The sequence below is a fragment of the Megalops cyprinoides genome, chromosome 22 (assembly GCF_013368585.1).
Source record: "Megalops cyprinoides isolate fMegCyp1 chromosome 22, fMegCyp1.pri, whole genome shotgun sequence".
Classification (NCBI taxonomy): domain Eukaryota; kingdom Metazoa; phylum Chordata; class Actinopteri; order Elopiformes; family Megalopidae; genus Megalops; species Megalops cyprinoides.
The window spans coordinates 17,267,955-17,340,043 of record NC_050604.1 but is presented as its reverse complement, the minus strand read 5'-3'; the positions used below and the strand labels follow the sequence as shown (position 1 = coordinate 17,340,043).

General features: G+C 39.8%; 4 protein-coding genes across 6 annotated transcripts in view; 2 read left to right on the top strand and 2 right to left on the bottom strand.

The window, feature by feature from the left end:
- Nucleotides 1-4,996, bottom strand: part of tma16 (translation machinery associated 16 homolog) — a 5,091-nt gene extending 95 nt beyond the window's left edge. Inside the window, exons 1-7 of the mRNA XM_036517101.1 lie at nucleotides 4,913-4,996; nucleotides 4,677-4,786; nucleotides 4,339-4,376; nucleotides 4,166-4,250; nucleotides 3,822-3,970; nucleotides 3,140-3,182; nucleotides 1-1,300 (exon numbers count right to left, since the gene is read on the bottom strand). The exon at nucleotides 1-1,300 is cut by the window's left edge and continues 95 nt beyond it. Coding sequence (XP_036372994.1) covers nucleotides 1,129-1,300; nucleotides 3,140-3,182; nucleotides 3,822-3,970; nucleotides 4,166-4,250; nucleotides 4,339-4,376; nucleotides 4,677-4,786; nucleotides 4,913-4,915 — 600 coding nt within the window. The 5' untranslated portion in view covers nucleotides 4,916-4,996 and the 3' untranslated portion in view covers nucleotides 1-1,128. The remainder of the gene's footprint in view (nucleotides 1,301-3,139; nucleotides 3,183-3,821; nucleotides 3,971-4,165; nucleotides 4,251-4,338; nucleotides 4,377-4,676; nucleotides 4,787-4,912) is intronic.
- A 7,051-nt stretch (nucleotides 4,997-12,047) lies between these two features.
- On the bottom strand, nucleotides 12,048-13,382 carry LOC118769485 (neuropeptide Y receptor type 5-like). The gene has a single exon (XM_036516610.1). It carries the CDS (start codon nucleotides 13,380-13,382, stop codon nucleotides 12,048-12,050), a length of 1,335 nt encoding a protein of 444 aa, XP_036372503.1.
- A 9,145-nt stretch (nucleotides 13,383-22,527) lies between these two features.
- npy1r (neuropeptide Y receptor Y1) lies at nucleotides 22,528-28,065 on the top strand. The gene is made up of 2 exons (XM_036517271.1): nucleotides 22,528-23,295; nucleotides 27,649-28,065. The coding sequence occupies exons 1-2, from the start codon at nucleotides 22,597-22,599 to the stop codon at nucleotides 28,063-28,065; spliced, it is 1,116 nt and encodes a 371-aa protein (XP_036373164.1). The 5' UTR covers nucleotides 22,528-22,596.
- An 11,722-nt stretch (nucleotides 28,066-39,787) lies between these two features.
- naf1 (nuclear assembly factor 1 homolog (S. cerevisiae)) lies at nucleotides 39,788-61,184 on the top strand. 3 transcript variants are annotated; one of them, XM_036517137.1, is made up of 9 exons: nucleotides 39,788-39,840; nucleotides 40,436-41,037; nucleotides 41,590-41,749; nucleotides 48,304-48,397; nucleotides 51,594-51,676; nucleotides 52,087-52,247; nucleotides 55,390-55,441; nucleotides 57,237-57,342; nucleotides 60,309-61,184. In XM_036517137.1, the coding sequence occupies exons 2-9, from the start codon at nucleotides 40,478-40,480 to the stop codon at nucleotides 60,746-60,748; spliced, it is 1,656 nt and encodes a 551-aa protein (XP_036373030.1). In that variant the 5' UTR covers nucleotides 39,788-39,840; nucleotides 40,436-40,477; the 3' UTR covers nucleotides 60,749-61,184. The 3 variants fall into 3 exon arrangements, with proteins under 3 accessions (XP_036373030.1, XP_036373031.1, XP_036373032.1); XM_036517138.1 differs by having other exon boundaries at nucleotides 39,789-39,840; nucleotides 40,433-41,037; XM_036517139.1 differs by lacking the exon at nucleotides 39,788-39,840 and adding an exon at nucleotides 40,163-40,237.
- Nucleotides 61,185-72,089: the final 10,905 nt, after the last annotated feature.

Sequence of the window (72,089 nt, the reverse complement as noted above, 5' to 3'; positions counted from 1 at the left end):
TCTCACCAGTCAGAGAGTAATTTCACAGGCAATTTTAACAAGTTTTTGATTGCTATCCTTTCCTTTCCTCCTCCTCAAATAAATAAAAACATAAAAGCTGGACAGCCAACATATAAAAGTAGTAAATCAAAGGTTTGCATTGATCCAGAGGCCTTTACTGCAGTGGATAAATATCAGTCTAAGAGGCAGTGGTAGCTTGAAGGAAGGTCAGTGTCTTCACATACAGGACAAAGGAAAAGCCAAGCACTTTCAGTCAAGCAGTGACATTTCTGGTGGAGAAAGACCAATGTCTCCTACTTACAGAAAGAGGTTATTGAACAGCATTTTCCTGTCTGCTTTACAGGTAGGAACAGATCACTGAAATTGCAGCCAATGTATATTTAGCCATGAAAGATAAGGAAGTGAGGTATATTCACTGTAATAAATTTTAACTCTTTAACTCTAACATTTTTGTTGATAATAAAGCCAAATCCAGTTTAAAAATTCAGATAAGGAATGAAATGACACACTATTTCTATACATGTACATAAGCATAAGTACTGCTGACACTTTTCACATAAGATTCACAGATGGTCACTAACAGAAACTGAAGAACAGATACATTTTACTGGTTTGGGATGCAGATATGATTTTCTGAAGCACTGCTAAAAAGGAAACAGGAGGCCATGGTCTGTGGCAAACAGTCTCTGCTGTGAAAGTCTGGATGTTTGAGCAGCATCCTGACGACAAATGTTCTCTCTTGCTGTGAAAATGAGTTCCGTATTTTATCAGTCAATTCTAATTTCATTTGCTCTCCTTTTGGTTCCTTTTCCTTCAAGAAATACAAATGGCTCCATATGAAATGATTAAAAAGTCAAGCATGTAGAACACCCCAGAGCATTTATTCTGAGCAGCTATCACATTTATTTTAAATACCCAGAAATAAAATATATTGTATTAATATGTTCATACATCTTTGGGCGGTACTATTTCTCTAGTTTAGATAGACAATGCTAGTCTATCAAATTAGATTTCATTAACAACTGCCTTTTGCTGGTGTCTGATACAGTCTCACTGAGAGTCAATCTGATAGGGTCAGTGATTTCTGACGGTTGGCTGGTACGCCGGGTCAACGGTCTGAAACGGCCATTATAAATCTTCGTCTGGCGACTCTGCCTCCAAGTCTTCAGACAAGGTGTCCTCTTGCAGCTCCTCTGAGGGACTCTCCTGCTGCACGTCTTTCTGTACACTTCCAGCTGCTTTCGGTGACACTCGGCGCATTTTTATATTTGGAAGCTTCTTCAAATCACCGTTCCATTCTCTGTTAGGTGAGAATAAAGCAATGATGCACAGGGTGGCTGCCTACATTTTCATGGAAATGGGAATAAAAATATTCTGCAGTAGTCTCCAACATAGCGATCTGTTCTCTTAGCATTCTGGTTAGAAGCCCGCTCCCCGCTTGACAGCACTCCTGCCCTCCCTCTAAGCCAACGAGATTTCTTCCATCAATAAGCAGTCTGAAAAAGGCCCTGATTGCCTTGAATTGATCTGACGATTCCAAGGTCAGAATGGCGCCAATATTATTCTCAAAAGCATGTCAATTCACACTTCTTTCATAAAGGTAGGAACCAGTGAATGTATCTTCCAAGTTTACCATCTAAACATTCAGTGTAAAATGTAATTACACTTCTAAAATCCTTTAAAAATAGTTCTGGTGGTGCTAATTTCAGGTTTGCAGGTGCTGGAAGTGTAATCTCTCAGTTAACACTCTACTAGGCTCACTGCTCAAGCATTAATAATGGATTGCCTGCAATGTATTCAGACCAAGAAATAAAGTTTGTTTTAAATAAATACTCCCTTTCAAACCTGCTGTGTTACAAGGATAGACAAAGTATAGTCCAAAGAGTTTTTATTAGCATTCTACATTTATCAAAAGAGTGCAGGTTTGACTGAGACTGGGGCCTATGTCCAGAAGCATATTAAATTACTAAATTATTTGAGTGGGACATCAGCTGGGTCACTAGACACATTAAGTAACAGAGCTGACAGTGAATGGCTCCAAGAATCAATATGAACAATATTAAGATACTCAGACTTCATACGCAAACATTGCCAATTATTTCTGTGATAACCATAACTGAATATAATGCAATGAAATGAAGCCTGCAGCTCAGAATAAATGATGCACTTATTGGTTTGGCATCTTTGGGATTTCACTGATGAAAGAATTAATATGCTCAGAGACAGTACTACTGCAGCTCAGAAGCTGTTATGGCCAGTTCACCACTACTACACTCACTCTCTGGTGACTGTTACGCCTGCTTACCAGCTGTGCGTCAGGCCTGTCTGGTGTAATTAGTCCTATGTACATCTGGTGACAATAGTGTGCTTAACTGAAATAAGTAAGCACAAACCACAGTGAAGCATCTGCTGCCAACTTGTAGCTCGCGTAATGAGGACTAGCTGCTGCACGCTAACTGATCAGGTGAGCCGGCCCCTGATTCGGATCACTCTGCACTTCCACATACAGTACCGGTCAAAAGTTTGGACACATCTTCTCATAGAAGGGTCTGTCTTTATTTTTACTATTTTTCCACAGTTTAGAATAATAGCAAAGACGAAATAACACAAATGGAATTATGCAGTGACATTTGTTAAACAAATCAAAACTTATATTTTAGATTCTTCAAATTAACCAAAAAATATTTTTTAAAATTAAAATTTTTGTTGTGGAAAGAAATTCATACAGAGACAAACATAAATAGCGAGGCTGGTGCTTAAGAAACAAATTTCAATCATTTTAAGCATAAGTCTGCATTCAAATGCATTCAATCACATGTGTCCAAACTTTTTGAGTGGCACTGTACATTATCTCATTTTGGAGCATGGCTGTCACCAGACATGCTGACAAGCTGAACACACAGCTGGTAACTGAGCTTCCTGCCTCTTGGGACCATCATCCTCTCATTTCAACCCCACGACGAGTTTACAAGAGATACCTCCCTTAACATCTGTTTCAATGGCTCTGCCAGCCACATTCAGAAGCAGAAACATGCATTTCAATTTAGCTCCACTTCCCATTGTATGTTGTTTTAATCTTTGCATACAATCTTTGCAAATAACCATCCATCAGACGTAGAGTACATCAGAAATAACTCACCTGAATGTTTTCAGATGTTTACAATTGATAATGTCAGGAATTTCTAAAAAAAAGCAGAGGGGAGAGGAAATGGGGACAGACTTAATTTGGGTGAACAATACACGCAAAAGTCATACGTAATCCTTGTGGAGAGAAGCCACAAACCAACCTACTTGCCCTGAAAACAATATGCTACACCTCAGCAGTGATATCAAGGCCTAGGAAAGGCAATGTTCCACTAGATGGTTTAGGGTTACCTAAAACAGGCCAGACTAAATCTTTGTTTATGTCCATCAAAGGTCTATATTCTGAGACCTATATTCTATGTTTTCTGAGGGTTAAAAGACACCTCATATGACTAAGAATAAGTTTTAGTAAAAATGTTGGAATCGTTCCAAACAGTTATCAGACTATATTCTGATCACCACCAGTTTGCTGTGTGTTTCGACATTCAATTAACCAATGTCCCCTAGGTGCAATGCTTTAGCACCTTTTCACACAAAGTACCTTTTCACTCAAGAGTGTTAAGTTCTACTTGCAATTACGTGGTGAATAATGTTCAGATGATACAATGGTAATTCTTCAGGGAAGACCCCTACGCAGTTTTTAATTAAACTACACCCCCTCAGCTTCATTTTCACTTATCATCACAGCAACAAAAGTTCAAAAATGAAAAGACGACAGATATAAAATAATGACTCACCAAATCCGTTTCCCTCGTAGAGAGCTCTCTCGCGTTCCACAGTCTGTTTGATGACGTTCTCTCTGGATCCGTGCAGGCGTCCCTGCCTACCTTTAATTCCATTCACCAGTTCTATCTGCTCCAGCTCAGTGTCAAAGCGATGCAGATACCTACAGCAATGACAGGTAAAACATAGTGTTCTTGTTTATGGTCACCAGTTCAGAGCAGACACCGTGAAGATCAACTAGTCTTTACATCATGTGGATGGGCTGACTGTGGGAACTAGTCAGGTTCTATTTAACAGGTCCATCTTGTTGCCTCAAGAAAACAAACTTCTTTCACTTAATATGAAGTTACATCTTCACCGTTCAATGATTTCGCAAGCATCCTCCTTAGTGTATTCTTCTTTCGCAGGATCGAGCTGGTTCTGGAACCAAAGGAGCTTTTCACCTACAAAAAATAAATTCACCTAATAAGTAACTTAGAAAAAAAAACACTAGCTGGCTAGAAAGCTAGAAACAGTAAAGCAACAACTCACCGATTGCATTTAGTCGCAAGGCTTTTTCATTCTTCAGTCTGCAGACAGAGGTATGTTAGCCAGCTAGCCATTCACTGTCATTTCATGGAATAGCTAGCTAGCTAGTAGTAATAGTAATAACTAGCCAGCTAGCTAGTAATAGTTAGTAATAACTACCCAGCTAATTAGCGGGCCGATCTGAAGATCTGGCTATCTAGGTATCTACAGTCAGACAAACATTTGAGATATAACAAGAGAAACTACCAAACTATATTTGCTAATTATTCTTAGTTATCAATTCAAATCAATGTAGCTAGATTAATTTTGTCCGTTAAAATAAAGCATATTAATACACGTACTTCTCTTTTCTCTCTTGTTTGATAACCCCTCTTGCAATGTAAGCTGCTTTCCTACTGTATGGATGAACCACCTTCTTCTCTTGCGTTCCTTTATTTTTCAAGGCCTTAGGCTGACAACGAGAGAGAGGATACCAAAGATAACAAACAGCTCTGTTACACTACTTTGACAATATTGAAAGCATAACATCTGGTAAAGCACAATTCACCTCTAAACAGACAGATAGCTGAGTGCTTACCATTTCTTGATATCTAGGTAGTACCAACACAGTAACAACACGTGTAAATCCTCTAACTGTAGACAGGAACGTTGTACGCCACTGTTTACGTTCCCCCGGTTATGAAAGCTCAGTAACATATAGTACCGGAACAAGGGGCAGTGGCAGATAAAATACAAGAAATACGCGTTTACTGACAAAGCACGGTAAAATTCCCCCTTAAACTGAATTTATGTTCAAAAAATGAACAGTTTATCGTCAAATCAATGTGAGACTCCTTCCTTCCAGAGAACGTTTGCAGTAACCGGTATTTTTGACTGGTCACACTTGTGATAGACAAGAGACTATCCGTTGTGCATTTGGTAATTGTTTCCTTCCAAAGGTGTCCTAAACCTCAAGTTGTCCCTTTAAATGAGGCAATCTGACGATTAAATAAAAGCACACATCGGTGCATCGAACCATAATGCATTGCTGAGAAAAAGGATAGTAGGCTCGATTAATCTCTTCGACAGAAGAGACAGTCCCCAAACACCTTTAATGGACTGAAGGAAGATTATTTCAAGGATTAAACAATATTTTGCAGCCTGTTCGTATTGCCCAGATGACTAATTTCCGATCTTGGTACACAAAAATAACAATCACAGTTTTGTTCAATAAAACAAAGTATGTCAGATCAATGCAGAAATATTGGCATTTAGCCTGCCCTTTTACAATGACATTTATGCGTATTTTTTCAAAAAGGAAGAAATTTTATTTTCACTGATTTGCCATGATTAATATGTTACATTAAAATGAAACTCAGAAAAAGAAATTCAAGAATGTAATACATATATTGGATTTATTGTGAAGACCTTCTTCCATCATTGTAACTCTTCATCTTACTTGTTCTACATACTTGTTCTACATGACAACAAGATACTCTCAAATAGAACAACATCAGAATAAGGACTGAGCTTCAGAGAAGTTATGTTAACATGTTAAATGTTAACATACAAAACTTGAACACTTCCTGTCATATTTGCACCAGTTTCTAGGGGCTGCTTAGCCAGACAGTGAGATCTATCTTGGGAATGGAATTGAACAACCTGCTTACCCATTAATGTAATTTTCAAATGCTGGTGTTAGCAGGACAAAGACTGTGCAGTAGATATGTAACACAAAGAGGGCTAAACTCGTTGGACGTATCTGAATGAAGCTTTAGCTCATTATTAGAGGACTCTTTGACATGTGTACACTTTCTGTGTCTGAATTTAATCCATGTATTTTTTCACTTCAATGAAATATAGGATAGTAAAATATAATTGGTTGTAATTTTTAGTCCCTAGTTTTCATTATTCTGATAAAGGTTTTTTGTGATTGCCGGGATGTTAAGGTGTTAATGTTGTGGTGTAACACTGTAGCAATTTAGTGATGCAGAGTTATCACAAGGTGATGATGCAGCGTTTACAGGACACTGTGACAAATTCACTAGCACCTTCACATTGATACATTGTCACAATAAAAATATAGCATTGTCACATGGACATATTGTGATTTTTCATGTAATATTCAGATTTTGGATGAACTGTCTTTTGCTTGTATTACAGCCTCATACTTGAACTTTGCAAGCCATATTATCATCCTCAGAGTCACAGGGTAAGATATCAAATGCATGTTACATTAATCGGATGTTAGCTTTATATGGAGTGGAGTTTGAATATTGGTTAGCAAACATAGGGGTCCTTTTGAAAAAATCTGCTTAAAAATTTCCCTCTGTGTCGCTCTGGATGTGGTATGGATATGGATGATATTTCATTGTAAATTTTTTTTTTTTTTTGGAAATTGACATGAATTGCTAAAATTATGATTGACTTGATTGGTATAGGAAACAGAAAAACTGGAATAACTGACTCATTTTTCTAGATCAGTGCAGTCCATATTCATCATCAGTATATAATCTATAATGCTTAGAAAAGATGATGATAATTAGTGCAGCTTCAGCTAGTGCAGAAGTTTTTTCTTTTAGTAAATGGTAAAGTCTTACAATGGCTATAGGAGGTTACACCATTCAGTTTTTTTTTCCAAATATGCAACAATTATTATGTGAGACAGCAGTAGTTTATAAGATATAAAGATTTCAAGGTATAGATCATTCGTCATTGGATAAATTCAGTGTAATTCCACAATCTGTCAATAGGACTAATGAGGAGACAGGAGGGGCTCCCTTTGGCTGCATGTCTTTCACACATCCATTTCAAATAGAAAAAAAAGTTGAGCACTGGAACAAAACTTAATGAGATCAAATAGACTTTGTTAGCATATTCATTCTTTGCGATACATAGTTGTAATGACTATAGCCACATTAAATAAATAAATTCGCTTTACACTTAGGTTTACACAAGGTAAGCATACTTGCAATAAGTATGTCATAAATGCAGGTTATACTGCCATTAAATACTGAGACATTTTATACTTACTGTTGCTGTGCTGTGAAATGTATCATTAGCATGTATAGACTGTAAGCAGCTTGAAGCTGCTAGTGTTCTCCCAAGCAACACTTCAGATTTAAAAAGCTGAGAACACATGGATGTGCTCTTTACCAGGAGACACTGATTGATTAAAAGGTGGCTCTGTCATGCAGAAATGTCACTTCAATTTCAACAGATTGTGCCATGATTTCCAGTGACATTTTGAAGAAAGATGTTTATTTTTAAGGCCTGTAATGTATAAAAAGCCAATGCCAAAAGTGAAGGGTTGTTTTGGGATTTAGGTCAATTAACATGTTTCAACCATTATAGGCAACATTTTATTGATGTTTAGATGCACAGCAAGCTCTGTGAAAATGCTGTGTGTGTGTGTGTGTGTGAGTGACTGCAGTTCTCAGCCAAGCACTTCAAACACCACTACCACAAGAGCAGATTATTTTTCATCTTTTCAGTTAATTGAAGAGATGAAAATCAGCAATTATGTATTTAATGACTGGGAGATGTTATTAATTTGTGTATTATCAGTGTAATGTTTTTCTACCCAAAACACAAGCATGTTATACTTTGAATTGTACATCGAATTGTATTTTCTACCACTCTTAGCATTAAGCATATTATATTTATCCAGATGATCATTGCATCAATATACATTACTGGATACTGAAATCACCGTGATCTTCTGTAAGTGCTGTATTTTATGCATGTGTGTGGAGCTTGTGGAGATTATCCATGCATCATAAACATTATACAAGGACCGCAATGCTTTAGGACCATCATCATCAACACACATCACCACATCAATTGAATGTATTAAAATTTGTGTGCTATGCATTCAAACACGTATACATCTCTTCCCATCTCTCACAGAGGCAACACGGCTGTCGTTTAGAGTGATTTATTATTCCTTATGATATCACATAAAAGCAAACCCTCTGGGGGAACAAAAGACTGGCATTTTCATTGCATTGCTTTGATGTACTGAAGGTGTTCACGATGTTCTGTTTCATTTATGGTTCAAAACTTTTTAAACACATATGTATTATTTTAAATCTTCCAAGCAACCAAATAGAGCCCCATGAAACATCTGATCTGTGTTGCCTGCAACCATAAATACAGAAAGAAAGAAAAGTTATTTTTAATATAGTGTTCTCATCGATGCTGGTATGTTAATGTTCATGTTAGCACCTCTTCTTGGAAAATGTCTAAACAGAATCATCAGTCATATTTAAGCAATATTCAGGTTTTGAGTGTTTTTTTTTGTTCACACCAGTGGAATAGTGTTATCAAATGTGCTAATGATCTTGTGACAGTTTGCTTTGTTAAATTTACAACCAGATGATTGAAAGATATGCATATACTCTGTAACATTTAGATAAAACACCTAGAAAACTTCCAGCATTGCAGCATTAATACTGTATTGTGCACTACAGGCTGAAGCGGATGATGACAGCAAATATATTTAGATAATACAGACCACTGACATGATGAGACTTATGTCATCATCTGCTTTAGTAATCATGTTCAGAAGCAAAAGTGTTTTAACATTCATATCAAACTGTGAGTCATCTCACATCAGTTTTGTTTGAAATTGTTGTTCTGAATATTTTATGCCGTAACTGTATGATACAATATGAAGATTGCTGGAGGTGGCTTTCTAGAATGATATCTAGACCAATAAAAGCCTACTGTATGTGGAACAGTGTCATACTGAGGAATACTTCTCTGTTATCTGTGCAAAATAATCACGTCACATCTGACAACCAGTCATTGTGACAGTCAGGCATGGCTTCCCGCTGCTCCACATCCTGTTCCTTTCCAGCAAAGTGCACTGGGAATAAAATATCAAGGGAATAAAATCAGTATACGGAACTGCTTTGGAAGGAGAGTGCAGTAAATGGAGGGATCATCTATATGTGAATGTGTGGAAAGAGTGAGGCCAGTGTTATATATGGAGTACGTATGGGGTTATCGCCTGTTTCCATCGCTCAGGGCTGGGAAGCTGACTGTAGGGACAAGGACACGGCTGTAGGTCCCTCCGGGGACATGTTGTTCCTGTTGGGCACACACAGCAGGAGGGAAATGGGCAGGGGATTGCTGTCTGTACATGTCAGGAAGCACAGCATTTTTGCTTAGGAACTCATCTTTTAACCAGAAGATTATATGTTTTAATCCCAGTTTGGACACTGCTATTGCACATCTGAGCAGGTTATATCTGGCATTGCTACAGAAGAATATTGATGCACACTATTTAAAATGTATACTCTATTTCAAACTGAGAGCCACCGGCATATTCATAAATAATGTAATTTAATGAAAAAAACTGACAGTAAGCAAACAGCTTAGTCCAGAATGTTAAGAGCTATGAAAGCTTGTAGTGTATAACCCTGATTTCAGCTTCCATGTTGATAAGAGATAAGAGAAAAACTCGAATTTCAATCAGATATAATGCACCCTAAATGGTCACCAACTGCAATGCAGTTATTGAAGATTTGCACAGGTAATGGAAACACTGTCATAAGCTTTATCACTGTTGATATGTATAGTAATCCCTATCAATCACTGTTTTTTTTTTACAGATAAATATACTTGTCCCAAAATATCAAATGGATTTACGAGCACAGCTAAAAATGTTTGAATGATGAGGAACACTGTGTTGTTGTTTAATTAATCAAATGAAAATTCTTTATTAGTTTTATAATATGCATTATTTGCATAATCCATAAAAATCACAAAGATGAAATATGCTGTGTATCACAAATTGATTCAAACAGGAGAAGTCCTCTAATCTACTGTGCATAATGTGTATTACAACATGGAGCATAATGAGTTTGGGAAAAATCCTTTTTCACAAATATTTTGAATGGAATTGTATATTTTGAATCAAGTGAATGTATAGATTACAGCACACTAATTTGTATTATTTATTATATATTTTTTATTTATTACACATACCCACATTCAAGAATGTAAAAAATGCTGTATTTTTTAAAAAAAAAAAATGTGTAACAAACATAAAAACATCTAATCATATTGAAATTGAAATGTACGAATTGTGCTTTAGATGAACAACAAAAAAGTATGTGCTTTAAAATGTGACTGTTAAATAGCTTGAAAATCACACTTAGAGAAATCAATGCTTCTTTTAGGGCACAGATTTTTGATACATTTGAATTATAGTATATTTGCTCATTATATTTTATGTAGGATACTTACATTACCATGTGCCCTGCATGTTTCTAGGTGGCAGCACAGTATAAAGGTTATGGGGCTGAACCTGTAACCCAAAGCTTGCATGTCTGATTCCTAGGTGGGGTGTGGCTGTGGGCCAATTGAGTAAGGTAGTTGACCTTAATTGCAATATATCCATCTGTATAAATGGATAAAATGGAAAGTAGGCCATTTAAATGCAGATCGTGTGACTAATGTTTGGTAGTATACTTGGCTTCCCTTGTCTAAACAGGTTGCACAAGTTAACTTGTGGTAGGGCTTGAATAGTGTTATGATCACACTCACTGGTCTGGGAGTATTGTTAGCCTTGTCTGACACTGTTGCTCATTCTATTGAATGGATACACTTCTGGTCTTATGTGCTGGAAGTCGTTCTGAATAAAAGCCTCTGCTAAATGAATGTAATGTAATGTAATTTAATGTTATATACCTTGCAATGGATAAGAATGTCTGCTAAGAAATTACATACATAATTATAATACTTACTGCCACACTATTATTCATCCTGTTTGTATTTATACATCATACAATGTACATTTATACAATTTACAGATAATTTTTTGTATTTACATAAACATAATTATCTTAAATAAAGGCTGAAAATATTAAATGAACAAATGAATGCACATTTAATTGTTTCAATAGCATTAAAACATCCTCAGTGATAATAATTTTGTGGTTGGTTGCCATGCTTGAAAGACATTTAGAGCAGCACTCCGGAAAATTATAAGCAATCATCATGTAATATGTTTTTATAGCTTGGAAATATTTTTGAAATTCACTCGAAAAAAGTGGATAACTGCATTTCCACTGTTGAGGTGGACCACAGCATTTCCACGCTTTATAAAAGCAGGGCCAACAGTATCATGCCAAAGGGCAGAAAGAAAAGTTATCTTGGTTTTCCGCTGTCAGTCCAAAGCTGTCAGGCCTCTTTGGCTCTCAAATCACACATGGTCCTATCAGTGTCGGTTATCCGTCATTATAAAACATGAAAACCCGTTCTTGAAAAGATGAAAGTTTTTTTGCTTGCAAATGAGGCAAAACCCCTCTCTAGACACTGTGGAAAAAAATAGTGACTCTGCTTCGGTTTAAATTTCCATGACCAGCTGGCTACAATAATATCATCCCAAAACAGTTAAAATGCAAAAGGGACAATCTAGACTTGGTATGCTTTGGTCTGGCCTGACATTGGAAATGCAGCCAATAAGTGTTAGAAATTAGAGTGAGAATAAGAAATAGAAATATTAAATATAAATAAGAAATAAGAATTAAGAAAAGAATTAGAAAATGATCCTCTTTGGGAGGATTTTCTCAGACACTATGTCAGTTTAACTTACATCACTCCATGCCATACAACGCTGATACATGAATCCATCATACTGTATATCTGACCAAATCTTTTTAATGAACAGCCCATGGAGACTGTTAACAGCCATCATTAAATCATCATTAAAAACACCATCATTACATTATATAAAAACACTTGATCAAGGACAGTAAGTCAGATTTGATCCCATTATTTAAGAATCCATAGAGAATAGGGTTTAAGCAGCAGGACATCATCCCCAGCAGATGACAGATGCAGTAGATCAGTTTGAAGTGGCGGCTGGATATCAGGTTGGCACTGAAGTCTGTCAGCAGGTGGAAAACGTGCAGCGGCATCCAGCTTACGGCGAACGCCAGGACCACCACGGTCAGCTTGATGAACACGCTCCTGGACCTCTTCCTCATCCTGGAGACGGACTTGGAGGTGGCGAGCATTTTGCGCAGCTCCGCGGCAGTGGTCTCGTCGTCCTTCAGCTCGAAGCACACCGGGACGCTACGCAGGAGCAGGGCCGAGGGCCTCTGGTGGTCTCCACCCTGCAGCCGTTTGGCGGAGCCCTGGGAGTCCTGGCTGGACGTGGCCGGGCCCACCGTGCACGCCTTTTTGCTGTAGCGTCTCCTCTGCTTCCTGGCCAGCGCCAGCCTCCACCTCTCGGAGTTGGAGAAGCGGCGCGGTAAGAAGACCCGTCGGTCAGGCTGCTGGAGGGTCAACCTGATCATTTCATTCTCTTCCACCTGAGGCGGTGGCTGGATGGGGACTCCGGAACTGACCCTCCTGCAAACGGTGGCGTGGCTGACCGTGAGGCAGGCCACCGGCAGTATGTACTGGATGAACAGCAGGCAGATCGTGAAGGCTATCCTGTACCCGGCAGAGGGCCACGACTCGATGCACAGCGACTTGTTCTGCAGAGACTCCAGGTGGAAGGTCTCGCTCAGGTCCACGGTGGTGTGGAATATCGGCAAAGGGGAGCAGATGGAGAGGCCGAGCATCCAGATTGCGATAAGGAGAAGGTATCCGGAGTTCACAGACAAGTGATTGGACAAAGGGCGGCTGATCATGTGATACCTCACCATAGCGATAGACATCAGCACCAGTGTTGAGACCACCACAGACACACATTGCAAGAACGGGACAATGTGACACATGGCCTCCCCAAATATCCAGTGATCCAGCAATACGCAGGTCAGAGTAAATGGAGAGCAAAACAGGACCACCAAAATGTCTGAGAATGCCAGGTTACCCACAAGAAAGTTGATGATGGTCTTTTCCTTCCACTTCCTGGCCAGTGCGGTCAATATGAGAATGTTTCCCAGCAGACCCAAGACGCTGACTGTTGTGTACAGTCCTATCAGGAAGTAACGCAGGTCATTTACACTGCTATTGAAATCTTCCCATAATGGCATGTATGAGTTGTACAGCAATGCAGTGGCATTGTCAGTGGGCAGTTCACTTCCGTTGGCATATGCCAAATCCATTTGGAACGGTCTATGAAAGAACGAAAGGAGGTAAACAAAATAGAACACGAAATATTTGAAAGAAACAAACAGGCATGTAAGAGAAGGCATGTTGAGAAGAATGTGTATTGCATTTAGCTTTTTCTGTTTTAAATATGTCTCCATTCTACTGTACTCTCCCTCTTTTTGCCACATTTGTATCCCCGTCTCACTTTAAATTGATAGACCTCTGTATTCTGCTGCTGCCTACTCATTTCAATAAATCATTCTGTTGGAGGGTAAAGCATGAAGACTGAATTAAGATAGTGTGTGTACCTTATGAAAGTAGCTATGTTGTGAATTCTTATCATCTGGCTGCATGTTACATCCAGCAGGGAGACCAGGATATAAACCTTTGGGATATTAGGTAAAGAGCTATCCGCTTCAGTTGTGACGGTGAGATGTGACATGACAGTTTTACCTGAATTGTGTTTTATGTATTTGGCATATTACGGAGCAAGCAGTGTCAAGAGTTCATTGGCACGTGACTTTATCACAAATGCCTCCTGAATTATAAACAAAACATTGAACCTACAATATTGACACCCCAACAGCGATTTGCAGAAAATGGCGGGGCCAATATTATAAAACACAACATTGCTAGTTTAGCTATGAGAGGGGCATACCGGGACACTGCTGTGCACACAAACAAGCAAACTTTGACTGATTGTAGAGAAATCTTGTTACTGCATTTACCCCAAAGGTTAGGTTACCCTGACTCACCCTGCCCAGCTGTTCTCTGAGAAGCTTTAGGACTTACTGCGCTGACTTTATCTACCTGTATATCTCTATCTCACTATTGTATACAGAGTGAGAGAGAGAGAGAGAGAGAGAGAGAGGTGAAGAGACAGACAGATTGACTACTACATGTAGGTCTGTTGTTGTTCTAGGTCAGTTGAGATTTCAGCATGAATTCTTCTTTTATTGAGTTGACCTGGTTTGAAATGTACATGGCATACAATTCTGACATAACGATCAAACACATGTGGCAGGAAAACATGCCAAAGAATCTATTAACTGCACGCTTCAAAAAAAAGCTCAGTCTTACACTTAGTTGTATCTGCAAACTGCAATGGCAGTGCTCGAATCATGCACAGAAATGTCCATCGTTCAGCAACACTCCGTTTTCTCCCTGACAGCCCTAGGGAGCTTTCAAGTGTATTTCTAGCAGGACAACATGCAACTGTTAAAAGACACACTATCTTACAATGGCAAACAATGAGCTGACAATCAGTGTGGTAAATATGTTAACGGCGATAAATTCACCCCGCTCTTGTCTATTTACTTTCTCGTGCATAAAACGCAGGGAACCGCAATCCAAAACTGTTAAATATCTGTACATTGACATGCTGTTCACATGACAATGAAATAAACCAAACTAGTGCTAAAAGGCTCATTATAATACAACGAAGTCGTGAAGCCGTGATAAATAAAACAGGAATACCTTGAAGCAGTTCTTGATTAATCTCATAACACAAAGCAGCGTCTTGCCTCCTCGACGGTTGCTCGTCAAGAGTGGAGAAGTACAGAAATGGTCTGCTTTCCTTCACACGTCACTAAATTTCCCTCTGCTGTTCTGTTTGTCGTTTCATTACCTATATTAAAAATCCGTTGTCCCGCATGCCCCCTTTGCGTGACGTGCGATTACGCTGGCCTGAAGTTCAACACAAAATGATTGATCTTTTCCTCTGCTGGTTAACGATGACGTTGTTAACATGAGTATGCTTACACATACTGATAAATTAAGCTAAATATAAAACTTGGAAGTGTTTGATCATGGTGAAAGAGCGATGATATTTCTGTGTTTGTCATAATTATTATGTCACAAACACACTGATATTTTCCTTAGCGCATTCGCTTAGATCTCGTTTCCCGTTGAACTGAAAAAAAAACGACATATTGGAGGAAAAGTCAGCACAGGACCGAGTTGGCAATTTGGAAGACCTCTGGAATGGTCGTCTGAAACGGACAGGAGTGCTATCCAAGGTGCTGAATGTGTTTCACGCTGGCCAGGGATGCAAAACTTCGTCCTTATGCGGTTATCAGTAGCCCCGCAGACCAGAATCTTTTAACGGCAACTTAACCGACAATAAGATGGGTGGGGTGGGTGTAGTAATGGTTGGTTATATTTGAGCTCACGTATCACCTTCTTTGGTCTGAAAACCCTCAAGATTTATTTTTTGTTATTGTGAAATAATTATAAAACTTACAAAGACATAACATGTAGGCTACGGTTTTCTATCCACGTAGTCCAATGTTAACATATGCTGTAGAAGCATGAGTAGCCACCCTGAAGACGACTTTTCGTTTCGGATACTTTTCATTGCGCTCCATTGTCCGTGTTAGTTATTCTTTCGCAGTGGCTGAATATGCTTCTGGGATATATAACGCGTGCCCTGTGCGTTTAAGGTAGGTTTAATAAATTGGAGTGAAATTCGGGTTCTCGTAATGCCACACTGTGGTTATGCCAGTCCATTAACGTTTCAACGCGTAGATGGCGCTGTCCTGCAAGCGTTCGCAGCTACGCTTACCGCAGAGTGGGAACTCAGTTTGGTCGCTCTCCCAATTCAGGAGCATGTCAGACTGGTATGAAAAACGCTGGCTTCTGTGGCGTTTGTGTCTCAATTGTTGAGCAGTTGCCCGAACGGAAAATGTCTATTTGAAGATGTGTTATCAAACTGTGTGAAGAAAACCATGTGATGGTCTGTAAGGTGGAGTTGGAACAGTAGAGCACCGCCCTCAGTCTGCTCTTAACTGTATAGAGGATATACCATCAACTCTGTCGAATTGTTGTTGCTATGAATATCTGTTGCTGTTCTCCAAGTGTAAATCAACATACGCGAAGCTGTGAAGGTAGGTTGTCTTACATGTTTAAAATAATGCCTTATTGCTTTTGCGGTATGTTTTTGTGGTGACAGGGAAAGATGGTCCAGTTTCAAAAAATGACAGCAAATCCATGTAGAGCTGAAACAGGGAATGTATTTATAACGTGTATCAGGGAGTAGTGTATAAGTTACAATATCTGAACACTCCGAGTAGTCAATGTTTAGCTATCTATTGTGTCTGTTGCTGTATTCTTAAGCAGTACTATGTAAAATAAATAAGTATTTTGTGCAAAATAATGCAAAGCTTCCAAGCAATTATAACGCGGGACTTCGTACTCGTTTCTTGTCACATCACAAAAATAGAATATTTAATCGTCTCACGAAAAGTAATTTCATAAATAGTGAAAAGAAAGAAAATCTTGCTGTACCTTGACCTGTCCACGCATAATCATCGTGAAACCACTTTACTTAGACGCTTTACGACCCAATTTCGGTACAATCACTGTATTTCGTGAAGCGATTTAGTTAATGTTTACAGGAAAACGTTGGTGAGATTGTTACTTTTGAAAGACTTTGGAGAATAATCGGGTAACTTAAGACTTAAGTACAATGTGTGTTTAATTATCGTTTCTAATTTACCGTCATTGAGTTTGCCCTTCATTATGGACTTCATCCCAAAGTTCATCGCATCGGATTTGCGAAGTACTCTGTCATTTTTTGCAGAGGTATGCGGGAAGAAATTAATTAATGGTGCATCTGAAATAAACATTACTTTTGTTGAAAACATTGACGCAAACCTGGTGAGGTGGTTATTTTGCATAATTCATTATTATACAGAAACTTTTGATTTCTGTACTTGAATTGCCTTTTTATGATGTCATTTTAGCAATACCTTAGCACTTCCTCAAAATGTCAAGGTTCATCATATGCTAGTCAGAGAGCAGTGACCTATTGTGTTCGTAAGGAAGACTACGGAGAGATGCCGCAGGCTCGCACGTATCGGCTGTCCTCTCTGCACGCAGCATTAGAAAGGTGTATTGGTGGTCTCGTCCTGTGACGGTCTGGCGTCCTGGGATTGTCTTCTGCAAATAGTGCAACGTGCGTGTGTGCGCGCAAAACATGCCGCAAGAGAACATCCGCATTAGCATAAGCAAATATCTAAAAATCTTTGAAAGCATTTCTCTGGTCAAATATGTATTCCAGTAAGGAAAATGTTAATTTAGCAATCGCACCAAACAGTTTATGGAATACTATTTTCTGTTTTATTTATGGACCAGCAGGCGTAACATCGCCAGATAATACAATAACCGACGTTATTTGCAGAATAGGACTGCTTTAGTCTGATGTTATACACCTAAATAAGAAAAGGCCGACATACCCAATGAATTTATGTCTGGGAAACCTTTTTTTCTCCCGTGAATAAAACTGCTGAATGGTTTTGCATAAGGCATAATACATCTTACGTAATACCAGTCATAACACATCCATCAGTGCAATAACTGAACAAAGCTACAATGACAACTGAAGAACTATGGGTAAAAGACTATAAAGTACAGTTTATAAAAGGAAAAAATGTTTATTTTCATGCTGTGCATAGAGGCCCACCCACACTCTGTCCATAACAGTTTGAATTGTCAAGTCGACGTCATCTGCCTGTCATACAAAAACAAAGGATTCTGCCTCTGTCAGTACCAATTGGGTGTAATTACTCTCTTGAAGGCTGATGAAGGCAGAGTGGCAGAGGGTCATGACTGAGTCCTCTCAGTCTCTCTCAGAACATGGTTCAATTATATGGGGTTTAGTTAACCAAACATAAGAAGGACTGACAAGAAATTCCTCTATGAATAGAGATCACACCATAATTACCAGGCACTGACTGAGCTTAGAGGGTCACTGGAGGAGGTGAGGAAGTGCAGGAGGTTTCAGTTGTATAACAAATGCTCAGATGACAAGAGGACAAAACGGTTGACCGGGGTCAAAGGTCATGGAGAGGTCGTCTTCGGTGGTGGGCACATGTGCGGGGGGCATTGCAACAGGCAATATTCCTACTGTACGTATTGATATTACTGAAAACAGTCTCTGATTGCTGAGAAAGCAGAAGATTCAATAACATTGACAAACATCATTTATATGAAGATGAGCTTCTCCACCCAAGATGGCTGTTGTACCACTGAAGGTTTTCTTTCCCTTTTATATTCCTATCCTGCTTTCACAAACTCAGCCCAAGTGAATTTGCATTCACATTTCGTTATTTTGCAGATGCTCTTATCTAGATTTACAAAGAGTGAGTACAAAAAAAGAGAGTAGAAAGTAGAAAGAATGAATAGTATTTCTGGTGTGCTAGTGCTTTGGAGAGAAATTAATCATCAAGAGTGGTTAAGATTCTGATCCATTGAGGGGTCTCAAAGAAGAGGCTCTCTAAGATTACCATCTTAATAATTAACCTGCCAACTCCATATCTAGCAATATTCAATATCCCAGAATATTTTACTGCAGTGTTTCAAAATGCAGAAATGGTCTGACAGGAAATTTTGTCATTGTAATTGTATTGTCAAGAAAATCTCACTGAGGTACTGTGGTCACATTTAATTAATGTTATTTTTACAGTAGGCCATGAAAATTCATGCAATAAATGTCCGTGAGTGTATGCTGTGCAGTTGGTTATCTGCTCATTTATTGTAAACTTCCTGACATCATTATTAAATAGTAAATGGATACAGTGCCTCTAACTATGTCAGTTGTCCTTCTTAGGCAGGTGCTGCTCATATCCAATGTGTTGTCTAAGAATCCTGCCAATCTTAGCAATTCAGTAACTGTAATTGTATATTCTTCCACCTGACTTGCGAGGGTACTATAAAATATTACTGCCTTCTGATAACTGCCCCACCCTTACTCAGTAACCCAATTAACTTTTTATTTACTTTATTCAGGACCAATAATTTCATGGTTTATAAGTGAAGAAGTGCACTGCGATATGAGTAGGATGTAATCGTAGTCGTCATGCACTGTACAGTACCACATGGCTTCCCGCAGGAGCACCCAGTCCAAGGAGAAGCAACGGGAAACAGAAAGATTATGTTGTTCCTCAAACCCCCACTGTGTGCTGTGACTCAGGAGTGCTCACTGTCTTACATAAATGAGAGGGTGTTTGCACTTCAGATTTGTGTAATGGGATTTGTGTAAAATACAGTCTAACGTTTAAATAATAAACAATTATTTGGAAGCTGCAAGAGTGTGTACAAATAAACTACTTCAGATCACAAATAAGCCCCATCTGAGAACCTGAGTTCTTCTGACCTCAAGAAAATATTAATATCTCTGTGCATAACATCTGAGAGCTCAGATTTCTGCAACATGGCTACAGTGTGGGTTAGTGGTTATAGAACTAGACCCTCATCCAGGAGGCTACAGGTTTATATAATAGTGCTTAAGATGAGTTACTTGAGCAGATTTCCAGTTTCCGGTAACATTAGCTGTGCGAGCTGCCCCAGATAAGCGCACCTGTAAATAAATGTTGCAATGCAATGTAATGTCGCAAGAGTACAGGTGAACATAAAATGGCAAGCACGTTATTGTATCAAGTTAAGACTACTCTTGGAACTACCTCAAAAAGTGCTCAGAGAAACTACTGTACCTTTACATCCGAAGATGGCTTCGGACACGTTCAAGCTTTCATCTGCCAAGGTTATTTGAGCTATGACACAGTAACTGAACAGCAGGTCAGTGTCCAGTGGACAAAGCTGTAAATTAGAAGCGCACCGCAATAAACCTGTTGTTTTTCTCCAATATTGCTAATAAAACATTCTTATCTCCAGTTGCCGGGGACGGTTCAGCCTGCTGTGTGTAGCGTATTAATAAGAGACCAGGCGTTAATAAGCAGGCTTGAAGATTGTTTTATTGAGTATGGTACTTCAATGCCCTTGGGAGTGTAAGCCTAAGTGATTTCATTCTTGTCAGTCAGAGCTGCTGAAAAGACCAATTAATTTAATCAATCTTGTAAGAAAAATATTATTATAACATTAATCCATGTGTTCAAAAATACTTAAATTCATACATTTTAAGGGAAAAAAAACTGTTTATTCAGTAACTGTGCAAAAAACTAAATAAATAAACTAAAGCTAAAAACAATTCCTGGGAAAATACACCACATTGAATGAAGCTTGATTCCTCCTACATATGAACAGGCCAGAGCAGGGGAGTGCATTTTAGTCTATGAAGGAAACCATTTTCAGAAGCAGGCAAGCAGTTTTGGTCACTGCAGAGTGGCTGAAGTACTAAAATAATGTGTCTTGTGAATTTTCATATGATTTTTTTTTTGGGGATTAAGCATTGATACCGGGGTCTGCTGTTCTGCAGTTAGCCTTCAGCCAAGTTTTGCTTTCATCTGTCATTTGACAATAATGTTTTTGTTTTAACATGCATCTTTGAACCAGTGCTTTACATAGAGTGTCTGTCTGTTTTCATTGGTCCACCTCCCCTTCTAAATATATTGGCTGTAAAGATAACTTAATTGCCAGAGAAACTTCTTTGAATCATCTCTATGCTATTGTGCAAGTCAATTGTGTATATATATATATATATATATATATATATATATATATATATATATATATATATATATATATATATATATTTGTATAGTGTATACACATATACACCAGGGTTTCCGTTATCCGGTTATCCGGTTGCCTGGTAAAGTAAAAACAAAAAAGTAAAAAAAAACGATAAATTAAAAGCTTGCTGGTCAAAATGTCCGGTAATAATGAGATGTAGTGGCAGTGATCACGGCGCTCCACGGTTACGGGGGTTTAACTTTTGCAACAGCTTGCAAAGTGCTTATTTATGAGTTCAGCGAGCTGTACCCCAACTGAGCTACACTGGCTAAAATTGCCTGTGTTCTGCCCAGGTCAAGCGTGCCAGCAGAGAGGGGCTTCTCTCTGCAGAATCGAATTAAGATGGCGCTGCGAAGTCGTCTGGAGGAGGAGAGAGTGATGCGGCTTATGCACATTGCAAGCTGCAAAGACACATTGGACATGTTTAATTTCAAGTCAGCCGCAGAGGACTTTGCCACAATGAAAAAAAGGAGAAAATAAAATGTTACCTGGTAGCCTATAGGCTACATTTGATGCCATGTAGGCCTAGCCTTTTTTTTAAACAGGCTACAGATGTTACAGGCTACAGATGTTTCCTAACAGCCTACAGTTGATCTTTTGCTCGATCGTTACTGTTCGTTTTGCTTAATCGTTATTGTTCATCAAATAATTGAACATTAAAAAACTAAAAAAAAATTGCATTTGTAATATAGATTGCTATTGAAACATGACCGGTAAGTTTCAGATTTGTCCGGTAAAATAAATTCTTTCCGGACACCGGACTGGCAAGAAAAAATCCTAGCGGAAACCCTGATACACACAAATGTAAAAACCTATACTAGCAGACTGGAAAACAGACTATTAATAGGAAATTTAGATCATGTCAAAAAAAAATGAAGCCGAAGTTTTGAAAGGGCAGAACAAGCTGTGTTCTGATGTGAGTGCAAGGCTGGGGTGAGGGGATGCACTTGATGTGTTCAAAAGAAATAGAGCTGAAAAACCTGATTACTGTTGGAGCTTAAAGCGTGACTGCCTGGGATCGGCATTGAATGTCCCAAGGAGTCGCTACAATTGGGTTTGTAAAAGTGGTAGTGAGCATTTTTTTGGTATCTCATCTCTGGCAGTAACAGCTCTGCAGTGTAGTACGTTGAACACTGGCATCTTTGGCTGAATGGGAATCTTTTTTCCAGGCCCTGGAAATGTGTCAAACAGTTGTCCCCTGGAAAGAAAATGTTTTGGCGTTCTTTGTGGCAACTTCTGTTAGTATAACTGTCACGGGGTCAGTGGAGAGTGCACATCAGGTCTCTCTCTAGTGTCATTATTTTAGAAAAAAGTAAGGCTGTCTTTCATGGACCGTGCAAATCCTGTTCAATTAAAAGAGATAAAAAAAATACGACCACATGTTTTGCTACTTTGTATGTACTGTCAAGGATATGTCATTGTAGTAAATAATGAATTCATGTAACTTTGTAACTTCTACTACTGCTGTAGTTACAATGTAGCAGTATTAGAGAGGAGATGGAGATGGTGAAAAAAACGATAATCGTGTTGGATTTCAGTTTATTTTATGTGGAGACAAGGAATTGTAAAGGCTTTTATGAATGAGGGTATTTTATATTTAACTTTAATGTTTCTGATTGATTTCAGTCTCCTTGGTAAATAGCTTCAGAAGAAAGATGGCCTTTCGTGTAACTTTCCATAGTGTGACAGAGACACTGGTGCTGACCTGACACCACATCCTGTGAAGAGCATCAAAAAGCGGCTGCGTTTTTTTCCACTATGAGCGACATCCTTCCCCCTGATCCACTGAACTGCTCCCAGTCTGTGAACTGCTCCCGCAGGAACCTGTCATTGTCCTTCGGGGAGGAATGTCAGAGTCACGTGCCCATGTTCTTCGTGATGGCCGTCGCCTACAGCGCCGTAACCCTCCTGGGTGTGATCGGGAACCTGGCTCTGATCATCATCATTGTCCGCCAGAAGGAGATGCACAACGTCACCAACATCCTGATCGCCAACCTCTCTGTGTCAGACCTGCTGGTGTCTGTGATGTGCCTGCCCTTCACCCTCGTCTACACCTTCATGGACCACTGGGTCTTCGGCGAGGCCATGTGCAAGCTGAACAGCATGGTCCAGTGCTTCTCCGTGTCCGTCTCCATCTTCTCGCTTGTGCTCATCGCCGTGGAGCGCCACCAGCTCATCGTCAACCCGCGCGGCTGGAGGCCCAGCAACCTGCACGCCTACGTGGGCATCGCTGTCATCTGGGCCCTGGCTATCTGCACGGCGCTGCCCTTCATGCTCTTCTCCCTGGTGACAGACGCCCCGCTGAAGCTGCTGCCGCACTTCCACGAGCAGTACAGCGGGAAGGTGGTGTGCATGGAGAACTGGCCCTCCAGGACGTTCAAGCTGACGTACACCACCTGCATGCTGTTCATCCAGTACATCGGCCCACTCTGCTTCATCTTCATCTGCTACTTAAAGGTAAGGGAGAGGAGTCCTTTTCATGCTTTTGCTGATGAGTTGAACTGGGGACCATAGGGGATATGCTCTGAAAGAAACGATGCTCACTGTTTACCCACCCCAGGAGCCAGGGGATCATTTGGTGAACCTTCATCTTCTGCCTCTGTTTCTCATCTGTTACTTTTTGTCCTTCTTCACACATGATGAAAATGAAGGCCCTTTTTCATCTTACTGACTAATTTGAATTCTATTTTAAGCTAAGATGTGTTGGAATCATCATCTCTTTGATTTTCTTTGACTGGATTTTTGGTGGTATGTCATGGGGGTTTTATCAGAAGGCCAGCAGTATGTATGACTTCACACTTTGTATTGTACAAAAAACAACTTTTGAGAGCAGATATTCAAAATAAACTGGAAATACATTACCCCCATTTAAGGCAAAAATGCTAAATACAAGGAAGGTACTCAAAGGAAAGATTTTGTGCATAGTTATGTGCAAAGAGGTTCCTTTTAGGGCATTTAGCAGTTGTTCTGTGTTTAGTGCAGCACCTTCTTTTAACCAGTACAGGTTAAGGCATATTAACAAATTTTTGCTGTATCTAATCATACATAGATCCCTTTATTTTTTCTAATGACAATAGAGGGTTGTATCCAAAGATTTTGATCAAAACTAGTTCATGCAGTTGTTTGGCAAAAGCACAGGAGGCAATAGAAAATCTGTGGAAACACTGCCAATATTGCCTCTCGGCTCTTGTAAATCCATATTTAAGATGGAAAGCTCCTAGCCTGGTCTCATCCTGACTCCCCCAACAGCATGGATGTCATGTTATATGAAGTCTGAATTAGACGTGAATAAAATGGCTTCAGGATTTGAGAGGCAGCAATAGTGTGGATTTCTATATAGAGACGTGTCACAGAACAAGCCCGAACAATTTTTAAAGAGTGTTTAAAGTCCTGAGCAAGCAACTCAAGTTCAAGAAGTATTTAATGCAGATATAAGTAGACTAGGGGAATATGTCAATGAAAGCTCAAAGTATTTTTGCCTTAACTTGTTTTAAAGCAGCTATTGTTAAGCAGGGTAGAAACAGACATAAATATGTGATAAATGGTGAACATAATACTGCATTAAATCTGTTTTTGAAAGGTAAGGCCAGGCTGTTCTTTGCATGGGTACAATTGCTCCCTTGATCACGGAATGAAATAAGCACAAAATAAAATAAGGTCATTGGACATTTCTGGGTAAATAACTATCTGTTTCCCAGGTGCAGACTCCAGTCTGCGCCTGGCATTGAGTCAATCAGGAAAATTAATTCTTAGTTAGCCATATCACATATTGTTTTTTTGCAAGGCAGACATCTATTTTGCAATATCTGCTCCTTAAATCTGTGGAAGTCTGATTGCAAAATCTCTGGTAGCCATGCCAACCAAATGTACCATTATCATGTCTTGTCAACCACTATCTTTGAAGAAATGTCTTCAGGAGGGCACTTCAAAGCCTTAGCCACATTGCGTGATATTTTATTATTCTGAGAAATGGCTGTTTCGTCTTCCTCAAGTTCTAAGATATTTACAGCAATGATGGTATTTATTGCCGGGCATCTTCCAATGGTCTGTGCTTAGAGGCTGAACTGAGGGGTTAGCACCCAGTTATGGTAGTGTGCTTTGCGGGATTATCAAACTGACAGCAGCTATGGGTGGACACTCAAGGTCACTGCTGGCTGCAAGTGTAATCCAAGTATTTCCTCTACACGTGACTAAAGGGAAGAATTCAGTCTACATGCAATGCAGTTTTGGCTTATCTGAGGACCACAGAGGAGATGCTGTCAGTTTCGTTATTTGCACAACATTCTTTTCATAATTTGCAGCCTATAAAATGATAACTGGAAAAATTGCGAAATGGGAGAACTGAATTTCCCATGCATTCTAAAATGGTATGAAAGCACATTCAGAGCCTGTTAAATGTTGTGCAGCTTGATGATAGTGAACTGATTGGTGAGTGATTTCTGAATAACAAGCTCTGTTGGAACAAATAGTACTCTCTCGTTCATGTTGCTAACCATAGATAAGAGAGTCAAGATGGAAGTGTACAGTTTGAATGTAGCGCTGTCTGGCTAATAATTGAAGATTGTTAAAAGTAACTTATTAAACACATAAACACAGTATATTTAACAAACACAAAAGTCCTCACATTTATGGAATAACCCTGAGGCTCAGAATCGATAATTCTAGATTCTAAGAAGGTGAGGTGAAGAGAAAAAATGAATTGCTGTTTATTTTACATGTAGTATTGCAATGGATTCTGCATTCTGTGATCTAGTGACTGTAATTTATGGTAGTATACTTGGCTTCCCTTGTCTAGACAGGTTACACATGATAACTTAGGGTGGGGCCTGACCAGGGTTATGCTCACACTGACTGGTCTGGGAGTGTTGTTAGCCTGGTCTGAAACTGTTGCTCATTCAGCTTGAATGGATACACTTATGTTCTATTGTTGCTCTGGTTAAGAGCGTTGGCTAAATGAAAGTAATGTAAAGTAATATTTAATGAATGGATGTATTGGGACAGAAATGGAAAAAAAATGGAAAAAAAACAGACACAATCTGTGCTCAATTATTTTTTCCATATGTAAGAAATAATGGCTACTCCTGAATGATTCCAGCTGGATGTGCCAGTGGGCTTTGTCCTGTGCCATCCAAGGTCAGCTTTGACGTCACCGTGTGACCAGAGAAAAACAATGCTGGGGGGGGGGGGGGGGGGGGGGAATATTGCAGTGATTTTTTTTAGCAACGTATGTACCGTATGGTTGTGCATGTCAGGATTAAGGAATGAGTGTAATGGAAAGCTGTGGCAGAGTGCTGAATACCGAAGACGATCTGTCATCGTCACCACGTATAGACACGCACAAACACAATAAAGAAATAGCGGTCCTGACAGTCAGGGAAAATAGCTTAATAATGAGCCTATGCATGTCCTAGGGCGGTGGTAATGCCATCAATATAGAAGTAAAATAAGTACCTTCAAGGGACAGAGAGAAAGAATATTTTAAAATTGACTTTATTTTCTACTCACATTTTTCTAACGTTACATCCCTCCAAGCTTTTCATCAATTTATGATTTCTTCCCAGCTCTCATTTCTCATGCATTGGCTTTTGCCATTCAGTTCCCATCTATCATTATTTCTTCTTACCACTCTTGCTTCAGTTCCATCACTCTGCAGTGTTTTTATTTGAAAAGAGATTTGAGTGCTCACTCTCCAGATGTTTTATTCTTGAATCATTAAATCGATTCACATTAAATTTAAGTTATTTTCCCCATAGCCTACAGTTCTCTCACTTCTTTTTAAAGTACTTTGAGTGTTTTGAAAAGATTTTTAGTTTCTTCTTCTAGTTTCTACCTGTCGCCTTTAGCTGTGCAGCTGTATGGGGTTAGAAGGAAAGGTAGAAGGATGAGTAGATGGTGCAATAGACAGATGTATTTTGAAAGAAGGAAATGTGCATGTTTCATGTACATACATACACTAACACACACATGCACACACACACAGACTCACATGTGCGTGCAAACTGACATTTAATGACGCAGCCCCTAATGTCTTCCTTGAATGAGTATATGTAAAAGATCTAATATTGTGTTCCCTGCTTGGGTGTTGACTTTGGGTTGCTGACATTTACTGAGAACTGATGGAGTCGCTTAATGTCAGGGGATCAGTGTACATCCCGGAATAATTCTGCAGCCATCCAAATGGAAAGAACCCCTAAGTTGTTGGGGGGAAAAGAATGCAGGGCTTTATTATGATGAATTTGAACTGAAAAAAACTGAAAACTGAAAAAAAAAACAAAAGAAAAATGACATTTTGCAGTGGTATAGACAGTGGTGTGTTTTGATTGTTTTGTGTGTGTGGGTTTGTGTGTGGGGGGAATGTTCTTACAGCTTTGTTTGAGTAGTCTGTTGTCTCACTCATCTATATTAATGTCCTTTTTGAAGTTGTTGCTGAACTGTACTGAACTCAATAACTAAAAATGACATTAAAGAAGAGGCTCGCTGTGGTTTCCTTGACTGTGATTTTATGTAGGCAGAATATTGCACCTGTGTACTCTAATAACCTGTTTTCTGTGAATGTTGATGACAGTAATTTCATCATGATGGCATACTGTATGATTTAATGTTAAATTAGTCAGGAAAATTGGACTGGTTATTTACTGAATCTATAGAAGTTAAGAACATAGTTCAGGGGTACGATAGCAGAGCCTCACCCAGGATGTGAAACTGAAACCTGCTAGTGATTGTTTCCTGGTAACTGTCCCTAAAGATGGCCTGATGCTGTACCGGTCCTATATTACATGAATCATTGCCCTGTTTTTTTCTCTCTCTCAGATATATGCTCGCCTTAAAAGGAGGAATAACATGATGGACAAAATCAGAGAGAGCAAGTACAGATCCAGCGAGACCAAGAGGATCAACGTCATGTTGTTCTCCATCGTGGTGGCGTTCGCCGTCTGCTGGCTGCCCCTCAACATCTTCAACGCGGTCATCGACTGGAACCACGAGGCCGTGATGAACTGCAACCACAACCCCCTCTTCTCCCTCTGCCACCTCACCGCCATGGCCTCGGTCTGCGTCAACCCCATCTTCTACGGCTTCCTGAACCGGAACTTCCAGCGAGACCTGCACGTGGTGTTCCGCTTCTGCAAGCTCTCCCCCAGGCAGGAGGACTACGACACCATAGCGATGTCTACCATGCACACCGACGTGTCCAAAACGTCCCTTAAGATGGGGAGCCCGGAGATTTAGTGATAAGGAGATTTAAAGACGCGGTTTCAAAGACTGGACACCGTATATGTTTTTGAATGTACTGCTTAAACTGTTATACGTGAAGATGATCTCGTAAGTGCTGAATTTGTGTGTACAGTGAAAATGTTTATAGGTGCACAATGTTCACTGGACATAATAGGTGGTGATTGCAGTTTGGCTATAATTTTCAATAGCTGATTTAAGTCAGTGTTACTCACCATTTTCCTAGCAGCCATACTGCCTGGACTCTTCCTGGGCCAAATTCCTGCAGCCAGCAGGGCTAGGTCTGGTTAATACATGGATAGGAAGCCTTTTGTGAATACAAGTTTACTGCTGGAAATGGGCCAGTAGGGGGAGTCTTTTAGATGAGACATTAAGCCCAGGTCCAAACTCACTGTGGTCATGAAAGTTCACATGGCAATTATTGCAAAGACTGTGGGTGTTGAACCTTGTGCCCTGGTTAAATTCCAAATGTGACTGTCTCAGTCTGGTCATTGAGACAGCCACAGTCATTTCTCCCATGACTGATTGTCTGCACAGTCCAATGGATTTCTTGCCCTGCTTATTTTCTCAGGTCATTACCATAAAAGCAAAAGGACTTCTCACTTCGCCCTTCCTGTATAAATAAAATCAACACTTATGGTACTCAATAATCTGTTCATAATGTAATTAAAATACAAAAAAAAAATCTTGTAGCATGGTGAAATGAATTTTTTGTTTTGTTTTAATGCTGTTGTACTTTGTTTAAGTTTGACAATACTGTCATACATTGTGATCTTGGTGGACTTGTCGAACACAGGGTGGTATTACATCGGAAGTTTAATGTTACCCTCTCACTCTTTCAAATGATAAGTTAGACCTTTCACATTTTATATATTTTTTGTAGCACCCTGTACAGCATTATGTTGCATCGCATTACATATGTAAATATGCAATATAGAATCTTGAAGAAGGGTCAATCAAACTTTATCCCTCACATATTTCTCTTATAATCTAGGATAACACGTCTGTTTGAACTTGCTCACTCCATCACATCACAATGCAGAATCAAAACTAAAACTGCATCCAAGAATGTTTTTCTAATACGTTTTGTACAGTAGATGAACACAATTCATGAATGTAAACTGTTATTCTAAAAAATTCTGAAAGACTCAAAGATTATCACTGGACTGATTGATCTGTAGATGATCCTGTTATGAAGCTTGGTCTAATGAACTGTAGAATGAAGTAATTAATCCAAAGACTATGACATCTTGTGCTCTTAATATATAGGGAATGTGTGGCTTTGTTCAGGGCTACTTAATATATTTCTATGTTGGTCCATTTTGACTGTGACAAATATATTACTTTTTTGTAGCATAACTTCAATGTCAGTGTCATCCAAATGATTGTTTAATTTCTTTATTATCTGAAATAGTAACCAATGCATATTTCCAAAAATTAGAAATGACAAAAAAATCAATTAATTCTGAAGTAAAAATATGTATAGAGATATAATGTTTATTATGTGCACACACTACTGCTGAGCATAAATATATTGTTTATTACTTTACATCACATAGCTTTGTCATAACAGGGACATGATAGCTATATAGCAATATAGTGATACACCGTGACACATTATATGGACCTAACCCCCAAAAAGTGTTCCCAATCATTCAAGAGCTATTGTAGTAATAGGGTATAACTCAAGGTATGCTGTACCTCACAAATACAGTTCAGTATTATAATGTTTACTTTTTTCTTACTTCACTGTAAAAATAATTATTACATGATAATGTCAGTAACCCTCCAGCAGGCTGTGGCACTGAGAGTTAATTAGCCTATTCATAACAGTTGTGATCATAGCGGACATCTTATTTGGGAATCCACATTCTATGTTTGTCAGCAGTGCTGTGGTGGTGAATTTTGTCCAGAACGCCATTGTGCAGTCTGCAGTTATGGGTCGTAAGTAATCACATTACATAGACATTTTAATGAATTATTTTATTCTTCTAATTCTATTCTGAAGGGTACGTTATTCTGACATGTTATACTGTTAAAAGAAAACGTCTCAACATCCCACACCAGTATTTTGAAATCACATTAACAGCTCGAGTTGTTTGTCACTATTTACAAATTGGATTTTGGTGCCTGAGAACTGAAATGGGCTGAAAGAACCTCCAATTTGGATGCATGTGGGGGCTTTAATAGCTGCTGCTGGTGCCCCACAGAAATCTAAAGCATTTCGCACCTGGCAAGGCTGGAGAGAACTGAAACAACTGAAATGGCTAATAGCTCTAGCTGTGTCTGGGTCAATGAATATGCTTATCAACTGTGGACTGTTATGCCACATGTAATTGTAAAAATTAAATAATAAAGTAAACTGGTGTCTCATAAGATGGTTTTAGGTCATACAACCTAATTTGCATATGACATATAGTTGTTTCTTTTTTTAGCTGTATGCAAGGTGTGAGCACTTAGTATATTCCTCGCCACACACTAATTGTATCAGTTATGGTTGGTGTGCTTCACATTTTGTACACTGTGAGTGCTGTGGGTACACCCATATGCGCTTTTTTTGACCCTCTCTCTGGTTTATGATGAACGACCTACTTCCTTCTCTCCAGTCATCTCCGTGGCTATCCCCCTGCCTGTTCCACAGAATCATAACAGTGAGTGTGACATGACTGTTATTGCCGTTTGACCCCAACAGAAACATGTGGTCAAAATCGTTGACGCAAAGCAGAAACGTGGATGATAACGACCATTTTGCTAGGAATTTCTCTGAATAGGCCATAACGACACATAAAGTGAGACAAAAACAAGCTTCGTGTTTGCAATGAGTGCATATACATTGTTGATCCTTAAAGGTTGTGTGTGCTTTGTAAAATGGCACTCAGTGATGGAACAGAACACAACAGCTTTACCTCATACATTTGCGCCCATTGCAGATAGAAGGTTGATCTTGTGTTTTTCTTTGTTTTTTTCAAAATTATTGACAAAATTTTAGAATAAAAATAGCTTTCTTCTATCAAGTTTTATTACTATCAAAGTACTATCAAAAATGCAAAAATGCTTGTGCTAATTTCTTTGTCCTTGCACATGTGTAAGTGTCTGCTAGATGCTTTGACATTTGAAATGTATAGATATCTACATGCGTTTCAGTTTACAATCATGTAAAGAGTTGTGTAGATTAGTGTTTATTTCAATACACGGTGAATCATGGATAAAACCACTTTTATTTACCGAAGTGTTTGCAGCCCAGAAGACATTTTCAAAACAGTTTAAAGAGTCTTCACATCAAAGGGTTAGAGACGTTCAACTCTGAGGCTTTACTGTGCAATAACAGTAAACTCAATATAACAATAACTTGTTGGACTCTAAGGTCACATTATTATACATGTTTACTAGCCTTATTATACTGCCTGGTTTGCCTTTCTGTTGAGGGCTGTGAAGTCTGATTCAGTTTAATGAATCTCTTCATTTGAGTATGCACGTCTTGAAGAGCTGATTCACAGCCCGTCCTTCACATTCTTTTCTTTCAGAGCCGTTGTTCAAGTACACTGGCTCATTTAGTGAGATAGACAAGGTGATATGAGTAAGACCACATTATTTGACTAAAAAGTGGAGCATTAATTTTAACACAGTTGGTCTAAAAATTGTGTTGCATGTAGTGAATAACCTACAGTTAACAGGCAAAAACAAAGCAGCTAGCCTATACATAACAGTCTACAATACTTACAACAGTAGAGAGATTAGTATGCAGTTATATTATTGCATTTTTGCAATTACATATTATTACAAATTCTATCAATTATTACAATATATAAGTGTTGCATTCATATTAAATTTCATATACTTCTCCAAAATTGAATCAGATCGTTGAAGAACTACATCTACCTTTTGACACTTGAAATGAAAGTACATTTCGGCGCACACACATGGCTTCAGAGAGCACCATGTAATAAACCATACACATTACCATCATAGAGACAACATGAAGACAGGTGAATTCATATAAAAGACATGAAGACAGCTAGACAGGTGACAAAAAATAATGTCTAAACAGGAGCTATGAGGGCAAGTGGTATTTTTTTATTTATTTTTTTTTTCAGCGGTCCCTCTATCTGAATGGGGCATGCACTGTTTGTTTCTTTGGAAATGACTCCGTATGTGAAGAATACCCTGTCCAGCTTCTTACAGGATGGTGACTCAACGCACTTGGATCTGTAAAATAATTTGTTCAGTGAACAAGCATTGCTCATGAATGCTGCAGCTCTACTGTTTGGTCCAGGCTAAGTGATGTGAGTGTGGGTATATCGTATGATAAGTTGTTCTTTTGTGTTCCTTTGTTTCCTTTGCAGCACAACTGACTGGTCTGCACCATATGTGCAATTTTCTTCGGAAGTTCAGTTGTCCAATTTATGACGTGTTTTGCGAGGCTACAATTCATTTTCATACTGAATTAATTTTCCTCTGACGCATAATGTGCTGTTGTGTTTTTGCTGTTTGTACCATTTGCATTTATTATACTGATGTTGCTCAGTTACTGTACAATAAAAATGTCTCTGTTTACAGTATCACACTGTTAATGCTTATTCAAAAGGCTGAGTAAGCAAGCCCATGAAGAAAATTATTTAGCTATAAAATTCCAGGCTATTGTGACATATTAGCCACAATTCCACATGCAGACCTAGTTTTATAGAATGATATAACATTCCTCCCACTCTAACATCTTCATAGCCACCTGTGCTGTATCATTAGAGATGTGATTTGAATGGTCATTTACACTGTGTCAGGGATGTAAGCATGGTTTCATATGGCCAGCTGATTTGTGCAAGAGAACATCTGTGTCATTTTTATGAATCTATGGTGTCTTAGAAAGATGACACAAAGCTGTTAAGTTCATTGTAGACTCTTGGAATTAGTTTAGATTTAGATTAGATGTATGTTATCAAAGGTATACTGTGGTGTACAGAGGGTTGCGGATATATTGGACAAGGCTAACAGTGCTGTACTGGGGTGCTTAACAAGAGGATCATATTAGCAATGTCCCAAATGGTTTGAATAATTCAGTCGCATAATGTGGTAAGAATTCTTAATTCATACACTGCAGGCAAATTATACTGGTCTTCTTCTTCACTTCACTCTTTCTTCCCCACTGAGAATTCTGCCTCACAATGTCCAGCCTCACATTTCCCACATTGAGTGAAAATAGGACAGATGTGCCACAAAATTAAAGCATTTAATTTCTGATTATTTGTGGTAAGAATTCATTTCAGTTTCAAACATGAATAATCTCTCTTTATATTCCAGTGAAACCTTTTATTGCTTTCTTCTGGTAAACTATTTGTGCCGTTTGATTGCTCTCAGGTCATAAAGAGTATCACATTTGATTATGTTGCTCTGACCTCTGATCTGTGGAATCCTTTAATGTCAGACAAGAGTATCAATTCCTGAGAGAAAGAATGTAGGTTATATATCTTGAGATGGCATCATAAAGGACATTTATTGTGGTCTGTGTTATAGTGCTGCATCAGGTCCTATGACGTTTGCTGTTGCATTCATTTTAAGGGAAATTGTTTTTACATGCCAGAATCCAAATCAAAATATTTGCAGGTACATATGGACAGCAATGATATTATTTGACATGATCTGTCCCTGTCATAGATTGGTAGATATGTACTGTGTCTCTGTTTTACACAGAATCTGAGAAAAAGAGTGACCTACTGGGAAAATCTATTTCTAAGGAAAATCTAGGAAATCTACTTGACTCTACTTGTAGACAGGTGTAGGATGCAGGGCTGAATAAAGAATGTCAAGATAATACAATTATATAGAGAGATATACAATTATAAATAGTGCTGTCAAATACAAGCAGCACGATACAACCAAAGATTAAGTGAGAGGGAGAGGATTGAAGATGTCAATGGGGGGATACTGAGCCTGAGCTTTCAGAAATGCTCAACATAACTTTAAAAATCCCATGAATTATGATGGCCACTGTCAGGGATCAAGGGCTGCCTCATCTTCTGAAGGAATATGGAGAATTCTGCCTTGCTAGCAGAAATGCTGCTCACAACAGAAACTTGCTTAACACTGGGCGAACAGTTATTTCGGTGGAAAAGAGCACAACAGTTTTGTCAGCAGTTTAGCCCCCACACTTCCACCTACGCAAATAAATTGTGCTGAAAAGAAAATGCCTTGTGACAAGCTGGCCACGGTTTTACAATGAAAAAAGGAGCACAGAATTGAAGATGGGAGAATCCTGCAGTGTGGAAGCACAGAACGACTCAGAAATTCCTTCTGTAATTACTTCCAAAGTGCACTGCCTGGTATCTTTGTCAGTGTTTGGAGTCTTGTTTATTTTTTGTGTTCTGTGGATAATATTACATTGCATTACGGACACTGGCTATATTGACTTTATTCACTACATGACATTAAGACCCAACATGTCTCATGAGCTGCATTAAGCTCAGACCGGAATACGATAACTGTGCTCCAATACAACATTTACAATAATGAGTTTTTCTCATAACATATACCACAGACAGCCACTTTGCATGGTGAGGATGACCACAAAGTTCTCCTTAACACTACTGACAGCCTGCCTGATTCCACAAGCATTTATAAATGTTGGAATGTTGATGTTTAAATTCATTACCTTCAATATGTTAATATTTATGTTCAAACAAATTCAGTAAGTATAATTTTCATGTTTGGTTGATTGTGCTTTCCTGTATGCGTGGATAAACCTCTTGAAGTATTATTTTAACTCAAACATTAAAATTATGTTGATACATGTGCTTTTGTCTCACTATCATATTCATTCTGCTTGTTCAGTCCCAAAAGCTAAGACAAGTCCCGTTTTCAATTACACGCATAAACATTTATGTTTCAGTCTGACAGCATGAAGATGGTTGTGCAATTTCTGGGAGGTCAGCTCTGGTAAAACTGAGTAACTGGACCATGCAAACACTTCACATAGTTTCTGCTCTATGGACTTTAGTCCATATCAAATATTTTGATGAGGTCCACAAATGTTATAGTGACATTTATATTTATGTAAGACAATTTTACATCAATGGAAGAACACACAGATTATTTGATTATGTACAATACAAATAGTACAAAGACTATTTTCCTGTTTTGTTTCAATTAGTTACCTATAAGCTACCAGGTTGATAAGCTTACTGTTAAAGTACAGTCTCTAGTCTCAAACTAAAACCTATGAAACTGTGTTGTCTAGGGAACAAAGCTATCTGACCCACCTCTAACCTAAGACTAGATGAATGAATACCCCCCCAACATCAAGGACCAGCCCACTGTGTCCACTGTGGTCCATTAGCTCAAGCTGCCATTGACACATATTCAGGTTTGCATTGTTTCATTACATTAAAGTATCAAAATGAAGTTATCTGAAAATAGGGCTGGGCGATATGGCTAAAATCTTAAATATCATCTTGATATGCTTAAGAGAAATGGCGACATACGATAAGATACGATGAAAACCTTAACAAAGTATAATGTTAAAGTATCAGTATTTATTTGTAACACCAAAAACACAGCATACTGTATATCTAAATAATAATTATCTAACTGTATATTTAAGTAGTATTTTAAAAAAGAATAATCATAAGACAATTGCACACATAGCATACATCTTGTTGTAAAGTATGAAAGTAAGGTGAGTTGCTTCCAACATAAAAACACAATTCTGTACTTAAATAAAAGCTTGTAGGGGAGAGCCGGGACAAAAGTAACACTTTTCAGATAAACGTCATTTTAAAAGATAACGTTGCAGACAGAAACTAATTTTTGTTGTGATCAACAACTCACATGTGTGTTCTGTCAATACCAGGTGCTATTTTGTACAAATGTGGAACAACTTTGGTAGAAGGAAGTGTTTGATTAGCAGCTTGATCAAACCAAATTAATTTTGAACTGGCGGCTGAAAAAATCAACAAACATCTTAAGTGGTGTTTGGAACACACAAGCCAACTACACACACTACCTTACATCAGTCACTAGATCACAGAATCCAAAACACATTGCAATACTACACTTAAAATAAGATTTTCTTGTGGAACAGATTGGAGGGTATGAGCCAGGAACTAAGATAAGAGAATATAAGAGAGTGGATCATTGATTAATGATACTGGTTCCATTAATGTAAATCCCATACAGGCCTATAGCTTATAAGGGGAACGGAGAATGGGATTGCCGCGGATGCATCAGAAAAATGGAATGAGATGGAAAATTGCTCTGCGCTGTACATCTAGAGTGGGCGGAAATCCTTTTAATCAGGACAATTGTTACTGAGCAGTTAGTGTCAGTGTGGAAGTTTATTCTTGGCCACACTGAGTGTCAGCAGATGATTAGACATCCACAATGAAACATCAAGTAGGCAATTTGAGATGTGTGATAAAACCTGGGTATCATATTGGGAAAAAGAGAGGAACACTTGGGTGTTATCAGCATAACGGTTATATGGGAAGCAAATGGAAAAAAAACAGCCAGGGAACAAGGACCCTGGGAGTCTCCTGTAGTGAGGCAGTGAGGGGATGATACAGCACCTCTACAGGATACATGACAGGTGCAACCTGACAGGTAAGATGAAATCTGGCCGAGAACGGTGCCCAAGATATTCCCCTCTGCCAAGGAAGACAGGAGAACATTGTGATTTACTGTGTCAAAGGCTATAGCAAAGTTTAGAAGTACCAGAACAGCAGATTGGGATGATGTTCTTATAAAGCAAAGGGCATTTGTAACAAAAAGATGATCTGTTTTAATGGGATGGCTAGCCTTGAAGCCAGATTGATATGGGTCGAGCAGTTTTTTTCTGCATAAGAACATTTGAAAGTTGATTAATGGCAGCATGTTTAAGTGTTAAAAGGCAGCACACTCAAGGGTTGGATGTGATTAAAGTGCTTAATCAGGTTACTTTGGAATATGCAGCATATCACAGCTCTTCTACATAGCTGGTTAGCTTGCTATAAAAGCTCAAAAAATGGCCCATGTGCTTTCTGATTCTGTTCAAACCCCCAGACAGCATAGCAGTACATAGTGGACATTCTCTCTCTAAGCCTTGCTTTCTTTTCTTGGCCCTGGGGCATGAGCAAGGCCAAGCCCTTAAGCCTCACTTGTGGACATACTAAGACCTGAAAAAAAAAGTTGGTGGACCATAAGCCCTATTTCCTGCACGTTCTATTTCCAATAGCAGAAAAGGGGCAAAGGAGCAGAAGGTTGCATGTGTTGGACCTGCAACAGCAGAGGAGTTGCGTGTGAATCCTAGTGGACAGGTTTTGGTGTAGCACGAGACAGATTGGGGTCATGGTATTCAGAGAGACAAATGGGAATGGGAATAAAACCACAAATGAAAGCGGAGCAGAAACGGGCAGGGAGTTAACACTGCTAGTAAAAGGCCAGGTGAGGGCGAAATGAAAGGTTGAGGACAATGTGGCTGATGGATAGATGCTTTAAGAACAGCGGGAACTGATGCATGTAACACATGATGAGTTGACACGAGAGGCTGAGACATTAAACACAGACATCTTAAAGGGAGCAAGAGGAGGAGCTGTTGGAAATGGAACGTGGAACATGAGGGCACAGAGATGCTTAAAAATACATTTTAGGTGTCACAATGACATGGACAAATTGGTGAGCAAAAAGTGTGCCTGAATGCCTTGAAGATATCACTGAATATCTCAAAACAGTGTCTATATTCAGTGTATCTACAATAAATTCTGTTAAACTCAAACAAATGTTTCTTTTTTAAACGGAATCTCTCACAACATTATAAGTTTTGTGGACACTAAAGTGAACAAAATTATTCCTGCCAAAATGAAAAAAAAGTCTATTTTTTGTTAGTCTGTTAAATCAGATCGCAACTGTACTGAGCAGAGGCTTTATTTTTGCTTTAGATTTGCAATGACTTTTTTAGTTTTCAGACTTAGGACTATTATTGGATATTGTGTTTTTATCTCAGTTTCCAGGGATGTTTTAACACCCTGAATATGGCACATGAGTTGATATAGGGGGTATTTCTTGTTGTTGGAGTCATGCTGAAGTTAATATTACTGAATTATTAATATGGTTATAATTGCATTTCAAACACTTTCTCTCCTTGTTTATTCTCTATATTATAAATGATCTTTGATGAAAGTCCTTTCAGAGGAGGAAGCACATTTAACTGCGTTGTTGTATTGGCAAGTTACCTCAATTCTACCCCTATCATCTGTGCCCTGTGTTGTAAAGTCTTGATCATATCAATATAATTTCAGTGCATGTTGAATGATGTCATCTTTAGTTTCTACAAAGATACTGAAATCATTTATTTGTAAATTGTAGTGAACATTAAATACTCAAGAACTTGATAAAAGTTTTTTTTTCCACAGATGCTGTTGCCATAGGAACATTACTATGGCAGGTGTATGTCCAGCTTTGGTCATCAATATTGTTAGGATAGTAATGCTAGTCAGATTTATTCATTTATAAAATATGCTTTTTATGATACACGTGTGATAATGCTTGGAAGCTGACTTTAAAATGCTAAAAAGGAAGTGATGTGTGAAGACTGGGTGTGGAATTTTTATCAAGGGCTTGGGCGGTATATCGACAATATCGATATATTCGATACTATGTTGTAAAAGATATAAGAAATGCCCATATTCGTAATATCGAATATTGGCTACGCAGGTTACCATCTACGTGCCGACCGCATTTTAACAGGAAAGAACGGTGCAGCTCCCGCTCTCTCTCGCTAATTGGTGCACGCGCGCACACACACCGCCGTCACCTCGCCTGCCTATCACTGTCGGTGTAGCAATTTTCACCACTTTCCCACACTCAGGTCTACCTCAGTGATAACTGAGAAGTCAGTCAACAATGGAGGAAAACGAAGCCAACGGCGAAGATTTAATTCCTAAAAAGAACGCGCATGGGTCGGTTATGTGGAAATGGTTCGGTTTCCGGAGGGATGACACTCAACAAAGTGCAGTCTTGGGTAAATTATGCCGTAGAAACATCGCAACTAAAGGTAAAAGCACGACGAATTTATTTCACCACCTCAGACAACATCACGAACGTGAACTAGGTGCTAGTTCTGGGCTGGTGCTAGTGCCGGTTCCGAGTTGGTTCAACTTGCGAACCTTCTAAGAACAGGTGTGCCTTTCCAGGGGCTAGAGAGCCACCACAGAGCCACGTCATTAAATCACGGTACACGTCTCCGCTTTCCCGCTAGCGCCAATATGGTCGCCAGGACGTTGAGGTTACGGGCTAACAACGTCACAAAATTACGGTGCCGTTACGAAATGGCACCTTTCACTTTCCACGTTGCAACTTGACGTTGTAGCAACGCCTGTTTGGTCATTAAATGCGGCAACGTGACTTGTTAGCTGGGAAAGAAGAAGAAAATAAGAAGAATAAAACTTCATACTAATATCGGATAACAATAGTGTGCTTGCGATCACACTAATAAAACTATCGGGTTGGCTAACAATAAGTATAAGAACCTGTAGCCTACTACTACTCTTAAAACAATCACAATCACAAAAACAATCTAGATCTTTCAGTTCTTTGTTTCAGATTGTGATTACAGCATATAGGGAATTGGCTGTAGTAACAAGTCAGAAAGGGAGTTTAACGTATGACTTCACTTATGCAGAGAGCGTCTGTGGCGTGAGCGAAGGTCTCGGGCCTTAGTTGATGACGTAAAGATACCTCCAATTACGTACAAAGAGGCAGCCGGAAGAGACTGAAAGACGAAAACAACGTGCGGTGGAGAGCAGCCTGGTAAGAACGTGGCTTCTCGCAATTCCTGGCAACTATGAAAATATATTTTAATACCATTGCTAATGTAACTGATAAAACGTAAAACTATTTTAAGCGCATTCATCCCTCGGCTGCTTGAGTAAAAGACGACGCTTTTCACAATTTGCAAGACAGCAAACATTAATTCAGCTGAGGAAAACCCACAATATGTATGGTTTTAGCTTGTTAGCTAAATTAGAAAGGCGTAGAACTACAAAGAATTTAATAGAATTTACGTAATCGATAATGCTTACAAAAAGCTGATATTAATGTGCCCTTGTCTTTGGCTGGCTAATTTTTGCAGTTGTTTCTGTAGCTTGCTAGCAAGCTAACGGTAACTGCGCGATCACTCGAGTAGCTCGCTGGACATGCAGTTTTGGTAGGTAACTTAAGTGAACGGTCTAATTTAAAACAAACTCAGTATGGCGTTGTTATGTAATGAAAAATCGTAATAGCTAGCGAGCTAATTTACTTCGGGCATTGACAATCCGTTGTTTGGAAATGTTAAGGAGATCTTACACAGACATAATATTAGTGGGATATTTGGCTAATAGGCTTTCCCCCTTTCTTTAAGCAGGTGTTCACGTCAGTTCTATGATACAAAAAAGTTGGCTGCAATATGGAAGAAGAGCCAGATCAAACGCCAAAACTGGAAAATACTTCAGCATTGCTTGAAGATCATGCGTCGCAAGATCCCAGCACAATAACTTCACAGTCAACAAGTCCACAAGAAGAAGTGAATAGTGCGTCTACCAATGGGGCAGACAAAAGCACACCCATGCCTTGCATTTCTACCGAGTCAAAGATTGCTACAGAAGCAGTTGCCGTTGGCGAGTCAAATAACAATACGCTCCCTGCTCACTTAGGTCTAGATAATGCCCTGAAATCTTACTCAGATGAGAGCACGAGAAAGCCGGAATCAGAGAATGACGACTTAACCTCGGGACAGACCGGTCAGGTTGAAGACATGGAGGTCACCGTATCTACCAAGATGGAAAACCTGAATTTCGGCTGCACCTCAACGGCGGCAGCAGCAGCAGCGAGTCAGGACCCTGTATGTTTACCCGAAGGCGTGACTGTTCCCCAAGTGCAAGTAATGCTGAGGGACAGTGTCCATGAGACCGATGTCACTGAAGACAGTGATGACAGCAGCTCCTCTTCAGACTCCTCCTCAGACAGGTAGGCTATTTTACAAATGCAGTAAGATCTACTGTATATGGATACAGTGTGTAAAATGTTTAGAAGGGTGTAGTGGTGTTAACCATTTTGAAGCAAGATCTGTTGTGAATTACAGCACACTGGCTTTTTAAACTTGTTAAAAAAAGTTTTTTGATACAGTGCAGTTAGTGAAAGTTGCAGAATGGGTCACAGGGCATGCATCAGTGTAAAATTACTTGTAATCAATTTTATTTACTGCAGACGTAACATGCAGGTTTGAGAATCAATTCTTTAGAATCTAAAATGACCAGTGTGATGATAGGTGAGGCAGTGAAATTCTGTTAGGCCTACCTTTTTCATTCAACAGATGCCTTTCACCCAAAGCTATTTGAGATCAAACAACAGCCTCCTTAGTCTAAGAAAGAGAGCAATGACTATTGTAGATCAATTGACTGTGGTGTCACCTGCTCATGAATATATTCCCTTTATTTTCTCTCTAGCAGTTGGTATATTATCAGTGTTCCACCTGTACTCATGTGCTGTTTTATGTTCTCATGCGTTTTGTTTCCACAGTGATTCAGACTCCTCTTCCTCCTCCTCTTCCTCCTCATCCTCCTCTGCACCTCTGACAGTCCCTGGTGAAGCCGATGATGATGAGGATGAAGAATTTGGAGGTCATGGCGGTGGAAGGAAGCCACCACCAGTGAAGACACAGGATGAAGTTCTCATTGAGGTGAGTTTATGTGAGAGATGTGTAATCTTTGCTGTGGTGAGACCAGGAGAACTCACTGGGGTAGGTGGCATCCACTAGTTAGGCATTTGTACCATACACAGGAATGTGAAGCTCCTAATGGCTGTGGCAAACACTCTGGATCTGCAACTAGTAGAATTAACCCCACCACCTACTGTCATTGCCGTTGCTCTTCTGTAATACCATCTCAGAGAGTGTGATTAGTGCAAAGACAGACTCTTCACTTTGAAAGAAACATCTGAGAGCAGATTGCTTACACTGAGGTTCATCCATCAAACGTGTAGCCAAAGGGCATTGACTGGCTGATCAACACTGCAGATGCTGATTAAGAGTAGCGATGAGTTCTTAGAAGAATTTTGTGAAGGATTTAAGAGCTTAAGACCCTTGCAGTTCCATTTCAAAGCAGCAGTCATCAAAGCAGCATCTCCTAAAACCAAGCGAATACCTTGTCCTTGGTGATTTTTCATAAAATGAGTCGCTTGTTCTTTGAGAATTTGACTAGTCTTTCATTAGACTTTCATTGCAATGACAATTAAGCAATTCTGCATTTATGTGTGTGCTGTCACAACAGCAGCAATCATTTTTAGCTTTTGAGCATCGCTCGGACTTCTTCACTTCACTTCGCTTGCCCTTTGAAAGTGTGGCATTGTTTATCTCTGTGAAGCAATGCAAAAATCCACCAAATAATCTGTTATTTCACAGATGGACTGGCATCACAATATAAAAATCGCAAAAACTTCATGAATTAATGTCACCATGGAGATGACTTTAAAATCCAGACTGAGTGGTATTTCTTTGGTTCATGTCACGGAAAAAAGGAATTCAAAAACTGCTACAGTAGCATGTCTTTAGCTGACTTGTACTGACCAGATCACTTCATCAAGACAGCTCTTTGAATGGGGCAGAGGGAATGCGACTGGAATCATATTTAGGAATTCCACAACCGCGGAAAGACTGGGAAGAGGAACACCTCTTGCCAAGCAACAGAGTTAGTACCACTTGCACAATCCGAGACACAGAAATTAAAGTTATTTGTCCCAGTGTCAAAAGCCAATGTGCAGATGAAGACTTATTTCAGTTGCCTGCAATCTGTACAAACTCTGTTTGTATGGTCACTGTTGTTTCATAAAGGCCATCACCTGAAAACATCAGAATCTTTGTCAGTGTTGGGTATGATAGGAAATAGTGGCTTGGCTGTGGTTTGGAAGTTTATTGAAATTCCTCCATCCAGTAGGACCAGCTTGCTCATTCTCATATACAAGGGTTGATGACATTCTACTTATGTGTTTGTACTGAGTTTATAAAAACGTAGACCCTGTAATAGGAACAGGAAGATTGTCACATATGTTGGAAGAAGACATGGAAGGAGCCTTAAAAGGCTCCTAGGCTTTAATCTAAGCGGGATTTCTAATCTAAGGGGGATGTAAAAGAAAGCCAGAGAGATCATCTGAGGTGTGGTGTTGGAGGGTGCCGTGAATAGATGTGCAGTGGCTACCAAACCTTAGGAGACCAGGTCCAGTGTGAAGGTGATGGAGCAGAGCTTCATGGTAACTGAGTGATCAGAGCAAGGCAGAAGGAGAGAGGATAATGTCAGGTTTTCCAAAGCGTGAGTTTGGTGCTCAGTCACTCGAGGAGAGATATTGCAAATGCGGTTGTAGGTGAAGCCGCATTTGGAGGCTGGGGAGCTGCACTTCTAAATGTCTGTCTGGTCTTTAGGGCATCGTCTATTTATATCAGCCACTATAGGCCTATAAAGCTACAATTGACATTTCTGTGGTAGTTAGTGGTCTCAGTAGACCCTTTTGTGGGTGGTGTTGCATGCCATCTTCCTTGAGCAACTGAAATCTTCCTTCAAAAAACACGAAACACGAAAATGTAGAGGATGGTGGATTGAAGTTGGTGGAGTGAGTGCTTTTTCTGTGTTGAAAAAATACGAGCAAAAAATAAAAAATAAAGTGTTTTCAGCCAGGTTGACCCCAAGGAAATGACACGTTTATTTCATAATGAAATGAACACTAATTTCGCAGTCCCAGACTGCATTTGTATTATGGAAACACAGCATTGGTGCTCAACAGGTTGACCTTGCTTCATGATTAATTTATGCTAATAGGTTGTCATAATGAAGAATAAATGTATATCTTGCCTTTACTGGTACTAGGTATGAGTATTTTGATGTACTTGTTAAGACCTCTCAATGTGTAAAATTTGACCCCTTTATTTATTCATTTTTTTAAGTCTTTCTCCATTAAACCCTATACACTACTTGAAAATGCTGATTTTTGCAGACAGCTGCAATATTACCATTGTAAAGACTTACCGCCCTGCAGTGGTTCTCCAGTGCAAGTGTTTTCCAGTATTCTGCATTCATATAACTTACAGTGTGTAACTGTCCAAGCCTTACATTTGGAATCTGTGTGCTTGAAGCTCTAAAATTATCAGGCATGAGCTGTGAGCTGTAAATTGGTGTGGCCTGGCGTATCCCTGGGGTAGGTCAGCAACGTGTGAAATCAATGGACCTGCTGTAACATGCTATAAACACCAGCCGCTCAGCCTGTGCACCCGGGAAAGCATGCAGAAGAATCAATAAAACAAAGTGCTGAAATTACACTGTCAGGATTTCATGTTTGGGACACAGTGTCTGGGTGCAGATTAGGCGTTGTATCGTAATTGGAGTTCTAGGTTAGTTCTCGTGTTTGTTTGTTTGTTTGTTTGTGTGTGTGTGTGTGTGTGTGTGTGTGTGTGTGTGTGTGTGTGTGAGTATGGACTTCCTCACAGTTGTATATCGCCCATCACATCGCTTTTGAGCAAGAAAAGATGCAGTATAGCAATGTACTAATCGGTAGTTGCAATGCAATAAGATCTTTGCTCTCAAGTATGTTAAAATGTAATACAAAATGCAAAACAAGCTTTCCATTCAACTGACATGTTTTAAAAAGGAAAGATTTCCATTTTAAAAGAGTGTCTAAATAGAGTCTCCATTTCCAGCTCGGTCTCTCTTCATTCCTCAGAGTGTAACTTCATAAAATAGGTTATAACATTGTAACGTTGCAGTTGTGCCTACATTCCTTGTAAATTGCATACACAAAAGCATCAGACTAAAGACAAGAATTAAGTGCAGAAAAAGTTTTGGAGCAATTCTTCAATTTTTTTGTTTTTGTTTGAGCTTCCTTCTCAATCTTTATTTTCAGCATTTGGGATGAAGTCAGATTCCCCCTCAGCAACAGTTAAACTTAACATGAACCTTACATACTAAAATAAAATGTTTGCGGTTTTGGGGTGCCGTGGGCATTCTGTTCTTACATGACACAGAGCTGCAGAATGTGAAGTCATGAGTCCAGTGCAGGACCAGGGAACAGAATGCTGTGCATTTGCAAAATTGATAGGGCTGCACAACACAGCAGTTTAAGACTCATAAAATAGTCATGCATCGGTTTTTATTTTTTGTAATGTGAAAACTGCTGCTTTGAACCCATAGTGTAGGCTGCACAAATCCTTAACATGCACCTAAAGATTTCAGTTATTTGTTTTTATTGTTAGTCATTTTAGTTGAAATGTTTGATGCTAAAGAGCCAATGTCTCCCCACTCACCCTTCCAGCCCTGTCTGATGGCATGGTATTTTATCAGTCTAAAAAGGAAGTCTATATCTGCAGTGTTTAGGGTGCACACCCGTTCAGAATGTCCTTTCAGTGTGCTGGTAGGCACCCCGCTACCACTTGAGTGCTTTTTTTCCTCTGCCGACTGAAGAAAATAAATGCTAAAGCTGATTGGGGAACTGCCTTGTTGTGCTGACCTAGAGAGTGCGTTTGCTTTGCTGCTTCTGAGCAGACTGCGGTAATGCCCACATGCTGTGCCTTCTGAAACCTCTCAGAAGTGGAGCTTCAAAATGCATTTCGAGATTTTATTTCAGGCCCTCTGATGCAGGCAGTATGAATATCAGATCGCAAATGGCAAACACAAAGGCACCCAGTAAGTTAAAGAGCTGTCGAAGCTTGCCATATCCAGCCCGCTTCACCCCCCTCCCTGCTACTGTCAGACCACTGACCTGAGCTCTTGTTAGGTCAGCATTGGTTTCACCAGCAGGAGATACTGACAGGCAAAGTCAACCAAAAATGACAGATACCTGTGACATGTTTCAAGTTGTGTTCTGATGTCTTTTCTGCATAATGCACCGCGCAAGGTCTTAAAAGCGGGCAGATGAAAGTCTGAACTGTAAAATGCAGCTTTGCATCTGATGTTAATAGGCTCGGCTGGAAAGTGCCAAGGGCCAATATGCACTTGTCATTTTTAATTACGTCAAGACGGGCATTCATTTATCCCCTGCATAACTCACTGGAAGCAACTGTATCAAGCAGACTCGCAAGGAAACATGAATATCTTTTGTGTGTACACAAAGCCACTTAATTAAATGATAATGCATAGCTTAACGCTGAGATTGTTTGTGTATTTTGATGAGGTTAATTGTCTTTCTCATTGGTAATTTCATAGATTTAGGTCACAGGAAGTGTATATTTATGCAGTAAATGTTTTATCCCTCTGCATCGTGATCTGCAAAACTGTTGAAAACCCACTCCACCTCAAAATACAGCGTGGGTAATTACGATGGCTGACGAGCATAATTGGACATTTTACGAAACCGAAAAGTTGTCTTTTTGAAAAGGCGTGCGTTTGAATTAATTTGTTTCCCCGAAAGCGGCATTAGATTTATTTGTTGAATGCAAGTAATCTTCAAACAGAACATGTTGCATTCAAGGATAAAGCACAGGCCCAATAACAAAAGATTTAAGGAGCAATTATACATGAACCAAAGGCTTTGAAGTAGATATGCTCAAAAAATCAATTCTGTACAGTTCGAAATAACATTCAACAGATTATAATGAGAAACAAGCATTAAAAATGTTAATAAAGAGAAGATGCTGGCTCAGAGAAGCATTGTCTGTTTAGACTTTTCTATGGTAGAAAGGATTGTTTTTGTAAATGTTTGCTCATTTAGACTTATCTAAGCTTTCTACATTATGCAGTCATACTTTTACCACAGCTGTATTTGCAAAGGTTTCAGTTCTGCATGAATTATTCAGCAAATGTAATTAGACCCACATGCACTGTTTGGCTTGCAAATACGTTTTGCCAGTAAAAGAGACCGAAATGACCGTATGCTTTGTTAAAACGTGTAGGGTTGATTAATTATACAGGGCCACTTGTATAATTGCCCCACGGATGAAAGCACCGAAATGAAAAGTCATTCTATGCTGTGGAAAAATATTTTGGCCCTTTAGCTTGTGGCTTGTAACTGATGGCCAAAAATCATTAAAATTAAAATTGTGTTCGGATGGCTCTTATTTCCATGTCTGATCAACTGTAGCAGAAATGGTTTTCGTGTTTTCTGCTTTATTAGTTAGATAATGTACCATTACACTTACTGGCATGTAGTAATGTGCAGTGATCGTAGTAATGTGCTGAATGTAGCATGTTGCTTTAGAGAATTTGTGTGTAACCAGAAAGTGACATTTTCCAGACCTAGAAGAGGCAGTACAAAGCCTTTTTTATCTGATAGTAACTGCATGTGTCATTATAACCTTTGAATGAGGCATTTTGTCCATACACATTAAAGAAATGTTGCTCCAGTATTCCTGCTCCTTTGAATGATGATGTGAGCCTGTATCTGTCATGCCTTGTTCTCTTTGGTCAAATTGCTCATCTCCAGTCAACATGTAATTTAGGCTACATTCAGATATTCTGAGTTGTAACTTTGAATTACATTGTATTGATGTGTTTGTGTGCTGCTGTGTGTGGTTCTTATTACCCTTGTTATTTTATGGTTTCTTTGCTTTAAAAAGAACATGAAATATACTTCAGCTCTATGCGTGATTAATTAGACCAGTGAAGTAGCAGCTACTTCACTGATACTTTTAATTAACAGGGCTTGAGAAACTATGAGACTGATTATTCCTTGTAAATTTTAATGTTTAATGTGAATACCAACTAATAATGAACAGTAATGCTGGGGGTTGAATTACTTCTTGTAAAATTTAACACTTTACATACTTTGTTTGCATAAAGGTTAGACCTCGTCTTAAACCTTTTTTCAAGATTTAATCATAATTGAGCTTAAAGATGGTGCTGAGAGTTTCCTTCATTAATTCTGAAGGTAGTGTCATGAAGGCACCCAGAAGACATCCCAGAAAAAAAATAATTATTAGTATTATTTACTAATTATTTTCACGAGAACAGCACTAGATGCTCTTTTTATCCTTTTACCCCCCCCCCCCCCCCAAAAAAAAAAAATATATATAGAGAATATTTTTATAGAGTATATTTTTAACTCAATCAGTATATTTAAAATACATAAATTTTGCAGTTTTGGTGTATTGCAATATATTTCTGATTTTCATTAATGTAAGTGTATCATATAAATGGATATTCTTAAACTGAACAATGTATTTCTAAAAATATTTAATTTCTGTACAGTATTTATGACAGGGAATTGTGAAAGAAAGGCGAGGCCTGACTGAAAGCGTTCGTATCTCTGACCGTATAGGACCTGCCAGCTGTGGAGGAGGTGACCATCACTCTACCAGAAGACGCTGAAATCCAGCCCTTTGGAGTCATCTCCAGCATCATTGACCAGCTAGGTATGCTACTGCAGATGTCATTTTAGTCAGTAAGGCTCAGTTTGACTGCAACTTCATTGTGCATTGTCCTTGACTTTGATTTGCACCTTTCTACATTTCAGCAAGCCCTTACAGATAATCCAGTGGATAACACCCCAACTTGCTAGTCACAGACAAAAAGCACATTGTGGTTAGATTGAATGACACTAAGTTATGCTCTCTATAACTTCTGTAACTAGACAAATGTATGAAAGAGTTTGAGGTGATTGCCCTTGCACAGTAGTGACCAGCAGTAATGAATACTGTGTATATGACAGAAGAGCAGTAGTGTGCATAACATCATGCTGAAAAATCACATTCCACTTTTCCACTTTTCCTCTCACTGAAGACTTGACACTGTCATGACTGACATTCTGCCAGGACTGAGACTTTGAAATTATCCTCTCAACCTCCCGTCGGTGCATGTCATCACTATTATTCATGGGATTCATGGCATTTTTAGTTACATTTTGAAAGGAATTACATTCTGATCCCCCAGTGGTTATTCAGTGGCCCTGCCATGGCCTTGCAGGGTTTGATTGGCAGGTGAAGTCAGTGGTGCCTGTCACTGTTTTCTTCTCTACTTTTGGTTTATTTTGAGTGCCCGCGTACCTGGAAGCTCAAACTTCAGTATTTTTATGACATCAAAGTCAGTCACATCTTGAAAGCAGTTACATTAACTGGTGCTTATCTTTGGGCCCCACATTTGGTCACAAGAAATTTGACAAAAAGCATCAGTGATGTATTATAGCATCATCGCACTCGGCACAGATGTTGAAATTGGAACAAATGTAGTTTTCCTCCTGATATCACGTCTCTGTGGCCTGGAAAGGAATGGAAGGGACTTTTGAAGGTGTGGTTGTGAATATCCATGGCACAATGGTTATTACAAAATGTAGGCAGTAGGTATTTATTCCCAGAAATGCTTTGTCCAAAAGGGATGTTTAAAGTATTAAAGCTATTAAAAATTTGAATATTAACAGTAGACAGAGGTATTGATAATTACGCAGACCAATATAAACTTAATTGGCAGGGTGTATGTTTTGACTTGATACACAATGCGTTCTCTTCTGACACTTAATTGCTACATGGGATGTTTAGCCCATGTGGAACAAAGTGTCAAAGACAAATCGTACAACATATTTTGTCAGTTATTTAATGTGTCTGAAAGCTGCCACGTGATTGGGCAGTCAGGATTCACACCCTCAGCACACTGTTTACACATTGATTTCCAGGGTGTGGTATATTACCTGCTCCCTGCGCTATTCTCTGTGCACCTAAAATTCATCTCTTGTCAGGCACACATTCTTTTGGTTAGCGATAAAGCTTGCTTTGGCATTTTGGACTCCTGTTTGCGCTACCAAAATTGGTGAACATACAAGACGAAGGTACGTGTCTAGTAAGTGTATGTGTCCCTATACACTGAAGAGTCTGTTGTATGTGTGGTTGACCTTCAGGCTCCAAAAAAGTTACAGCAAAAAATAATGCCAGCAGAATTGCTTTTCTATGATTCAGCGCTCTATGATTAACTCCGGTTTTACAAGGCTACCCTGAAGCTGTGTTCCTATGCATTTCAAGGGTCTTCCTAAGATTCAGAGAGAATGACAACTTTCCTTACAAGGTCAAAAAACGTTTTTTTTTTAATTACATGACATAATGCTGTCGTAACCTCATTGTAGTCTCATTTGATTGCCTTAATTGGCTGCCCTTGTTCAGTGACCTTATGTTCCACCAGGCATATACATCATGGCACGTCTACAGTAAGTATGATGCACGCAGAAGGCGCAGTTCATCAAGTTCGCACTTTACCAAAAAAATGTATCGCCCTGCGCTGAACAGATAAATTTATGAAAAATTAATAAATAGAGATTCCTTGCTCATCACAGTATATACTTGAGGTCAGTGTGATTTGAAGCCGAAATTTAATTCAGTCAACTCCAGTTCCACAGCTGTGTTCAGATATTCCTTGCAAATCAAATTCTTCCTTGGTTCTCTTCATGCATATTTTAGAAAAAGGCAGGGAGAATGTTTCATGAGTGCACTCAGCTTTATTTACCATTTCACACCAGTTTATTACTGTAAATCATTAATGTGCAGTAAAAAAAAAAATAGCCTGCTCCTCCAAGCCTGTCTTCATAAATACACTGAAAGGCACATGAGTATGTCCATAAAAAGCCTTCATCATCGCTACTGCACTTTGTCTCCAAGAGTACTTGAAATCTGCCGTCGCTCAAGTGAATAACACACAGGGGAAAAACTTGCCGGCCGCGCTAGTCTTTCTACAGGTGAGGACGAGGCAAGAGATGACTGTAGGACAGTTGAGCTAAATGAAGAAAGCCCATCTGTTTGCCTCCCCTGTAAGCCCGAGGAACAGAGCCGCCTGGTGTACGAGTCGACTCAGGTCATCGGAAATTTCAGAGGGTTCATCTGCGGCGAGGATAGCACTGCAGATTTTAGCAGAGCGGTTGGCTGCACATGAGAGGAGTTTGATTGTTTTCTTTGGCGTTGGGGATGCAGCCATGTCAGCAGTTCAGCTTCAGTAAAAGAACCTGACTGAGATGAAATGGAATTGACCACAGCCCTGCTTCACACTGTCAGCCCACGTGGTGCCCAACTAGTAATATTCCCTTTCCTGCCAGTTAGACTCCCTCACATCATGGAGGGTACGTACTGGCACATACATTTCAAAATGAAATTAGCTGATTGGGATTTCTTATTTGTTTATTCATCGCACACAATAAACAGCATTCAGGTGCCCATATGACTGGCTTCTTGTTAGCCTTCAGCTTTAGGTTTAGGTTTTTTCAGTCTTCCCTTGTTCGACAGCAGCTCTTGTTTTAGTACAGTTTTGAATTGTTCAAATGCATTTGTTGTTTCATCTGGTTGAGGTCCTGTCTAGAGACTTGGTGGTCGTGAATATATTCTCTTTTTCTCTGCCCCACAAAAGTGGCAGTGCCTTTTAAGGCATGCGGCTGATCTGAGGTCATGAAGCGAATGAAACTGAAAAATAGCAGATCTTTGTCTGTTGAGAATAAAGCGTGAGGTAAAGCCCGGGGGAGCTTCGGTCGGCCTCGCAGTAATGGAAACTGTGATGTCCTCATTGCACCATGCCAATGTCAGACTCACTTTTCACCTCTGTCCTGTATTCAAGTGGATGTTTTTTTTCTTTCTCTTGCAGTAATAATTGAATCGTTCAAGGACACCCCACCTTTGAAAGATGACAGCGTCATATTTAACAAGGAAAGGGTATCTGTTGGAAAGGTAATGTAAGGTTTTGTTTCAAAGATTACAATACATTAACACACTTTGTTTACCTTTAATTGTTCTATGCATGCTTCAAAGATTTGTGAATACATAACTACACAAACTACACCTGTTTGTGTAGTTGGTCTGTGGGGCAATACTGTACAGGAATTAAGATGTCTTTGCACTAATGTCACTCTCTTAAATTGAAGCACTGATACCCTGTGGGTATACATGAAAGAGTTATGGGACATGAATGGATTGAAGCTCCCAAATGCTGTTTTGAAGGGGAAGTTATCATTTTTATTTGATGAGATGCTAAGTGTGTTTGCTACAGTGTCAGTACTTTAAACCACAGCCTGTAAGGTCTGTAATAGTGGTTCTTGAGGGGAGAAAGCATGAATCGCTAACATAATTTCTACCTGCAGGTGTTTGAAATCTTTGGACCTGTCTACCACCCGTACTATATCCTTCGATTTAACTCTCTGGAGCACATTGCTGAGAAGAACCTCAAACTGCAGGAGACGATGTACTTCGCCCCGTCGTTGAAAGACTTCACTGATTACGTATTCACCGAACAGCTGAAGCAGTATGTACAAGAATAAACTGTGCCTCTGAAAAATGTCAGTAACACTGATTGTCAAGGGTGTAAAATTCTAAGCAAAATTGCATCTGGTTCCAGCCGTGATGAAATTACCATGAATAGCGTGTTGTTTGAACTTGGTTTGAAGTTATGATTATGGCCTCCTCAGTCTAAATGCAGTGTGCTCTAACCTTTTGAGTAGCTCAGCGGATAAGGCATTTGCTTTGAACATAGTACTGAGCTCTATGGTCTCGCTGGGTTTGATCCCAGCTGTGTCATAAGCCGAGCCCACAGGGGCAGGACAAATTGGCTTCATTCCGCTGGGGATGGGGTGGGTACGCCAGCACAGGTTGCTCATATCGCCACTCTCAGGCACCATGGACTCATCAGGTGCCTGCAGGTTGATGGGATATCATCAGTGAAGCTGCACCCAATTCACTTGCAGCTATGTGCCGTGTGAAACATTGTTACTGTTATTGTGTAAGGGTATCAGAGAATTGCATTCGCTATGCAGCAGCACTCTTGCATGAGTACGGTGGTTGTCATGGTGACGAGCATAATATATCCAAATGGTGATTCCAAAATGGGCTGCGGAAAAGGAAAAAAAGGGTGCTTTCTTCTCCTCACATGCCTTTTATAGTTTGTCAGTTGCTGAAATGAAAGAAGGATGCTGTGAACAAGTGAAAAAAGCAAACTTAAATTCTAAGCCCTAAATTAAAGAAAAATAGACAAATGGGTATCACTGCAAGTTTTAAAGACCTATGCTTTCTCTGTTGAGGAATGTGAGGAGAGTAACTTTGGCTTTTGTGTCCTTTTAGCTGGTTGGTGTCAACCAAAGTTAACCGCATTAATTGGCATAGAGAAAGGAACTTATCTATCGTGATGCCATACAACTGTAGGGCCGTTGTAGAAAGTCATAGAGTGAAATGTCATGGGTGTTGAGAGAGGAGAGATTAGTGGAATTTAGCCTGGCAAATGTTTCCTGTCTCAGTATTAGGAGATACTACACAAACGCTGTTCTTTGTTCTGAATTGTGCCAGCAGCTCTTCCTCTAGCTGCATTGTTCATTTTCTCCATGCAGTGTGTTATCAGCCTTACTTTCATGTTAATTTCATATTACAGCACTTGTTTACTAATTTATATCACCACTGAAATAGGAATTGTATTTGAAACAGATGCAGGGTGGCATAATATGTAACCGGTGGCACATAGATAGTTATGGAAAGCTGACTGCTGGAACAGCGCTCTTGAATTCTTAATAGTGTTGATGTATCCCTGCAAAATTCTAATCTTGGGGCGCCCGAGGCTTTAGCTGTCCGTCCGCCGTCTCCTCTGCTGAATCCTGCAGTTGTTAGATGAGGGATGTTTAAAATGACACAAGCAAGGGCAGACCCTCAAGGTCGGCTGTCTGAAATGACATTTCCGATCCAGGTGAGCCGAATTCATCAGAAAACCACTCGGACGGCACCCGTGAACTTCCCCCTCGCTGCTAAGACACCGCAATCTGGTCATCGCGGGGGGGCTGTTGCTCCTGTAACTCATTAAGCGCATGTGAATTATTGCCAGTAATGACCGCGTTAGGGATTATCAATATGCACAGTACACCGCGGTGAACTGTGGAGAAGCAGGGCCTGTGGAATGAGCTGTGCTGAAGAGGTGGGCAGCCCCCGCGCTGATGCGCATCTCATTTCTGCGTCTTAGCGGGGGCTTTCAAGTGTGCTGCGCCGCTAATGACTGTTTCCTTCAGCTCTCAAATCAAAAGGTAGAGAAACACGGGGACTTGAATGTAGAAGCAGCCGGTCCAAGTGTGCTTTTCCCCAGCCGCTTTTAACGGGCTGAAACGACTTCCGGCCCGTCAGAGTGGAATCAAAGTAGATTCGGAACGTTCAAACGGCAGGCATGGATAAGTACTGCGCGCTGGACGGACCCGTGCTGTTCAATTATACATAAAACGCAAACATGGAACATGAAATGTTTGCACAATCAGGCTATGCGCCCAAGGCTATGGTCTACGCTGTCCAGGGTGTTCATTCTTACTCGGAGTGAAAGGGTCTTTAATGCGCTGTAGTACGCTGCAGTCAAAATGCCATTAATTTTTCCTGTGCGTTGTCAGTAACGGGCCAGTTGAGTTTTGATTAGGAGCTGCGTATTTTACATGTGTGTAATTCTCCGATTATTGAAAGTGGATGTGTCCTCACGAGTCATTGACCTAATCCCACAGCTCAGCTTAGATAGTTATGAGTAATTCAATTACATATTCACTGGCACGTACTGTACATGCCAGGAACATTAAAAAAGATATAGCTGGCATTATAGCTGACCTTTTCTTGTAACCTTCCTCTATATGCAAATGAGTGGATTGGTGCCCATTTCACTGTGCATTCTGAATGCACTGTTGAGTATCATGACAGTAAATTACCACCAGTGTACATGTAGCAATATATAAATATATTCCATCCTTGTTTGTGAAATTCATTCTACAGTTGCATTTAATTTCTGTACTACATGCAGAAAGGTGGTGTACGTTTTCCATGAGACGCATACATGCATGCATGACTGATCTTAGCCTAATGCTGTATACTTGTATCTAAACCGCAGTTATTCTGCACTATATCGACTACATCCATTTTTGAAAAGCAGAGATTTGTTGGCCCCATCGGTAGCTCATTGGTTGATCATTTTGTTTTTATTTCACAGAACCTTCTCTTTTGAAGTCAGGTTTGAGATCTATGCAAAGTGCTTTGAGTTTTACGCACAGTCAGTTGTCTGGAAGAAGCAAATTTGCAGTACTTGTTTGTCTCCCTCAAGTGTTTGTTTCATTGAAGTCTATTAGTAATTTATGCATTGGTTATGAAAATCCAGTCGCTCATATTAATGGTGCAATAATCTCATCTTGCTAATGAAGCGGATCTTGCGGCTCTGACGACAAGCAATTACTGCACGTCATATCATTTCACCATTCTGTGCAAAGGAGTTCATAAACAAAAACTATTTACTAGCTGTAAATAACAATTTGCCTTGTAAAAACATTGGCTCAATTATTGGGCGCCATCAAAATGAGGTGTTTGCTTTGGGTTTTGTCATGTTAATGAAATGGAGAAAATGTTGCTTAATTCCTCCTTTCATGTTCTCCCTGCTTTTTTCATAGGGATAAAGGCTCAGATGCATCATGGAAGAATGACCAGGAGCCACCACCTGAGGTTGGCATGGGCTAAGCCTCTTTATTTATTGTTCATTGTTTTCCTTTGCATTTCCCCCCGGACTCAAAGGAGGTTCTCCCAGAAGAGAGATGTGCCCAAGCTGCATGCCAAAGGCTGTGCTGTACTTATTAGAGCCAGTATTGTAGGGCTGTCATGAGGAGATTGAATGAGAAGCTAAAACGGTGACTGTGTGTATTCATTGGTATCGCCTGAAACAATAGTGTTTCAAGGAACATGGCAACGTGCTGTGCTGATGCTTTTCTTCACGCGTAGGTTCATTATAACCACAGGTTGCTTTTTCAGTTTCTCCTCACAATTTTTATTCATTCCAGCAACTACCAGATTATGCTACACACGTAACAGAGCAGCTTCTGAGTTAGCTAACTAATTATGTTGGTTTTGAATAACATTTTTCTCTGATGAGGTATTTTGCTGTGGCTTTATGTGAATAATATGTATAATATCCGTCTGCTTTATGTTTTTATAACATTTACAAAAATGGAATTAAATATGTGTATGAGTGTTTGTGTGTATGTGTACGTGTATGCGGGTGTATGAGTATGTGTGTGTCACTGTGATTGCCATCTTCTACCAGGGGTGGTGTGTAGGTCGGGTTCTAGGGTGGGTGGAGCATCTCGGGGGTTTCAGAAGCGTCCTCAGGGCCCTGTACATAACTAATGCGTCTGATAACATCAAGCCTGCGCAGATGGCACTTGAGAGTGTGTGTGTTCTCGGCACTTGTCCAGCCTGAGAAAGAAACAGATTGTCAAAAGTTGCGGAAAGAATTTCGACAAGGACCACGCTGGCCCTGGGTCGGGAGCGTTGATGGAGCCGCGCTGAAGGAGCAGGGCTTTTTATGGGGCTGTCTGCTTGCACGGTTACCCTCTGCAGCTGAGCTCACGTGCCGTGTTTAGAGGCATCTGTAAGTCAGATGAATTAGCTGAATGGACGTGCGCACTTTCAAGGACACGGCTCATTGAGCTTGAGCGAGATAATTTTCCATATCCCATGAAGTATGGAGCAGAAATAGCTTTCCCCCGAACAAGCAAGCTTTTATATCGTTTGTCATTTTTGACGTGGGTGAGACCAAGAAGTGAATGTTCAGTGGGAAAATTTGGGGTTCTGAGGGCACCATATGCATTGATCAGTATACAGAACTGCGAAACAGTTCTTTTTATGGAGGAATAAAAGGCTGAAAGGATGGTATCCATTGTTTACCCATGACCCCTGACACCGTATACACAGACACTGGAATGAAGCTTGCCTTTTGCTCACAAATCCAGTCAGTTTGTCACTGGCTGATGTTTGAAGACTGATTTGTAAAAGGCAATTCATAGCTTGCTCTACAAGGGGATTAAATGTGGGCAGTAGGCTGTCGATGTGGCATTAGTATGCTGCACACCAGCCCTGTCCTGTTTGCAGTTACTCAGGTGGTAGGCTACCTTCCAGTAGTCTCCTGGGCCTATGTTTGGCAAGGCAATAATAATCAGTTAACCGCAACCCTAACCCTAACTGCTGAAGAACAGAATGGCTAGATTAAAAATGTATGGGCTAGCTTTTGGTGAATTAATTATGTCTAAGGTCACCACATTTGATGGTGGAAGATTATATTATTACAAGGGGGGTCCCATAATTTAATGTAGATGTATAAATGTAATGGATAAATGGATATGATGAAAAATAATGGATCGTCCATACACATACTGTACAGTGTTAGTCAGTGTATCCACTCGTGTAACATTGCATTTTAATATTGAAGTTGATGATGTTTTTTTTTTAATTAACTTCTTTTCAGGCTTTGGATTACAGTGATGATGAGCAGGAGAAACAGGCCAAGCAGAAGAAGAAGAAGCAGAATCAGCAAAAGAGGCCACATCAGAGGCCCGATCAGAGCGAGGCCGGTGAGTGGAGTGCCACACACACGCATGGCACACAAGTTTATGCCAGCATCCTTTTCTCAACAGAGATGCCTCGCTGTTCATCACTGTAAATGGTGTGAGAAGCTTAATCACGCTAATGAAAACATAGCGAACCATGTAACGTAACACGCGCTCTACATAGTATAAAATAAGTTAAGTGCGAAAGGGTTAAATACACGGTTGCTGGACCCCCCACTGTTCCTGGGCCAAATGAAGCAGTCATGCACACAAACACTGTTGGTGAATTTTTTTGGGTCCTTCTACCACTTAAATTTAAGTCAAGCAGCATGATTAGTGTTCAGACGCTCTGAGCCTAAGAGCTTTCCTCTGCATCTGTGCTAGAATTTGTAGTGCCTGAAAACATGTATAATTTAACAGCCCAAAGAAATATTTTCATGCACATGTTTAATGTTTGAATTGAGTTTTGATTCCAGTTTGATGGAGTTAATAGCAATCCCCCTTTCAAATGTATAACACATCTGAATACCAGGAATTGTGATATTAATTGTGATATTAAATATTAATTATGCTTTCAGAGGTGACATGAGTTGACTGCGGCTCCTAAATCCTTTGTCAAGAAATATAGCTAATCCCATATCTGAATCTAATTCTCTTCTCAACATTGGTTTAATTATACCAAGTCTTCTCTTCCTCTGTGATTGTTCTGTGGCTTAACAGAGTTGATGTGCTTGTTGTTCTATTTCCTCATGCAAGTAATCCTGTCATTCTGAGTGTGTCTGTACCGGCGTGTGCTCATGCGTGTGTTTGAACCTCCTCAGAAGGCCAAACACCTACAATGCAAAGAATAAGTATTGAGCTGGCGCTTGCTTGAATGTAACTTGTGTTACCATGACTCGCTAAATAACTTATCAGGATCATGTGCCTGTTGGTAACTTACATCCTAACTGACATCCTTAGATGCTCATCTTTAAAAGTTACACACTGATGTGACTGTTGACAAAATGGCTACCGTAAGCCAATCTATTTCTGGCATTTTTAACATTCAAATGAGGCCCAGTGTGATAGCAGTTGTTTATGTAAGCATGAAATGTGATCATTTAAATTCAAATATTACTTCAATTGACTCTATATTGCCATATTTGGTCAGTTATCCATTAACTATATACATTTTTTCTCATTAACTGCTGCTTGGAGTGCCCCAGAATTTGGCAGTCATTGTAGTCTTAAGTCTTACGAGATGTCTCTGAATTGTTCATTAAAACCTCTGAGATATTGCCATCATAAGCAGAGCAATTCCTTGTCTTTCAGATTTCTTTAAAATCAGAATCATTTGCCTGACCTTAATAGAATTCAGCTAAACTGTTCACAGTGATAGGCATATCTCTGTGACCAAACACAACAGATGTACATAATATCCATTTATACAACTGGAAGGCTGAAAGCAGTCCATATGAAGGGCTGTGCCCAAGAATTCAACAGCATTGGATCACAACCTGAAATTGGCTGCGTACAAGCCCTGTTATTTAACCACTACACTGCCACTGTATAAAGCATGAAATACCCTGAAAGGCTCAGCCGGCGGTGTTACTGTGGGCTTTATAACTAAAAGCAGTTCCTGTGGTTCGCTGGAATTTCAGCTGGTAGAGAGAGGTGGTTGCCAGCCGCGGGAAATGGCTGCAGGTGCCCCAGCTTATTTTACACCGCCTGCGTCAGTGCTGTGACTTCATGTGAGCGGCGCCTCGCGGCGGCCTCGGCAGCGCGGAGGGGCGTCCCCAACATGTGCGCTCGCTCGTGCGTGACACGGTGGCACTGGAGGGTATGCCTAAAAAGATGTAAAAAGAAAGGAAAGGCTTCTTCTGCAAGGAAGGGAATCTAGGCGTTGGGGGCGGCAGTGTAGCGCAGTGGCAACACAGTGGTAAGGAGCAGGGCTCAGCTGAGAAGCTGCTCGTTCGATTCCGTGCTGGGGTACTGCTGTTGTACCCTTGGGAGAGGTACTTAACCCAAAATTGCCTCAGTATATACCCAGCTGTGTAAACAGGTAACATAAAAAATGTAAGATATGGATCTTGCTCTGGATAAGAGCATCTGCTAAATGACAGCAATGTAATATAATGTAATATAGTAGAATCTGCTACTCAGTGAAGACCACTAGGATGGATCCTGTACTCCCTTACCCACCTACTCTCTACACGCTCTGCCCACTGAATCACCAGTCAGTACAATGGGACCGAGTTTTACCTGACATGGCCAGTTTTTGATTCCACTCTTATTGTTGCTATATTTTTGTCATAGGACCACAGTTTGAAAAGTAGAGAGGCTTAGATGAACATTTATTTCTTTTTCCAAAAAAAAGAAAAGAAATAAGCTCTCCAGGTGAAACCTTGCAAGATGCCAAATTTTGTCAGGGGGCTTTGCAAATGCCAGGACATGACAAGACATTGACAGGGAAGAGGCCAGGGGCCTTGGCGAGGCGTTTCAGATGGATGTATTCTAAGATGGCAACAATGGAGACAAAAACCAAGGTTGACATGGGTCAGGATTCCATTAAAACACTGGGCTTTAATCTCCCTCCTTTAAGTCATGCTTCACAAAGTTTTATGTTAATTAGCCCTGAAGCAAAATGATGTCATCATTAAAGTATATGAACATGCTGCTTTTATTCAGCAGTGGAAATGGGGGGGGGGGGGGGGGGGGGCATGTAGCTCTGCGCTGTGTGAACCTGACAGGTCATTTTCAGAATCAGCAGTCGTGTTGACTGGTTCTGATGGATGCCAAGTACCTCAGAGCACAGTATTAATATGCACTCATGCTTATACATAATATGGTCATACCGTCATATTATGTATAAGTGTGAGTGACATACTCATACATAATATGACTGATACACCTTGTCAACGTATCTGTGCGTGCACATGGACGCGAGTGTGTGTGTGTGTGTTTGTGTGTTTATTAATAAATCCATTCTTCCTCTTCTTTATATTCCCCAGACAACAATGTGGGTAAACCTGCACCAAACAGACAAGCTCAGACTCAACCCAGACAGGCTGGCAGACGGCCTCACGGCTGGAGCTTCAGCCAGCACGCAGGAGGCGGTTTCCCAAACAGACACGCACACCCCCACTCGCACCCTCATGACAGCCGGATGATGATGGCACCTCCCCCTCAGCAACACGAACGCGGACACGTCATGCTACCTTACCCACCTCCCTTTCCGCACCCGGGCCCGAACATGCTGCCGTTCTACCCCCCCTTCCCGCTGCCGCCCCCTCCTCCCATGAATATGCCCTGGCCCAGTCAGGGAATGGGACCACCACCCCCCCTGCACGGCATACCCTTTCAGCATCTCCCACCCCCTCCCCCACCACCACCCCCACCCCCTCCCTCTGGCCCATCACAGTACCCCCCTCACGGAGGACCCCAGTTTTAGTGGTCTGCACGCGTCTTGCTTACTGCACTGTTTTCCTTTAGTGAGGAGTCATTGTACTCATTGAACTGGCCATACTTTGGATTGGCTGTGGACTGTTTGGGGCAAACACATGAAAATATTTTGCTTGTAATCCAGAGGACCACTTATTTTTATACTAGAACTGATTGCATAGACGTTTAGTGCCAATAGTATATCTTAGGTGTGATCTGGGCGTTTCTGTGAATTGTTTTGTCACATGACTCTGTAAACTTGATGTGTCTGCTTGCACACATGAGCTTAGGTTTTGTCAAATATTTTCTAATTTTTTTTGCTACAAATTGTTCTCACAGCCTGTAAGTTAGTTGTAGGTTGTTTGTACCAAAACCCCGATGTTTTGTGGAAATTGTGTATGTCTTGATGCACTGCTTCACGTAAAATACACTTTTCAGGTGGAAAACGTTCAATGTTCCATTCATGTGCATTAAGAATTTGCTTTGATTAGAATATGATAATATTAACTCAGGTTAAATTGGAAACTAATTAAGTTGTGCCTCACCAGTGTCCTGGATAATGTGCAGTTTTGATTCAAGAGGCTGACGCTTTGTGAAATTGTACATCAGGAATCCCAGACTATGATGCTCTATAAATAGGTATTTCCTTCCTGCTGTCTCTTAGCAACAGTTGTTTTTTTTTTTTTTTGTTCTTCTATAAGCTTCTAGAGAAGGTGGCATGCCGGCTGTTATCTTATCCTGACCACAGCACAGAACATGACATGTACCTGTATGGTGTTCACGTCATTTTTGTCAGAACTACGTGTTTGTATCAGATATAATTATGTAGTGAATTATTATTTTCCACTCCACCAATGATAATCTGGTTTCTTGAATCGTCAGAGCATGTTCACTTCTAAGGGCTGGTGCATTGCAAGGTGGTGAGCGCATTGAACAGGTCTTCAGTATAAGTTAGGTCATATAGTTGGGTACTTTTGGTAGCTGTTTCCCTGAAATGTAATCATGCGTGAGAATAACAGCCCCAGAAGTCAGGTTAAACGGTCATCCCATTTTATTCTCGGATAAGTCTGTACGTGTTTGCCGCATGATCTCTTTCTTTTCCTTGACGGTAGGGTTGGATACAGGTAGTCCTTGTCATTTCAAATCGGATCTTACTAATCTACTAAAACTGAAGGTTTCTAACAAAGTATAGATCCAAGTGGCGTACTGGTCTGTTTTTTTCTTCTGCAAAGTTTAAAGCTAAATAAACACAATATTTAATAACTTAGTGTAGCATAAGTTTTCAGTTATACGTGGATTGCAGTCTTATTTCAGCCTATAGATTAAGAACAGAGGTATATAGATCAATAGAAAATTAGTAATGACACCACTTCAGGATTTTTTTTGTGTCCATTGTCATAAAGATCCACTATCAGTTTACATTTTTTGTAATGATGAGGCACAAGATTCAAACATTTTGGCATACTGCTTTCATCACTGAAATTATTTCTTTTTGTCAAAGACAGTATGCTGGAACAATTCAGTATATATTTTTGAAACCTCAGCTTTGTAAATGTTGAGTATGGATCTTTTATGTAGGCGCTGTAAGTATTTGTAAAACTTGTTAGATGTAACGTAAGGAATGAATCTTCAGATGGAGAGACTGTATTTTTGTAATTATCAGGTTTCAAGTGAACTCATGACAGCTAAGATAGGGTTCTGATATGATTTAAGTTTTTTCTATTGGAATATGGAATTGTCAATTAGAGTTCCTCACTTCTGCTGCAGCTTACTCGTCAGCCTGTACTAGGACATGCAGTATGTGGCTGTTGCAACATACATCAATATTATTCAGACGTTAAAAAAATAATTTGCTTTCAGACATAAACTAGTGACCCACTATTTAATTTCAAAATGGTGAATCAAGAGTGTATACAGGTATGTGTTGGTGTGTTTACCTGGCTTCACGGAAGGATTTCAGGTGTTTTGTAAGTGGTTTTGAAAGTAAATTCATGTTAGGTGTACTTAAACTTCAAGTGTTTGAATTGATTGACAGCTATAGAAATAGGTACAAATAATTCAAGTGATCGATTCTACACTTGGGTGAAGAAAGTGAGCACTGCTTTGGAAGTCTTTTTGTTGACACTTTGTCCCTGTGGACAAAAGCGGTGGTGACAGAGAGGTCTAATTTTGGCTTAATATGATTGGTTCAGTGGACCAGTCAAGGTGAATGAATGTCATTTCAATATGAAGTATATAAAAAATGGAAGTTTTTTTTTTTTTTTTTCCCAACCCTAAAAGTCTACTAACTTGTGTGATAATAATTTGCTGGTTAATAATACTGTTAAAACAGGCAGGAAATGCATTTCCAGTGTTTAGCCAAAGCATTGAAAGTATGTGTGTGATTTAAAGGTAACACGAAGATGTCCCTGCAGATTCATTTAAATGAGAATAGGTATAGGCTGTTGCAGGCTACCTGACTCCACACCCATAGACAATCATTGGAAGCTACACAATATGTGATAGCATAATTTAACAATAATAAAAAAATATCCTGAGGGATTTTTTCTGAAGTTGACTAGGTCAATTTTATAGGCCTGTCAGACATTCTTAAATGTTGTATGGTACTCTATTTTACATGTAGTAATCCAAATATGAGATTTAACATTTTTTTCCACATTGACTTTGAAGTCACTAGGCTGTGTAGGAAAGTCACCTGACTACAAGACCTGCTGTATTTGGCCAGGAGTGTGGAAGTACAGTGAGTGTAATCCTAAACAACTGCTCACTGGCAGCAGCTGATTTTCACACTACATGTCCCACAGTGCGGAGCTAATGCTGACACATCTGTCACTGATGACAGCTAGGTAATTCATAGGCTGCCCAACGTATGGTTTCCCTGCTAATTGACAGGTTGCTGGAGGGTGTTGAAGATTGGTTGAATTAAGTCCTCCTTTTGCTCCTGGTCATTCGTCAGGTAATGACACGACTCTGGCTCGAGTGATGGGAGTTTATGTGAATTTGAAAGATAGAACATAGATAGCAGTACCTTGCTCTGTTTAGCAAATGTTACGGTTTTCTTCAAGCAGATGATGGCATGGTGTTGCAATCTGTTCATGTCTACACATCATATTTTTTTTTTGCCATGCAACAACACCTCATAAAACTGCAGATTATAAAAAATGCATGGTTTTTGTAATTGTCCTATATTTAGGAGACTGTTACACTGTGCATCAATCATACCATGCTTTTGTTGCATGGTAAACAAAATTGTTTATCACATACACGCACCCATTTGTAGGTGTACGTGTATGGGAGTTCACCCGTTACTGGCATTGGGTGAATATTGCAGCAATCCCCTCCCCACCACTTGTCCTCCTTGATCATTGTGTAATTGCACATCTGTTAGGTTTTTAAAGATTAGAGATTTCTCTGCATGGTGGGATCCTGCCTTTCTGCATCCAGACTGTAGGCTTGGCTGAGAATAACGTATTTAGATGTTTTCTTCCGTGGCGGACGTACTGAAAGATCCCCGTGTCCTTTACAGTGATGTGCCAGACTTACAGTGTCTGGCTCAAATGCACTATTAACCTATGTATCATTCTGATCTGAGGTTGTGGTGAAGGACAGTGCTGTTAAGAGACAGGAAAAACTTTAAACCATCATATGTTCCACTTATCTGTGTGGATTTGCTGTAAACAGGGCAAAGTCAGGGCAAGGTCTCTGAAGGAATACATTTATACTGTCTGTGTTTTTGCCCTTAGATTTTAGTTTTCCGTGCAGGGGTGATGCCCTGGTTTGAACGTGGCGCATACTGTTTTGAAAGGTTTTGCTGTCACTTGACATATGATGGGGAACGCATTAAATTGACTTGTTAAAGCAAACTTGTACTGAACTGTAATAAACATCTCTACCACATCCATTCCTGTGACTTCTTTAATCTGTGATTTGCTTAGCTGTTTTTAATGCTGTATGATTGGTATATTGGAATTAAGAGTTTGTTGCATTTTGTAATGTTGAAGCCATGCTGAGATGTTGTGCTGTCCATCTGTCTGAAACAGTCTCAATCTCAGTAATATCGCTACCTGAACACCCACTGGGATTACTCATGCGCTTTTTGTCTTTTAGTTTACTATTTTTACGTTTTCATTTATTCTTCATATATAACTTAATGATGAAGTACAATTCATGCTGTACTGGTTTATGAAATTAAAGACAACAAAGAACTATCTGAAAAAAATTTAAAACTTTGGGGGGAAAAAAAGGAGTTTATTTCCAAATCACTACATTGGTTTGTAATATCCTGCGTTTAAATGCCCAGTTAAAGACCCATCATATGCTTCTTGTGGAGGCAATAAATGATAACTTTGTTGTGTTTGTAAATCAGCATATGGTCCCCCCAAGTGAAAGGATCTCGTAACTGTAGCATCCCTTCTGTATGATTGAGTATTGCATGCAAGAACCTTAGAATTGTGTTAATTTGCTGTCTCTCTCGCCTACCTGCTGATGGAAGATGGAGAGAGAGAGAGTGTCATCTTTGGCTAACATTCCATATCTGTGCTCATGATGCAACCCATTACAAGAATCTTTGACACAGTTCTTACATTTATGGATGTCCATACAACTGGTTTCTTTCCCTAGTAATGGACATTTCTGGTAACTCGACAAAATAATGGCTCTACTCCCCTGAGCACTGAAGACATACAGACTTCTCTCCTGTGATGAAACTAAGTAGAATCTCTCCATCATTAACAAGAATGATCTCCTGAGCATAGGGATCCTCTTGAATAACATCAGGCTTTCAGCAGTCTCATCGGGTCCCGCTGAGCTGGGTTCTGTTTGCGGTACTCATTGATGTTCAACAGACCTCTGTTCTCCACAGCACAAGGCCTCAGAGGTAAGCGGCTACTCCTCATGCAGCGGTTCTTCACCTATTCCCAGGGACTGGCGTGCTATTGCCACTGACGCATCCTGACAACAAAACCACACCACTTACTCTCCCTCTTTCTTTCCCTCTCTCCTTGTGGCTCTGCCCACCCAGTGAACTTTTAAACAAATATCCCTGTATTTGATCTACATTCACAGAATCATATTTTGTTTTGATAAACACAATCTAGGCCTAATATTGCATATAGTAACACACGTCCAAGAAGCATGTTGCTATTGTGTTACAGTTAATCAAAAGCTGAAATACTTATGTCTTCATAACTGTTGAAGCAATTTATTATGTCTTCAACACAAGACTGGCTAAACACCTGATGTTGTGACAGCCAGTTGTGTACCCTCTAAATTCTAGCTTGAATTCTCTGTGGTCCAGAAAAATATATTTAACTAAGGTCAACAGAAGTCTCATGTATATAGTAGCTGACCATTCACACACACACACACAAATCGGCATGTTTCACAGGAACCTGTCTGTCACACTGGAGGTGCCTTTCAGTATAGTTTTGATTCAGCGCTGGTGCAGACACACACCTCTCAAACCTACTAAATGACACCTTGGGAGCTGGGAGCCCATTAGTGGAGCAGTCCCTCTGCTGCACAAATGAAAAAATGACTTCAGGGCATCCTCCTTCAGCAGCTTAAATTGTGGCAATGAGTCCCTAACATATACTTTTTACATAAAGTTTTACTGTGATACAACTAGCTTACAACCATACGAAAATGGTAGAAGAAAATATGAAGATTACTACAGGTCGTCTTTATAGATTGTTTTGCCATAAATGTATGTTGTTACATGTGTAAACCTCACATAGTGGACAGGTTGCAACAATTCCCTTGAAAAACAAAAAAGAAAACCTACAGTACAGCAGAGTTAATGCCTGACTTCCCTAATTGTATGTGAGAATAAATGGTAACGCCACACTGGATGTGTCACAGCTGATGTTCGACCAAGAGTCTTGCTTCACCTTCCGGTGTGGGATTCGGGCTGAATACACTGAGGGGAGTTGATTATTCACTTGTGTAATCTTATTTGACAAATAGCCAATTTCACATTTGCTACCCTTAATACATTAGTGTTTTGCAAGTGTTGCATTACAAGCACTGGTGAATTTAGAGGAAATTCAAAGTGGTATGTGCAGAATAAGCTTACATTATCTTGCACCGCACTGAAATGATTTCATCTTGTTATTGCTGTCAATTGCGGTAAATCCATGAAGCCATTGAATATCACGAAGCACACAATCAACAGTCTGCAGGGTTGTTGGTGCATCTGTTGTGGGATGTCTGCAGGGATGTCTGTGCAAAGGGCCACGTTCAGAGTTGTCTGGGAGAGAGAGAGAGAAGCAATTTGTTCTGCACATGAACAGTTTTATTACAATTTTTGAAATAGACTGAATGTTATATAATAGACTAAAACTCTGGGAAAGTGTTTGGATATGCTGATGTTGAAAAAAATATGAGTAGTAGAAACTTAAGATATGCAAGAGACATTGACTTAGTGTGGGCTTTGCAAGTCCAGCTGAAACACTTTACCCAGTTTACATTCTCAAATACGTACTTAATTTAAAGGAGAAATTAGGTGGGTATGCGTAGTAATGATAAGGTTAAATACTGATCCTTTTCAGAGAATGTATCAAGGTGGCTTTAATAACAAGATGTCAATATGTGAGTCTCATAACTGCTTGAACAATTTTAAGCTTTTCCTGTTATACTTTTCAAGTTCAGAATATGGTAGATGGGAGTTTAATCATGATTAATGGGAGGAAAAGATAATGAAGATGAAGGATTTTAATGGGAGGAAAGATAGTGGCCCATTCTAAATTTGGATCATTGGTAATGCTGTCCTAAACTATCCTATCCATATCCTTCAGATAGTAATCACAGGAATTAATGTGATCTAAATGACGTAATAGACAAATCTTGTCTTTGGTGCATTTGATGTTTTTTTTTTTCTTTTTTTTTTTTACTTTCAGTACAAGACATTTCAGTTTTTAATGTTTTACATTTCTACATTTCTGTGATGTCAAATGGCCCGAGACTGTAAAATGTCTGTGTGCGAAAGCTGCCAACAGCACAAACTGTCTGTTTCTCACTCTCAGTGTAGCCCGGGGCCAGACTGGATCCTGTCACAACCGTTTATCCGAGCCACGCTCAGCGGACAGCCTGTGATCAGTGTCCCTGAAAAGAGTGAAATGACCATTTTCCCCTCCAGTCCGTCTTGGACGTTGTTTTTTTTTTTTGTCCCCTCTTGAAGTTGGGGTTAATTAACAAAACTGTGTCCGAGTGAGGTTTTTTTTTTTTTTTAGCTGCAGGCTGTTTGCATCACCCTAGAGAGTGCAGAAAAGAGCAGCTGTTTGATATGAAATTGGAAAAGGAAAGTACAAGTATAAATATATTAATTCATAATCAGTATTCTGATAACACAGACATATATACACATAGTGTAATAATTTATAACTGGTTAAGCTTCTGATTAATCTGCAAGAACACCCAGCCTTCAAAACTCCAACATTTCCAGCTGGTCTCAGATCTCTATGCAGGCAGGGTATGTCAGTCACTGGGTGCATTAAATGCTAAAAGCTTTTTTCCCCCCAAACTCGTCATTTACCCTTGGTACTTTAGCTTAAAGTATCAAGTTAAAATCTTAGCACATGCTCACATGCATACTCCTTTAAAGGGTACTTTGAAATGGATGCACTTAAGAGCAAATTGAAGCCAGTGCAGTTGTAGCCTGATAATGATAACCACCTGAGCATAGACAGTGCTTTATGGCTTGCCTAGGACATTGGTCACAACTTTACAAAGTTTAATTAACTTATTAAATTAAATTAATTAATTATCTCTCACATTATTGACTGTTGTAACTGATTATGACCTATGACGACAACTAGCTCCTCTCCGTATTGACTTGTTTTTACTAGGGGAATACAAAGGAATAATTAATTAAAATTTAGTCATTTTGGAACTACGTTGTTGTAGGAAATTCAAAGGATGTAATGAGTGACATGGGCAGTCAAGCAGCAAACAGAGTTTAATACAAACTGATCAGTAGAGGAAAAGGTCACAGAGATGATTGTTCTCTGTATGACATTGAGACAGGTCCTTGTAAACACAAGACTGGCATGCAAATGTGCCTATAAGATGTCAGTTTTTTTCTAATACCATCCACTAACCTCCCCACATGGGGGACCAGAACTTTCTTCTTTCTTTCTTTTCCTTTCCTTTCCTTCTAAACATTGTCTAAGACATCAGTCAAGATACCACACTCATTTCAATAAATCATATTACTTAAATTATATAGGAAAAAGGAAAAAAACAAAAAACAAGATAATTGTCATAAATATATATTGAAGGGGTTTTTCACATCCATTTTTATATTGTCCCAAAGCATATTATCAATATTTCTACTCACTGTTTACATAAAATAAGTAAAACAACAAAAATTATATATGTATCATCATTATATATGTATCATGCTAGGGGTTAAGGTCCCAGGGCCATATCTTACCCCAGGAGAGACAGGCCTGGAGACAGCAATGAATCTATGGCCATCTGACCTTCAAGTCCTGTGGCTTGAACAGCCAGTACCCAGACCAGAGAAAGGCAAACATCTCCATAGCTTTACTAATGATTAGCACTGGTAAGAGGATGATCATTTCTAAAAGAAAGGTTTCAGTTTGTGGGTGTGGGGAGTAGCAGACAGGCCTATCAGTATGTGGCCTATGGTTATGTGGGTGTCTGTCTGTCAGTGCTTCCTTCAGGGCTTACTTGTGAAGCAGGCTGTCCAGTCTGTGCAAAGACAGTAGGATTTCAAATGTCTGTGGTACATGCATTTGTGCTGTTAATGCTGTTGTGTAATTGCTTCTGTCTGTTTCTGTATATTTGTCTGTGATTGAGGTAATTAAGAGTGTTTTGGAAAACATATTATCTGTGAAATTACTGCCTTCTAACAAGGTAGAAATTATGTAATTTCTGAAATGCTAAAACGGCTGTTAGTCGGGGTAGGATAGTATAGGCATGTATTCTGCTTGTTATGGTATTGGTAGTTTGACGACATCAAATACTTGACATTGGTGTATCTGAGGCAAATTATGCTGTCAGTGAATATGTCACAGCATGGATAAAAATGTCACCATTTTGTAAGTCTGTAATTCTTTGTAGAACGACTAGCACAATTTTTTGTCCTCTTATCTGTGACAGTTAAATCTGGATTGTCTCTATTGGTTGAGGAAAAAAGATGTGAATTTTAGCATGATCTTAAAATCGGCTACTAAAAATATCGGCCGGATTTCATGTGTTATATCACTTATCTCAGGCAGGAAAAGTTGCTTTTGCAGAGCTCCAAATGTTGGTTCCTGCTGCACACTCCATTAGGACAGAGCACAGAGTGATGCATTACTGGTGATGGTCAGCATCAATCCGAACAGGAATTTATGAGCCTGTGAGAGGATCCTATAAAATCATCTTAGAGTGTGTATGTGACCATCTGGCAATATTCATCTGTCGGACTATTCAAAAAGACATTATAATGGGTTGTTTGTATCCACAGCTAACATGTCCAGTGGATAAACCTCTAACCCTTGACAGCTTTTCCTTCACAAATGTGCTGTACATTGGTGACTGGGTACATATCGCATCAAGCGGAATTTATGTATCAGTTTCTTAAATTCAGTTTTTCTTGTCCTAAGCAAAGTTTGGGACGTTTCTGATGCACAGTTTCTGATGGAAGAGAAATGATCAGATGGAGAGATTTGGAAGCATTCCTGTTGGACATAGCAACCTACATTGTTAGCCCTTTTAACAAGAGGCGTTTGTTCACACTGTTGGCATTAGTCCCAGCATTTTTAATCTCTGTTCTCTCAAGTCATTAGAGGGACAATGTGTACACGTGTACATACAGATTTAAAGCTACAAAAAGTAATAATAATTTCATGCATAGTATGAAAAGTCCCTTTTTCCATGCAAAATGGCATGCCTTTCTCATTTAATTATGAATCACAAAATCCACAAGGTCAGGTGGACCTTATGATTTGATTAGAGGACAGAGGGGGTAAGAGTATGTAGTGGTGCTGTAAAATGCAGATATTAGAGAAGCCCGACTAATGCGTTTGCCCTGCAGTTTGAGTGTTATTTAATCTGATGGAAACACATTACCTCTGGAAACGGGATGAGATGAGCCATGAGAGGCTATACAGACAGAGCTCTTAACATGGACCAGATCTAGCAGCTAGATGAATGGAGCCAAATAGGTGGTACCACATTTTAGCACTCATAGTCGTTTATGTCCAAGTGCCCTTTTTCATGTTCTGGGAGGCTTCACATGCTGTGATCACATCACTCTCCATAACACAGGTGACCTGTTATCTCTGTGACAGGACAGATGTGCACGTTCGAACAGATCCAGACCTTTATCTCTGTAAAGTGTGTCTGTATTTAAAGGTAAAGCAAAACAAAGCCATCACCTCTGCTTTTTCTCCGCATAAATCAATGAGGTGGGACATCGGAGAGATGACCGGGGTGATTCATTGACAGAACTATTTCCTCTTTGAATAGGAGAGCACGTGAGATGAGCGCTCTCTGCACTGCGGACACAGCTGCATTCTGTAAGGAGACAGATCTTTTGAAAGAGCTTGTAGGCAGTGCTAGATTTCTTTACATGGATGCACGTGTTATGACATGGAGGAGCATTGCCAATGACGCCTCGCAGAAGCCACGGGGGATCCTTTGTGTTACGGGCTAAACGGCCCTTGCCTTTATTGCGGTGATTATTTTGCGGTGATTGAGGGAAAAGAACATTGCTGGTCGATATCTGCTCTCTTCCCTCTACTTTCCTCTCAGACAGCAGCCGGGCCTGTGTTTGTTCAGCCCTGTGCGGTACTGTGCCTTATCTCTTTATGGTTCATTATGACATCCTTGTACCCATTACCCTGGGACAAAAAGAAGTAGACAAAAACAAAATGGACAACTGCCATTACGGAGGGAAGAAAGTGTTTGCCTCTGCAAGATTGATCTCGATTGTTGGAGAGCAAGGAGCATACTTAAGTCTCTTGGAGTCGGGGCACTCGTGCACAGAAAAATGAATATGCGGGCTGTTTGCATGCAAAAGTAATACGCTTTTTAGTCTTGGTAAGAGCACGGTGTCTTCAGATTTTTTTGTGCTGCAGTGCCGGCATACAAATTGTGTGGGAATAGAGCTGAAAACCTTCCCCCGTTTCAGCTCTATGACAGTGGCCTTTGAGTCAGATGGCTGTTTTCCACCTCCAGAGTCCATCTAATAAATATGCAGGAGGTTACTGGTTTCGATTCCGGCGCCCTGGAGCTGCAGCCCAGTTTTATGAGAAGTAAAGAGATGCATTAAGTTAGGAATTCACAATGATTCCCAATGACAAGGGGATTCCACTGGCAGTGTGTCGCACCCAGCTACGGAT

Coding starts and splice junctions, on each gene's coding strand:
- LOC118769485 (XM_036516610.1), bottom strand. CDS start 13,382: ATGGATTTGGCATATGCCAACGGAAGTGAACTGCCCACTGACAATGCC.
- npy1r (XM_036517271.1), top strand. CDS start 22,597: ATGAGCGACATCCTTCCCCCTGATCCACTGAACTGCTCCCAGTCTGTG. Junction 23,296..27,648: donor TCTTCATCTGCTACTTAAAG/GTAAGGGAGAGG, acceptor TCTCTCTCTCAG/ATATATGCTCGCCTTAAAAG.
- naf1 (XM_036517137.1), top strand. CDS start 40,478: ATGGAAGAAGAGCCAGATCAAACGCCAAAACTGGAAAATACTTCAGCA. Junction 41,038..41,589: donor TCAGACTCCTCCTCAGACAG/GTAGGCTATTTT, acceptor TTGTTTCCACAG/TGATTCAGACTCCTCTTCCT. Junction 55,442..57,236: donor ACCAGGAGCCACCACCTGAG/GTTGGCATGGGC, acceptor ACTTCTTTTCAG/GCTTTGGATTACAGTGATGA.